This window comes from Triticum aestivum, chromosome 5A (genome assembly GCF_018294505.1).
Source record: "Triticum aestivum cultivar Chinese Spring chromosome 5A, IWGSC CS RefSeq v2.1, whole genome shotgun sequence".
Classification (NCBI taxonomy): Eukaryota; Viridiplantae; Streptophyta; class Magnoliopsida; order Poales; family Poaceae; genus Triticum; species Triticum aestivum.
This window is the reverse complement of record NC_057806.1, coordinates 666335920-666407435: the sequence shown is the minus strand read 5'-3', so window position 1 is coordinate 666407435 and position 71516 is coordinate 666335920. Positions and strand designations below refer to the sequence as shown.

Sequence of the window (71516 nt, the reverse complement as noted above, 5' to 3'; positions counted from 1 at the left end):
ACCATTACGCTGTGGTGTTCCGGGTGGCATGAGTTGTGAAACTATTCCGCATTGTTTCAAATGAAGACCAAACTCGTAACTCAAATATTCACCTCCACGATCACATCGTAGAAACTTTATTTTCTTATTACAATGATTTTCCACTTCACTCTGAAATTCTTTGAACTTTTCAAATATTTCAGACTTATGTTTCATCAAGTAGATATACCCATATCTGCTCAAATCATCTGTAAAGGTTAGAAAATAACGATACCCGCCGGGAGCATCAACACTCATCGGACCGCATACATCAGTATGTCTTATTTCCAACAAGTCGGTTTCTCGCTCCATTATTCCGGGGAACGGAGTCTTAGTCATATTGCCCATGAGGCATGGTTCGCAAGCATCAAGTGATTACAAAAGCCCATCAGCATGGAGTTTCTTCATGCGCTTTACACCAATATGACCTAAATGGCAGTGCCACAAATAAGTTGCACTATCATTATTAAACTTATATCTTTTGGTTTCAGTACTATGATTATGTGTATCACTATTATCGAGATTCAATAAAAATAGACCACTCATCAAGGGTGCATGACCATAAAAGATATTACTCATATAAATAGAACAACCATTATTCTCTGATTTAAATGAATAACCGTCTCACATCAAACAAGATCCAGATATAATGTTCATGCTTAACGCTGGCACCAAATAACAATTATTCAGGTCTAAAACTAATCCCGAAGGTAGATGTAGAGGTAGCGTGCCGACGGCGATCACATCGACTTTGGAACCATTTCCCGGGTGCATCGTCACCTCGTCCTTAGCCAATCTTTGCTTAATCCGTAGCCCCTGTTTCAAGTTGCAAATATGAGCAACATAACCAGTATCAAATACCCAGGCGCTACTACGAGCATTAGAAAGGTACACATCAATAACATGTATATCATATATACCTTTCACTTTGCCATCCTTCTTATCCGCCAAATACTTGGGGCAGTTCCGCTTCCAGTGACCAGTCCGTTTACAGTAGAAGCACTCAGTCTCAGGCTTAGGTCCAGACTTGGGCTTCTTCACTTGAGCAGTAACTTGCTTGTCGTTCTTCTTGAAGTTCCCCTTCTTCCCTTTGCCCTTTTTCTTGAAACTAGTGGTCTTGTTGACCATCAACACTTGATGCTCCTTCTTGATTTCTACCTCTGCAGCCTTTAGCATCGCGAAGAGCTCGGGAATTGGCTTATCCATCCCTTGCATATTATAGTTCATCATGAAGCTTTTGTAGCTTGACGGCAGTGATTGAAGAACTCTATCAATGACACTATCAAACGGAAGATTAACTCCCAGCTGAGTCAAGTGATTGTGGTACCCAGACATTCCGAGTATATGTTCACTGACAGAACTATTCTCCTCCATTTTGCAGCTGTAGAACTTATTGGAGACTTTATATCTCTCAATCCGAGCATTTGCTTGAAATATTAACTTCAACTCCTGTAACATCTCATATGCTCCATGATGTTCAAAACGTCGTTGAAGTCCTGGTTCTAAGCCGTAAAGCAAGGCACACTCAACTATCGAGTAGTCATCAGCTTTGCTCTATCAGGCGTTCATAACGTCCGGTGTTGCTCCTGCAGCGGGTTTGGCAATCAGCGGTGCTTCCAGGACATAATTCTTCTATGCAGCAATGAGGATAATCCTCAAGTTACGGACCCAGTCCGTGTAGTTGCTACCATCATCTTTCAACTTAGCTTTCTCTAGGAACGCATTAAAATTCATCGGAACAGTAGCATGGGCCATTTATCTACAACAACATAGACATGCAAAATACTATCAGGTACTAAGTTCATGATAAATTAAAGTTCAATTAATCATATTACTTAAGAACTCCCACTTAGATAGACATCCCTCTAATCATCTAAGTGATCATGTGATGCATATCAACTAAACCATGTCCGATCATCACGTGAGATGGAGTAGTTTTCAATGATGAACATCACTATGTTGATCATATCTACTATATGATTCACGCTTGACCTTTTGGTCTCAGTGTTCCGAGGCCATATCTGCATATGCTAGGCTCGTAAAGTTTAACCCGAGTATTCTGCGTGTGCAAAACTGGCTTGCACCCGTTGTATGTGAACGTAGAGCTTATCACACCCGATCATCACGTGGTGTCTCGGCAGGACGAACTGTCGCAATGGTGCATACTCAGGGAGAACACTTGTACCTTGGAATTTAGTGAGAGATCATCTTATAATGCTACCGCCGTACTAAGAAAAATAAGATGCATAAAAAGATAAGCATCACACGCAATCAAATAAGTAATATGATATGGCCATCATCATCTTGTGCCTTTGATCTCCATCTCCAAAGCACCATCATGATCACCATCGTCACCGGCTTGACACCTTGATCTCCGTCGAAGCATCGTTGTTGTCTCGCCAACTATTGCTTCTACGACTATCGCTACCGCTTAGTGATAAAGTAAAGCAATTACATGGTGATTGCATTTCATACAATAAAGCGACAACCATATGGCTCCTGCCAGTTGCCGATAACTGTTACAAAACATGATCATCTCATACAACAATTTATATATCATCACATCTTAACCATATCACATCACAACCAGCCCTGCAAAAACAAGTTAGGCGTCCTCTACTTTGTTCTTGTAAGTTTTACGTGGCTGCTATGGGCTTCTAGCAAGAAGCGTTTTTACCTATGCATCAAAACCACAAGGATTTTTCATCAAGTGTGTTGTTTTAACCTTCAACAAGGACCGGGCGTAGTCAAACTCGAATCAACTAAAGTTGGAGAAATAGACACCCACTAGCCACGTGTGTGCGAAGCATGGCGGTAGAACCAATCTCATGAACGCGCTCATGTAATGTCGGTCTGGGCCGCTTCATCCAACAATACCGCTGAATCAAAGTATGACATGCTAGTAAGCAGTATGACTATTATCGCCCACAACTCTTTGTGTTCTACTCGTGCATATAACATCTACGCATAGACCTGGCTCGGATGCCACTGTTGGGGAACGTAGTATTTCAAAAACAATTCTATGATCACGCAAGATCTATCTAGGAGAAGCATAGAAACGAGCGGGAAGAGTGTGTCCACGTACCCTCGTAGACCGAAAGCGGAAGCGTTAAGTAACATGGTTGATGTAGTCGAACGTCTTCGTGATCCAACTGATCAAGTACCGAATGCACGGCACCTCCGCGATCTGCACACATTCAGCTCGGTGACATCCCTCATACTCTTGATCCAGCTGAGGCCGAGGGTGAGTTCCATTAGCACGACGGCGTGTTGACGGTGATGATGAAGTTGTCAATGCAAGGCTTCACCTAAGCACTACGGCAATATGACCGAGGTGTAAAACTATGGAGGGCGGCACCGCACATGGCTAAAGATCAACTTGTGGGTCTATGAGGTGCCCCCCCTTCCTCGTATATAAAGGAGGGGAGGAGGAGGAGGGCCGGCAACAAGGGGCGTGCCCAAGGGGGGATTCCTACTCCTAGTAGGAGTAGGTTTCCCCCTTTCCTAGTCCAAGTAGGAGAAGAAGGAAGGAGAGGAAGAAGAGAAGGAAAGGGGGGCCAGCCCCCCTAGCCCTAGTCCAATTCAGTTTGGGCTAGGGGGGCGCCACACCTTGGCATGCCTCCTCTCTTCCACCACTAGGCCCATGAGGCCTAATAACTTCCCGGGGGGGCGGTAACCCCCGGTACTCCGAAACTTATCCGAAACGATCTGAAGCATTCCGGTGACTGAATGTAGCCTTCCAATATATGAATCTTTATGTCCCGACCATTTAGAGACTCCTCGTCATGTCCGTGATCTCATCCGGGACTCCGAACAACTTTCGGTACATCAAATCACATAAACTCATAATACGAATCGTCATCGAACGTTAAGCGTGCGGACCCTGCGGGTTCGAGAACTATGTAGACATGACCGAGACACATCTCTGGTCAATAACCAATAGCTAAACCTGTATGCTCATATTGGCTCCTACATATTCTATGAAGATCTTTATCGGTCAAACCGCACAACAACATACGTTGTTCCCTTTGTCATCGGTATGTTACTTGCCCGAGATTCGATCATCGGTATCATCATACCTAGTTCAATCTCGTTACTGGAAAGTTTCTTTACTCATTCCGTAATGCATCATCCTGTAACTAACTCATTAGTCACATTGCTTGCAAGCCTTATAGTGATGTGCATTACCGAGAGGGCCCAGAGATACCTCTCCGACAATCGGAGTGACAAATCTTAATCTCGATCTATGCCAACTCAACAAACACCACCGGAGACACCTATATAGCATCTTTATAATCACCCAGTTATGTTGTGACGTTTGATAGCGCACTAAGTGTTCCTCCGGTATTCGGGAGTTGCATAATCTCATAGTCATAGGAAAATGTATAAGTCATGAAGAAAGTAATAGCAATAAACTAAACGATCATAGTGCTAAGCTAATGGATGGGTCTTGTCCATCACATCATTCTCTAATGATGTGATCCCGTTTATCAAATGACAACACATGTCTATGGCTAGGAAACTTAACCATCTTTGATTAACGAGCTAGTCTAGTAGAGGCATACTAGGGACACTCTGTATGTCTATATATTCACACGTGTACTAAGTTTCCGGTTAATACAATTCTAGCATGAATAATAAACATTTATCATGATATAAGGAAATATAAATAACAACTTTATTATTGCCTCTAGGGCATATTTCCTTCATTTTGTACTTCCGGTCAATCTTTATGATACATCTGATATTTTTTGCAAAATAAGAAATAGTGTTGGCACCTGCTCGTTATATGTTTACCCGTTTACCCCTGCCTTTTCTTTTCTTTAGCTAGCCCTTGTACTTGTTGTATGTACCATTAATTAAAGTACCCAATATGAGGAATTTGTCCTGAATAGGGCACAAACCCTAACAAAACTTGAAAAACATCTAAAAACAGAGCCACCCCTCCCCCCCCCCCCGGGCACGCGCGTTAGCATGGGTCGGGATCCGCCGTGCCCAATGGCCCTAAGGCCACAGGAGACGAGGCACATTGGCGGCAACACCGGGGAGGCAGAAACCATAGCTGCCTTTTTCCATGGGAGGAGAGATACGTGTGTGGTCCTCACTCTTTGATACCGGATAACGTGGCTCCACATCTTTTCAAACCAAACAACTTAATTTGGTCTAATAAAAGTGGTTTCTGTGACATGGTTTTTGACATGAATTGGAACTTTGTTGTCCAAATTATGCAGTTTGCAGCTCACCTCTCCTACGGAAATTCATATCACTAGTCATAGTGAGGAGTAAATTAGGCTAGTAATATGCATATGTTACTACTTCTATAATGGGTAGTAACATAACTGTAGTGTCATGCAAGTCTTCATTTATTTAGATGTACATTCATTTTGCCTTAGGGTGCATTATGTAATGGTAACATATTATGTTTCCGTAGTAGTCTCTCTCCTTGTTAACTACGTCACGTAAGCAAATTTTACTTGGGGTGCTTTATGTTACTAGGTACATTACTCCCACTATGGCCAGCCTAATTGTACCCATGCATCAAGTGATGCACCAGCTCTTTATGAAGCTAGACCACCTGGAGAACCATATTAGAACATAACATGCAAACATAAATGAGTAAGAGGGAAACAAACCATCTAAAGAGAGCACTCAAGATGTTGTACTGCAAAGACTAGGCCTCTTCTTTGGTTCATAAGATAGGAAAGTCATAGGAACGGGAAAGTAATAGAAAATGAGATGACATGTATCTGAGTTCCTATAGGAAAGAGATGTCAGTTGGTTCATATGATAGGAATTTTTCCATTAGATCTGAGCAAATGTTTTCTTTTCTTTGAAATGTGAAGGATAGGAACCAATCATACACAGGAACAAGGATTAATTCCTACAAATCAAAGGGCTATATTGCAAATTTTCCTTTAAAAATCATATCTGCTACCTACCCTTTAGAAATGCGGGACGACCAAGCTCATTATTCTCGCTTCGATAAAACTAGATCGGACCCCGCGTCGCTCACTTGAGCGACACGAGCGGTGGCTTGCTCATCCGCCGTCAGCTCTGCCTACTCTCCCCACTTTGTCGTCATCGGAGGAGCCTGCTGACGAAATGTCATGCGGAGAACGATGTCAGTGGTGCGTTTATTGATGCATGGTGGTGGCTGGTGCAGTCTGTTAGACGACGGAGGGATCACTGATTCAAAGATGCTCAGAGGCCGGCGGGCTTCCGGTGCTTTGTCGCGTGACGCAAGGGCAGCAGTCCCACAACATTGGGAATTGGCAGTGCATCTCCCACTGACACCTGAGCTGCAGCACGCATGGTTGATCTCGTGCCGAGAGGCATGGCGGCTTCGGTGGAAGGTGGCATCCAGCTCGGGCAGCTAAATGTGGTTGGTTGTCCGCCAAGATCTTCTACTCTTTTCTAGGAGGCGGACCACGGTGGTGTGGTGCTAGCCTTCTGCGAGGGTGGTGGCCGGCCGACGGTGCTATGGTATGATACGTCTTCAATGTATCTATAATTTTTGATTGCTCCATGTTATTATAGTACCAATCTTGGTTGTTTTATATACATTTACAAGCACTTATATATCATTTTTTAGGACTTATCTATTAACTTAGTGCCCAGTGCTAATTGTTGTTTTTGCTTGTTTTTTGTTTTTCGGAATATCAGTACAAAACAAAGTCCAAGTGCCATGAAACTTTTTGGTGATTTTTTCTGGACATAAGCGACCCTAGAAGCTTCGGGAGGAGACGAGAAGATGGAGCAGTGTCCCATGAGGCATCAGAGTGCGCCCTGGGGGTAGGCACGCCCTGGTGGCTCGTGGGGCCCATGTGGCTCCGTTTGACCTAACTCCGCCTCTATAAATTCTCAAAAATTGAGAAACCAACATAAAGCCACCCGAAATACTTTTTCCGCCGCTGCAAGTTCCTATTCTCGCGAGATCCCATTTGGAGGCCTTTTTGGCACTCTACTAGAGGGGGAATCAATTACAGAGAGGCTCTACATCAACCTTGATGCCCTTCCGATAATGTGTGGGTAGTTTACCACAGACCTACGGGTCCATAGTTAGTAGCTAGATCTCTCTCTCTCTCTCTCTCTCTCTCTCTCTCTCTCTCTCTCTCTCTCTCTCTTTCCCTCTCTTTGATCTTCAATACAATGTTCTCCTTGATGTTCTTGGAGTTCTATTCGATGTAATCACTTTTTGCGGTGTGTTTGTTGAGATCCGATGAATTGTGACTTTATGATCAAATTATCCATGAATATTATTTGAGTCTTCTCTGAACTCTTTCATGCATGATTATTATAACTTCATAATTCTCTCTGATCTATTGATTTGATTTGGCCAACTAGATTGATTTTTCTTGCAATGGGAGAGGTGCTTTGTGATGTGTTCGATCTTACGGTGCTCAATCCCAGTGACAGAAGGGGACATGACACGTATTTGTATCGTTGCCATTAAGGATAAAAAGATGGGGTTTATTCATGCGTGAGTTTACTTTGTCTACATCATGTCATCTTGCTTAAGGTGTTGCTCCATTCTTTATGAACTTAATACTCTAGATGCATGTTGGACACCGGTCAATGTGTGGAGTAATAGTAGTAGATGCAGAATCATTTCGGTCTACTTGTCTCGGACATGATGCTTATATACATGATCAGTGCCTTGGATATCATCATGATTATTTGCTTTTATATCAATTGCCCAACAATAATTTGTTTACCCATCGTATGCTATTTTCAAGAGAGAAGCATCTAGTGAAAACTATGCCCCCCAGGTCCACTTTTATCATATACTAAATATCCTAAAAATACCTTGTTGCAATTTTACTTTATTTAATTTATTTTGTATTTTTGTTCAACCTATCTATCAATTACTACACAAATTTATCTTGCACGTAACCGCCAAGGGATTGACAACCCCTTGTTCGCGTTGGGTTGCAAGGATTTGTTATTTTGTGTGTAGGTGCTGCTAACGAGGTGTTGTGTGGTTCTACTGGATTGATAACCTTGGTTCTTAATTGAGCGAAATACTTATCTCTACTATGCATCATCCTCTCCTCTTCGGGGAAATACCAACACATTCTACAAGTAGCATGGTCCACTACTTGGGGGTGATGATCCACATCTGATCAGCCAGGTGTGGGTTGACTGCAAACTGTGTTGCAACGACCTCTGATACGTCTCCAACGTATCTATAATTTTTGATTGCTCCATGCTATTATATTATCTATTTTGGATGTCAATGGGCTTTATTTTACACTTTTATATTACTTTTGGGACTAACCTACTAACCGAAGGCCCAGCCCAAATTGCTGTTTTTGCCTATTTTAGGGTTTCAAAGAAAAGGAATATCAAACGGAGTCCAAACGGAAAGAAACCTTCGGGAACATGATTTTCTCAACAAACGTGATCCAGGAGACTTGGAGTGGGCGTCAAGAAACAAGGGAGGAAGGCATGAGGCAGGGGGCGCGCCTACCCCCCTGGGCGTGCCCTCCAGCCTCGTGGGCCCTCCGTTGCTCCACCGACGTACTTCTTCCTCCTATGTATATCCACGTACCCCCCAAACATCCAAGAGCACCACTAAAACCTAATTCCACCGCCGCAACCTTCTGTACCCGAGAGATCCCATCTTGGGGCCTTTTCCGGAGCTCCGTTGGAGGGGGCATTGATCACGGAGGGCCTCTACATCAACTCCATGGCCTCTCCGGTGATGTGTGAGTAGTTTACTTTAGACCTACGGGTCCATAGTTATTAGCTAGATGTCTTCTTCTCTCTCTTGGATCTCAATACAAAGTTCTCCTCGATCTTCTTGGAGATCTATTCGATGTAATCTTCTTTTGCGGTGTGTTTGTCGAGATCCGATGAATTGTGGGTTTATGATCAAGTTTATCTATGAACAATATTTGATTCTCCTATGAATTCTTTTATGTATGATTGGTTTATCTTTGCAAGTCTCTTCAAATTATCAGTTTGGTTTGGCCTACTACATTGATCTTTCTTGCAATGGGAGAAGTGCTTAGCTTTGGGTTCAATCTTGCGGTGCTCGATCCCAGTGAAAGAAAGGGAACCGACACGTATTGTATTGTTGCCATCGAGGATAAAAAGATGGGGTTTATATCATATTGCATGAGTTTATCCCTCTACATCATGTCATCTTCCTTAAAGCATTACTCTGTTCTTATGAACTTAATACTCTAGATGCATGCTGGATAGCGGTTGATGTGTGGAGTAATAGTAGTAGATGCAGAATCATTTCGGTCTACTTGTCTCTGACGTGATGCCTATATACATGGTCATACCTAGATATTCTCATAACTATGCTCAATTCTATCAATTGCTCGACAGTAATTCGTTTACCCATCGTAATACTTATGCTCTTGAGAGAAGCCACTAGTGAAACCTATGGCCCCGGGGTCTATCTTTCATCATATTAATCTCCCAACACTTAGTTATTTCCTTTGCCGTTTATTTTACCTTGCATCTTTATTTCTCTTTATCAAAATACCAAAAATATTATCTTATCAAATCTCACTTTCGTAAGTGACTGTGAAGGGCTTGACAACCCCTTTATCGCGTTGGTTGCGGGGTTCTTATTTGTTTGTGTAGGTGCTTGGGACTTGAGCGTGATCTCCTACTGGATTGATACCTTGGTTCTCAAAAACTGAGGGAAATACTTACACTACTTTGCTGCATCACTCTTTCCTCTTCAAGGGAAAACCAATGCAGTGCTCAAGAGGTAGCAACCTCCTATGGCTGCACGACTGCGATGGTCACAAAAAGATATTCAGGAGTGTTCATATCTCAAGATCCAGCGGTTGACTTCGGCGGTGAGATGCAAATTATGGATGATGTTGGACACAAAGAGATGGTTGTACATCGACGACGGTCACATCACATGTAGATGCTAGGATCGCAGAAAAAGTGATGGCAACAACACTTGAATGACTTCGACGGTGGTGCTACTGGAGCACACGGTCTCTAGCTGTGAGGTCAAAGACTAGGTTTGACCCAACTTGATTATACATAGCAATGGCGATGTTTATTTTACGTTGTTAACTTGTTGAAGGCATTGCTCATATATGCTCAAATTGGTTCTCCGAGGTGGAAACCTAGATTATGCCCTTCGTGCTTGGATTCGGTGACGACGACACTTTAGTATCACTCCCTTCTTGAGGCGTTGCTTTGAAAAAAATCTCATCATTTGTGTGGTGTCATGAGATGGTTCGTGCGGATATGGCCATTACTGCAATTTGCCTATCACACATTGGTTTAGGGATTTTTTTTTCCTTTTTCCTCGCCTACGCATAGTTTTGGTCGTATATGACTTTGCTAGTTGTTGGGTTGTTTTCGTGCATGTGTGTTGGGTTGGTTGTGTGCATCCGAACTATGCAGTGACTAGGTGTGTGCTCATTGTGTTATGTATTCTCTTTATGTGTGATTTTGAGCCAATAAAATCCACCCTTTGTACGAAAATCCTCTAGAATTCCTCTAATATTTATACAAACCAAAAGGAGGCCCAAGACACTAGTTGCTTGCGCACCGATGTCACTAGCTCGTTGTATTCTAGTAGATGAAGTGTAGACAAGGTGCGGAGTCAATGTATAACAGTATATAGTATGCTATATCATGACCCATATTCCTGTTAGAATTTATGTGTTTTGATCATTATAAAAAATAGACAAAATAGAAAAAAATTGTTAACTAGGTTCATCAAACATCATCACGTCCTCGGCCATTTGTTGGGAGAATATGGTGCACCGGTGTTTGTGGTGCATCTGGTGCACCGAACTTCCATAGCATATTTTTAAATGTTTGGAAAATTCTTTAAAAAAAGTTAGCACATCACACAACATCAATGCATGTTGTCACCAAATATGAAATGAAAATTTGAAACATAGCCCCAAACACACAAAAATAAGAAATTCAAAATTGAATAGTACATAAGATAAGTTGTCTTTAGATTTGGCCAATTAATTATGACAATGATGTCAAATTTTTCATTTTTGTATCTCTTGAAATATTTCGAATTTTGATTTGAAATTTGTGTGGCAACATACATTTATGGTGTGTCAATGTGCTAGATGTTTCTAGATTCTTCAAACATTTGAAAATATGCTACGACATGAGGTCCACTGGTAGCACCACAAGGTGGGTGCACTAGATACATTCCCATGATTGTAAGCGCTCATCCAATGCACTAGATCGACATACAACAGACCAAGACAAGCCCGTCAAGCTCATCAGACACATCTCGACCATCGCGCCATGGTCGGTCGGGTCACCCCTGCCATGAGCACGCGGGTCATTCCCTTTGCAATTTCATGTTTGGCCTATCAGCTTGTGTAGTCTATTTTACCTACCACACAGTGCTTTTACATAATAGGGTCGTGCTACACTTGTATGGCTTACACACCTAACCCTCCATATACACCAAGTATAATTGTAGCTTAATACACATATTCAATACTAATTTCAATGCATATCCTGACAATGGACGTAGATTTAGTGACATTGCGTCACCTGACTTTGGGCAACTAACATGTGGGACAGTGACCAAATGAGCCACATGTTTGTGACCCAAAGTCATGTGGCATTATGTGACTGAATCCTAATCACCACACAAATAATCCATGTCATCGTGATATTACCTTATGTGGTTGTCGCAAAGACACGCGTGTGCGGGCTACACGACAAAAGTGCGACTACAAACCAATCATCCCGTGAGATAAAATTCCTCACAATCACACAATATTAAAGCCAGCTGGATATATAAATCAACCATGTCATTAAAATCTAGTCTTATTTGCAACGAGGCATAAATATTCTAGTGGTTCAACATCAACATATCCGGCGTATAACTTACACTCACCGTATTCTAGATTTTGATAAGATTTAATTTGATTTGAGTATAGGTAGGGGAACGCAAGGAATTTTTTTATTTAGTTGAGGTTTTGTTAAGATTTGATTTGATTTGGGTATTAGTGGGGAAGGCAAGAAAAGTTTTGATTGAGTTGAGATTTTGGTAACAAATTATTTTATTTATTTTTATTGAGTTAACGCATGACATGGTTTTGGAAAGTACCAATTTTGTATTGATTATTTCAAGTTACTCTATTTACTTTGTTTTTTATTTTGTGTGGCATCTGTTGAGATTATTCAGAAAAACAAAATAAAACCAAAGTGAAGAGGGAGGCATGGAGAGGAAAAAATAAGGGAGGAGGTGGAGGCAACGCTACCAACCCCCCTTTAATAGTAGAAATTTAATAATGCAGATGAAAGAGTTAGCTACAATTTTGGATATTAAGTTAGTATGCAAACCACTTTATCTTTTCTCTTTTCTCTTAATCAACATTTTTATCTATGAGTACACGCGGAGATTGGCTCTTACATGAGAGCTCACTCTTCGATTTCATTGTCTCTTAATTATAAGGCTAGTCATAGTGGGAGTAATAGCTAGTAACATAACATATCCCAAGACAAGTTTGCTTATGTGGCAGCTAGTTAATAAGGAGAGAGGTGTTTAGAGTAACATATTATGTTAACATCACATAGTGTTTACCAAGAAAGTTTGAGTCTAGAAGCTAATAAATGCAACCATATATGATACTAGTACTTCTATGTCACTTTGCACTATGAAGGTAGTAACATAGATTAATGTCATAGACACTAGTCTAAGTTATTCCACACTATGACTAGCCTAACCCACTTACATGACATTTACAATGCAAAAAAGAGAGAGGAGTGAACTCTCATGCAAGAGTCAATTTCTATACGCATTCCTATGCAAAATGAGTAAATTAGTGAGAGGAAGGAGAAATTTAGAAAGTGGAAAAAAAAATACTAACCTAATAGCCAACCAAATTATATGCCATGGCACGGTATTTTGTAGGTGGCTATATTATTATGAGTAATCCTAGACTTACGAAGACTAGCGCAAGTTTTTACGTAATTTTCCATGAATACTTCTCTCCCTCCTGAATTTAAGTGGGTTGCGGCCCGTCTCTCCCTAACCCCAGTCATAACTTGCCAGTTGTCTAGTCACATAAAAATTGTGTGAACCCCTTTGTAGGTGTAGCATTACTCTAATATTATTTTCTACTCTAATCTACAACACGCTTCTGTTCTCTCCCATCTTTTCTTTTTTCCAACCCATCAGAAATACAATATGACAATTTTTATAGTTTGCCTATATCACAATGATGCACGTCCTACAACGATTGAAAATAAAGAAACCAGACTCCAATTTATCATTTCAAAGTCGCACATTTCGAAACAATGGTGGCAACAGCTACGTATAGGCACTGTTGTTGTAGAGATATTTCGCTGCCACCCACGTATACCACAGCTACGATAAGTCCAAAGAGCCAGCCCAGCGGCATCTGAATCTCCCGTCAAGCAAAACAATGGCGTCACTGTCGACAACAGCAAGCACCACGATTCCAAATCCATCCGTATCTCAACCATCTCCGCTGCCAGCTTAGCCTCTTGCTTCGATCATTACCTAGACTTCCCAGCCCCCATGGATCACATTCACATCTCTCATACTATTATATATACTACACAGAATATGAATCAAGTTGAGAGTTTCTTTTTTCCATTTTTCCATGGCCGAGAGAGTTGAAACGCGAACATGTCTCGAGATCCACGACAGCTAATCATAGAGCAAAAACAAACCCGCCCAACAGCCAGCACCGCGCACGTAGCTCGTACACGGCGGCGTATTATACGTACGTACGCACCTCGCCGGAGTTTTGTAGTACTGCTGCCCGCCCGATGACACCACCGGGCTGATGTGACAGTACCGGTGTTCATATTTGTCCTGTGCGTCGACGTATCCCGGCCGGCTGGATCCCGATGAACAGCGGCTAGATTCCAGCACGTACGTACATACCGCAAATAGTCAGAGCATAATATCGGCCGGGAAACTCTATGTAAACTGTTACCGTCTCGATCGAAGACTCTGCAGGCTAGCTAGATGACAAGAACGCATGAGGATTTTATAGGCCGGAACTTAGTTAAGTGAGTGAGTGATGTCTGTACACCACCTCCTACAATCATGGAGCTAGCGTGAGAGTTATAAACTCCTCCTACCGGTCCCTGTCAAAAAAAAAAAAACTCATGCTACCCAGTTAGAGGAGGACAGTGGCTTGCGTCCGTACGCGTTGGTACATTTTTCTGGTGAAAAGTATGTATCATGCATCCGTCTCACCGACTGTGATGACTAAGAAATGACAGACCAGTTACACAAGCACACCAGCGTGAGCTCCTCTCGTCATCGTCGCCCACCTCGTGGTAGTTCACAGGATGGAACCATGGAAGGGAACCAGCGGTATTCGCACGGCTTGATTGTTAGCTACTGCCTCTAAAACGCTCGTATATTAATTTACGAAAGGAGTACGTACCTCGCATTGAAAGTAGGTTCGATTGTTAACAAGGTCAGATTCAAACTCGGCTCAACTCCGGTAACTCGCGAGCTAGCTCATATTAGTCGAGAGCATAATAATATTAATCATTTTTTAGCGAACTTTGATAGGACTGAGGATCGCATTGTTGTTCAGATCCAGTCCGGGCTGGACAAAATCCCTAGCTAGTATGTGTAGGGATGAACTGATTTGCTCTTGATTAATACACCCTTTTTACCCCTGCAAAAAAAACTAGCTAAGCTCGTTATAAATGTGAATAACAAAATATGCGTTTCATGTATGCAATTAACCTAAAAAAATGTAGACACATATTTTTTCTTCACAAATCACAACAATCGATAATCTACGTTAAAGAAACAGTTGGTGCACTCCATGTATGACAACAATCAACAACAATATTGGTACTTATTGCATGTCACTTCTAATTAATGAGCTAAACGAGTAACTCGTTAGCTCTATTCGTTAAACTCATTATGTTAACATGTTCAAATCAAAACTCGACTTGACTCATTAGCCACCGAGTTCTAGCCGAGTTGTGCTGATTGAAGTAACATAGAAACTCGGGTTCTGCCAAGGCAGGAGCAGGAGGTGTTGCTCGATGTTCCACTACTTTGCTAGGCATTTGGTATAAACCACACCTTGGTGTTGCTTCATCATTTATTTCTTTGGACTCTGAACCATCCTTCATGATCATCCGCCTTTTGGTTAATTGTCCCAGGAGCACTTTTGTTTGAATAAAACTATCTGAATTCCCAGCAAAAAAGTAACATAGAAACATGGACTCTTGTCGCTTGAATGTTGAAACTACTAACATACAACAATAACACAGAGAGCGGCAGGGGCACAAAGCCGCACGGAGAGGCGACCGGCGACGCAACATTCACTAGGACTAGGAGTTAGCAGAGAATGATCAATTCAGTATTGGATCGATAGCTTGGTGGCTGCTTATGAACGTTTGGTGCAATTCAAAATTGGGCGTTCAAAGCAACTACTGCATCCTAGTTTAGCGTGCACTCCAGCCCAAGCCCAAACTCCTCCCCTCCTCAACCTCACGTCATGTATCACTTCACAGAAAGACGCACACGGCCGCACCGCCGGAGGAAAGATAGGTGCTCAGCAGCCAGCGACCCGGGGGGGGGGGGGGGGGGGGGGTCATGGGGGCGCGCCAAGGGGTGCCAGCGACCCAATGTGGCCACCCCTGCTCCCCCCAATGGTATATCTGACCCTGCTCGTCGATGAACCCTCGGGGCTTTGAAATTGACGAAGTCATGTGCATCACGGGAAAAGCCGCGGCCTACAGCAGGTACACCTTCCAAAACACCAAACATGTAGTTTTTTTCCTTTTTTGACGCTGTCTTGAAAGTCTCATTTTGCTATTTGAAGAAGTTCATTCAATCAAAGGCCGTTTCGTCAAAAAGAAAGAAAAAATGTTTAATCCAAGGGAGAAAAATAACAGCAGTGGAGCGAGGGAGAATCTTTCTTTCACCCACCACGGAATCACGCCTCACGGGTTCGCGGTCTCAGCCACGGCGGGGCCCGATAGATGCACGTTCCGCCCTCGTCAGCCCCCACGAGGAGGAATTCCCCGTCCTGCCCCTCGCGCCACGCCCAAACCCGGTTGACTTCGGGCCCCCAGCCAGGCCCATTCCCGTCAAGCTGGCCCGCTCGAAGATTCCGTCGTCGTCGTCGTCATCGTGCGGATGCACAAACAAAGATGCAGCCGAGGAGCGCATGTCATGTCATGCCACGGCAGCAGCTCGTCGCTGGAGGAGTAGGAGTAGAAACTGAGAGCGCACTCCGAGGAGGAGAGGCAGACGCAGAGGCTACTTGCGCGCCGTCCTCAAGTACAAATCCACCACCCCCACCCCGGCCAGCCCACCAACCCACATCCTCCCGTACTACGTACCCTCCCCACTCGCGCGCAACCGCGGCTAACTTTATTCCTGGCGGCGGCGGCTGCGGCGGGATCCGTCTGGTACCGCACCGCGCAGTCCTAGTGCGAGCCCGAGAGGAACGGGAGAGTGATCCGGAGCCGCTCACCGACTGACTGCTTGTCGGGCCCTATCGCCATGGGAGATCGCCTCCGCGTGCCACCGAGCTAGGTGAGCTCCTCTCCTCGGCGCCCGATCTGATCTGAGCTGCTCTGGTTTCCTTGTCGTTTTCTTCGTGAGCACTGCCCCTCCTCCTCCTCCGTCTCCGCGGGGAAGACGAGACGCCATGGCTATGGCGCCTATGGCTATATAGCTAGGAGTTGGAGGGGCACTAGCGCGCGCGCTAGTCGGCCGGCGGCCAGCTAGTTGCACGGCCACGACAACGTGGTGGGGGTTCACCGGGGGGGCTGCCTGCGGTTGTCTACCGTCTCGTCTCTCTCTTCTCTTCACTTTCCTCCCAGGGCGTGGCTGGGGCGGGGCGGGGCTAGCTGACGGCGATGTGCCCCGCTTTAGTTTCCATCATGGATGGGGATGGGGATGTCTCGTCCGCTACCGCTACTTGCTCGTGCCTGCCGATGGAGTGGTGCGGCCGGGAACGGCTTCCCGCGAGCTAGTGGCGTCCGTCGTGGCAGCCATGCGCATCAAATCTTATTGCCTGCCTGCTGCTAGATTCCTTGGATTGCATCGTGACGAGATTTTTCCTCTCCTCTCTTTTTCCCCTTGTGCCCAGCGAGGAGTTGATCCGAGGTTCGTGGCTCCCGTCGCTCCGCCCCGTCCCCGTCGCCGGCCGGTTCGTTCTTGGTTGGTGCGTATGCGGCGGAGGGTCTGAGGATTGCCGAGCGAGCTGGTTGTGGCCATGGAGCATCCGATGCAAAGGAGCGACGAGGGCGGCCTGCGCGGCAGCAGCATGCGTGCCGGCATGGACGAGCTGGATCTCATGGAGGAGTTCCTGCTCGCGTCGCCCGGGCCAGACTTCCCCGAGTTCCTGCACCCCGGCGGCGCGTCGCCGAGCCCCTTCTCCCCGCTCTTTGACCTCGGCAGCACCATCACCACCGCCCCGGCCGGCGGCGGCGACGACGACGGCGAGGACGGGGACGACGAGTCGCGCCGCGCGTGGCTGATCCAGCCGCAGGAGGCGCCGGCGTCGGTGAAGGAGCGGCTGGGGCGCGCGCTGCAGGGCATCGCGTCGCGGTCGCGCGGGGCGGCGGGCGAGCTGCTGGTGCAGGTGTGGGTGCCCACGCGCATCGGCGACCGCCAGGTGCTCACCACCTGCGGCCAGCCCTTCTGGCTCGACCGCCGCAGCGACCGCCTCGAGAGCTACCGCACCGTGTCCGTCAAGTACCAGTTCTCCGCCGACGAGACCTCCTGCGCCGAGCTGGGGCTCCCCGGCCGCGTCTTCGTCGGCCGCGTCCCCGAGTGGACGCCCGACGTGCGCCTCTTCACCGACAACGAGTACCCGCGCGTCCGCTACGCGCAGCACTTCGACATCCGCGGCAGCGTCGCCATGCCGGTCTTCGAGCGCCGCACCGGCGCGTGCCTCGGCGTCGTCGAGCTCGTCATGACCACCCAGAAGATCAACTACAACGCCGAGATCGACAACATTTGCAACGCTCTCAAGGTAGATTACATCTTAGCGCATTGCTTGTCGCCCTTTCCATTCTCCAGACCCCTGTGTGCACCGTGCGTATCATGTTATGCGCTTAACCTGTTCGATGAAATGCCCTTAGGGGGAAGATGTGATAACTACCGGGCACGCCGATCCCCGAAGTAATCAGCCTTTTCGCCCCTCTTTCCTTGATGATTCCCTTGTGTTCTAAAGCTACATCTGTGAAAATTTGCAGGAGGTTGATCTCAGAGGTTCTGATGTTTCAAGCGATCCTCGCGCACAGGTGGGCTGAAAGAAAGACACCGAGTTCCTGGTTGTTTTGCGGTAGAATGCCGAAATGTTGGCGTCGCTAACATATGCTCTGCTTCATTGTTGTCAGGTGGTCGATACTTCCTACCGAGCAATTGTACCAGAGATCGCGCATGTTCTCAAAGCTGTTTGTGAGACCCATAAGTTGCCACTGGCCCAGACATGGATACCCTGCGTCTGCCAGGCCAAAAGGGCGAGCCGCCACTCCGACGAAAAATACAAGTACTGTGTCTCCACCGTGGACGAAGCGTGTTATGTCGGCGATCCCGCCATGACTGGCTTTCACCAGGCTTGCTCCGAGCATCATCTGTTCAGGGGTGAGGGTGTTGTCGGCACGGCGCTCGGGACAAATGAGCCATGTTTCTGCCCAGACATTACTGCCTACAGCAAGGTCCAATACCCTCTCTCACATTATGCAAAGCTTTTCGGCCTAAGGGCCGCGGTGGCAATTCGGCTGCGAAGCGTCAAGACCGGGAGTATGGATCTTATCTTGGAATTTTTCTTGCCAAACAACTGCATAAATAGTGAAGAGCAAGGGAACATGCTCAATTCTCTGTCCAATACCATACAACAAGCCTCCTGTACACTGCGAGTTGTCGGCGTGAAAGAACTGGCGAATGATGGATCGCCTGAAACTAGCTCGCCAACCCCACCAGAAGTTTGTGACAAGCCTGCTGAAATCTTGGATGAGCTTGCTAGTGGCATTGATATTCCTGCAAGGACAACATCAGTGGATGCTTCCGAGGAGGTATCTTCATGGATTGCAAGCCTTGTGGATGTTCAGAATAATGCGGCGCAGGCAGAAACAGATTGTGGCCTGCCATTTGGGTTCAGGAAACAAGAGGATGAAGGGTTTAGTGTAACAGCTGGCTGGCCAACTTCACCGGTGCTAGTACCTGAAGATAAAAGTTTCTTTCCAGGGTTTAAGAAGCATGAAGAATATGAGGCCAAGGGTTCACCTTTTTCCAGTGATCGAAGCCTCTCAAACTCAGACAAAGCAATAGAGAAGCGGCGAACTAAAATTGAGAAAACGGTGAGCCTGCAAGAACTCCGGAAGCATTTCGCTGGTAGTTTGAAAGAAGCTGCAAAGAATTTAGGAGGTAACTTATGACTCTCTCAACTCTACTCTTCTTTACCGTTCTTTTTGTTGTTTCACTTGCATTTTCTCTCTTTGGATGCGTAGTCAGTAGATTTAGACAACTTGCTAAAAACCTGGCACCACTATTCCTTCCTAATACCCATATCTTTACTTGGGTGGCTCAAATAGGAGTGCGCATCTTGCTATGCAGAGCCCAGATTTTGTACTCATTGCAGTCGTATTGCCTCGATGCTACGTCTGAGTAAATATTATTCCCTTTACCAAAAAGGGGAGTGTATAATCACTTAATAATTAGACAGGGACTCTTAAAAACAGACCTATACTCTAATAAAGTTAGTTCTGAATAACTCAGCTGATGCTGTTCTTGCAACAATTTGCAACTGAAAGACACACTGGTCTAGATTCTTCACTGACTGTTTGCATACATACAAACTGGCAATGTCTATAATTGACTATAACTTATTGTCTTTATACCATTCGTTCCAGTGTGCCCTACTACATTGAAGAGAATATGCAGACATCATGGAATTGATCGTTGGCCATCAAGGAAGATCAAGAAAGTTGGGCACTCTCTAAAGAAATTGCAAATGGTCATTGATTCGGTACATGGAGCTGAAGGAACAGTTCGGCTGAGTTCACTCTATGAGAATTTCACCAAGACTACATGGTCAGAAAGAGAATTGCACGGAGATCTGAGTTATCCAGCATCAGAGCAAAAGGTTCAGCTGGAGCCTTCAGTTCCTGATCGACAGTGCGAGAGCAGATTCAGTCCCCATACCTCTGGCTCTAATTCCCTCTCACCCACCTACAGCCAGAGCTCAAATTCTAGCCTGGGCTGCTCCAGCGATCCAAAGCCTCAACAACAGCAAAGCAGCGCTCCTCAGCTTGCGGTGAAGCAGGAATTTTTCATGGAGGAGAATCAGAGTTCGACACAGATGAAAGCTGCGAGCCACGACGAACTGCAGTTATTTACTGAAGAGAAACCTGTCACCCTTTGTAGGTCTCAGAGTCACATGCTATTCAGTGAACACAAACCAATGGCAAACATGTCAGGCATGCAAGAAGCCAAGCCTGATTCTCTCAAGATAAAAGCCATGTATGGCGAGGAAAGATGCATATTCCGGCTTCAGCCTAGTTGGGGCTTTGAAAAGCTAAAAGAAGAAATCGCAAAGCGGTTCGGCATTTCTCGGGAAATTTATGACCTCAAGTACTTGGATGATGAGTCGGAGTGGGTTCTTTTGACATGTGATGCAGACCTTCTGGAGTGTATCGATGTGTACAAGTCATCAAGTGCTAAAACAGTTAGGATCTCTGTGAACCCTACAGTTCAACCGGCACTCCGTGGTTCCTTCGGTTAATCCTGACACTGCTTCTTCAACATTGAAAACAACCACCCCTTCTTCCAAGTTTTCAGTTATGGTACAGACCACCTTTGTAAATATTTGGAGTCTGTGGACTGTGGTCCATCCAGTAGTCATATGCTTGGTGAGTTATCTGTCAGCCTGGTCTGTGATAACTGAATATGACACTTTGTACTTGTAGACTAGGTCATATTCAGCCATAGGGAAACTCGTTTACCGCAGTTACCAAACTAGTGTACAGAATAGGAAAGAATAGGAATTTGTCGAAATGAAGCTTCGCATTAGGTCTAGAACTCATGTTCAGGTTACCTGGCAAATGTAAGTTCTTTCTGGGCTTGTTTGATCCGTCTTGCAATTCTGAAGCACCTTCAAGGTTTCAGACATTCGAAAGCTTGCTTGAAGGCATGCGCTGTGGAATTGAGAGAATTATGTCTCCTGCCTTCACGCGTCAGTTTGAGCGTCATGAAGAGTCGAAGATGCATCCTTACGGTGCTGAAACGCCTTCTCGCTTGTGTAAGTATTGCTGGACTGAATTTTCTTTTCAGAAATAGTATAAATCATTTCCCTTGTAAAATTCGATGGCACGGTTAACTGATCTTACTTGCATCCACATATTTGCAGATGAGTGCACTCGGATTGTTTTGCTCGCTGTAAGAATACATGCGTCCATCAATCTCATCTCTGGTCTCGAAAAATGCAATCCTGCTGATTCAAGATCAGTGCTGCTCATGTGTGAGGCAGGGAGCTGTCTAGACTCCTAGACAACCTCGGGCCGACGATGGTGCATGCATAATAGGATGATAGGAGATGTTTTATTTTCCTCCCTTTTTTTGTTTGAGAACAACGGAATGCTAGAGTTTTTTTGGTGGTATTACTTTTGTATAATAATTACTCGGGATTACACCTGTACACCTTGCTTCAGAAATCCATAACATGTATGCAACAGTCTGTGATTGCTTATAGACTGATGTTTCTTCTCCTTTCTTTTTTCTCTGAATGTGCATCGAAATGCCTGCCATTTTTTGTTACTCCTACTAGACAAAGTACACAAGAATACAAAGCCACAAGTTCGGCAGTGACCTAGTAATTCAAAGGCAAGTATATGAAGCGAAACAAAACTGACTAGCGAACAAAGAAATCAAGAAATTAATCATCAAAGGCCATTCGTTAACAGATGGAATTATCAGTTCGTCGTCAGGCCGGCTTGGATGAACCGCGGTACGGCGACCTTTGTGATGTCGCCGGGACGGGCCTCGGCCTCGGCGGCAGCGCGTCGCGGCTCCCTCTGGCGTCGATCTCCTCGAGCTTGGCGACGACGTCGTCCATGGAGGGCCGGGCCTTGGGGTCGCCGCAGAGGCAGCGGTGCGCGAGCCTGGCGGCCCGGAGCGCCGCCTTGGGCGGGTACTGGCCGGCGAGGCGCTGGTCCATGAGCCCGGTGAGCTTCCTACCGCCGGCGATGTAGGGGCGCGCCCACTCGACGAGGTTGGCCTGGTGGCTGGGCCGGTTGGGGTCGTGCGCGCGGAGCCCCGTGAGCAGCTCCAGCAACACCACGCCGAAGCCGTAGACGTCGCTCTTGACGTAGAGGTGGCCCGTGGCGACGTACTCGGGCGCCGCGTAGCCGTAGCTGCCCATGACCCGCGTGGTGACGTGCGACCGCCCCGCCGCCGGCCCGCTCTTGGCCAGCCCGAAGTCGGACAGCTTCGGGGCGAAGTCGTGGTCGAGGAGGATGTTGGACGCCTTGAAGTCCCGGTAGATGATCTGCGTCTCTGGCGAGTGCAGGAACGCCAGCCCCCGCGCGGCGCCGGCGGCGATCTTCAGCCTCGTCGCCCACGACAGCGGCTCGAACGAGCCGCCCCCTGCGCCATGCATGGATCGAGGAGAGGTCAGCGAAGAGCAAAGTGCAGCGTGTGGATGGATCGAGATCGACCAATGGCGATGGATGCATTGCATGGTGGATGGATTACGTACTTCGGAAGAGGTGGTTCTCGAGGCTGCCCTTGGGCATAAACTCGTAGACGAGGAGGAGGTCGCGGTCCTCGCCGTCGCCGCAGTAGCCCAGCAGCCTCACCAGGTTCGGGTGCTGCAGCCGCCCCAGGAAGTTCACCTCCGACTGCACTTGCCATACACAAAAAAACACAAGTTGCCGCGTTAGCACGGCACGCCGGTGAGGTTTTCAATTTCAGTGAAATTACCATGAAATTAAGTGAATTTCATAATTTCAGTAGACACTTAAATATTTACCTTTCGACCCAAATATTTCAGCAATTTCAGTAGTACACATGGATTCAAGTATTTTTCAAAATAGTTTACAATTTTCACACATTTAACTGAATTCAAGCGTTCGTGGAAATCACTGAATTTCGGTGATTTCGATTGGTGCTGAAATTTTTCTGAAACTAAAGGTGAAACCCAGCTCATGTGCTGGCCAGTAGTGCCAGAGAGCACACAACCCAAAATGAACATGGACAGCTGGGAATAACTAATACTCCCTTCGTTTCTTTTTAGTTTGCATATAAAATTTGGTCAAAGTCGAACTTTGTAAATTTTGACTAGCTTTATAGGAAAAGATATCCACTATGAAATCAATGTTATTAGATGCATGATAAAATTAATTTTCATGACATATAATTTTAGTATTGTGGATGTTGATACATTTTTTTTTCATAAAGTTGACTTTAATCAAATCTTATATGCAGACTAAACAAAATAGAGGAAGTACATACACGAGGTGCAATCGATGAACTACGAGGTGACGGCATGGATTGGAAGCAAATTAACCAGCAAATTGATGGAGTTGAAAAATGCAGCTTGTTGCTTACTGGCATTAATTATCACGCATACTACTAGTACTTGTCAACTATAGGTAAGGGGAGGTTGACCAGAATTGTACACACACCTATACTATAGGCCATAGCACAAGACAACGACCAGCTGGAAAGGGGTGAACCCGCAGGGAAATGTTTTCCATTGACATTATCATGTAAGTAACAGTAACAGAAAGGGATGGACTTTTTGTTGGCTTTTTCATCCTGGTCTCCATGAAGGCCGGATTTTTGAAAAATACAACAAAACATTTTGAAATACAACAAAATGTATTTTGAAATACGAACACTCGGCCAGACCGGGTGGTGCTCTCGGCCCGATGCGGGGCAGCTGCGTGAGGCCACCGGATTAGATAGTGCCCGTTCATGCAATTCAGACAGATTATCATTATCATGAGTGTATGTATTGCAACTTTGTTCCCTACATAAGTGGCTTTTGGGTTGATCCATGTATGCATGTTGTCAGACTCTGTTAAATAATAATAAAGATGACCGCATCAATCAATCTCAATCATAGCCAAGGTACATACATACATACTAGCACCTATATTTCAAAATACAAGCCATAGTTTGGCTGTCTAAATTCGAGTTATGCGTGAAATATAATCATGGATTCAGACAGTTGGTATGAATAATGCTAGAGATACATAGTTCAGGGGATTACAACAGGGAATTACAAACCAGTAAGTTTTGATTGGAGATTAAGGGGAGGAAGGGCCCACCCCGTGAAAAGGGGGGGCTAGCTAGAAAGAAAAAAAATCCTAATCAATATGTGATTGCTTGTAACTCTTTGTGCATTTAGCATTATTAATTTAGAAGCAGCATGCAGGAAGCACACCAACAAGCACATGGAGTTGAAAAATGCAGGTTGTTGCTTGCTGGCATTGGCAGCGAGTTACTTATCAGCTAGGTACATACAGGGTTGACCAGACTTGTACACCGATGACAGGACACGATAACGACTAGCTCAAGAGTGGCGAGCCGCAGGGAAATGTTCTCCGGTGAGAGCATCTCTAACAAGCGCCTAAAAAATATCTCACGCGCTATAATCTAGCGTTTTTGTGCGTCAGGAACAAAAAACAGCGCTCTAGTAGACGATATGAAATAGAGTGCACACAAAAAACTTTAGCGCACAGGTGTGCACGCAGGTTGTTGGGCTGCAAATTTCGGGTGCCGAATTATGCGCGCGGGCTGCTGCTTGTTGGGCCACCGAACTGGACGCAGTGTTTTTGTGCATCTAGAAAACCTCTTCATATCGCGCCAAGGCGAAGCGCGCCTGTTGGAGATGTTCTGACATTATCGTCTAGTGTCGGATTTTTTTTTTCCGTGATCAATTGTTTGCCATGCCTGCCTCTCGGCTCCCTTCCTGGAGCTGAGGAGCAAGAAATCCACACATGAAAATTGACTTATTCCATATGTAATTTTTATATATTCATGCCACTTTTATAAAAGTAGCTATATATTAGGGCAAACAAAGTTCATGTCACTTTTATAAAAGTAGCTATATATTAGGGCAAACAAAGTTAGTGAAGTGCAAATTGACCAAGAAAATGAATCAACCAACCCAAGCATAAGCATACGAGCAATGGAATTGATAGCAAAGTGGCATGGACCCGATCATAGCCAAGGTACACACATACTAGCACCTACATTTCAAAATACCAGCTACAGTTTGACTGTGTAAACATAATCATGGATTCAGACAGTTGGTATGAATTTAGAAGCATGTTGCAAGCACACAAACAAGCACATGGAGTTGAAAAAAGCAGCTCGTTGCTTGTTGGCAATGGCACGCGAATTACTTATCAGCTAGGTACAGACACGGTTGACTAGACTTGTACACCGACAGGCCAAGACAACGACTAGCTGAAGCATGGTGAGACGCATGGAAATGTTCTCCATTGACATTATTATCACCTAGAAAGGGGACGGGTTTTTTCTAGCGCAACCCAACCCGGAGACGAAAATAATGAAGTGCATATTGACCAGGAAAAATGCATGGATGGGAGGCGAGACCGACTGAATCATGGAATGTTCACAGATGTAGGGTGTACATGTGTGTGTTCATGGGTATGAATGCATGTGGATATACGTAAGCACTTAGTACCATGTTAAAAAGAATCACGGATTTAAACAATACCACTCCCTCTGTAAACAAATATAAGAGTGTTTAGATCACTATTTTAATGATCTACACACTCTTACATTTCTTTATGAAGGGAGTATGAGTTTAGAAGCATGTTGGAATTGGCAGGCGAATTACTTATCAGCTAGGTACATGCAGGGTTGACGAGACTAGTACACCGATGACACTTGACAGGCCACGACAAGGACTAGCTCAAGAGTGGTGAGCCGCAGGGAAATGTTCGCCATTGACATTGTCATCTAATGGAAAGGCATGGGTTTCTCCTTCCCAGCTGCTAGTGCAACCCGGAGACAAAATTAATGAAGTGCAAATTGACCAGTAGAAATGCCATGGATGGGATGGGAGAGGCTGACTGAATCAACTCGGAATGGGAATGGAGCCGCGAGGGAGGCAGGCAAGGCAAGCAACAGAAACCGGCGGCCGGGGGATGAGATGAGCTCACCTGCCACTCCTGGAGGCCCTGGACGCTCTCGGCGTTGAGCCTCTTGACGGCGACGACGACGCCGGCGGAGCTCTTGGCCGGGTTGAGGGTGCGGTCGTCGACCCAGCCCTTGTAGACCCGCCCGAAGCTAGCCGCCCTCCCCGAGCACCATCTCCGGCTTGAACCCGCGCGTGACCGCCCGCAGCTCCGCCAGCGTGAACACCCGCAGCCTCGGCGCGTCCAGGACACGCCCGCCCGCGCTCGGCCACCGGCGGTATGACTCCAAGGACTCCTCCTCCCTCCCGCCGCCGCCGCCGCTCTCCCTGGTGGACGACGACGGCGACGGCTTCCCTTTGGCCGGAGGGCTTGTGGGTTTGCCGCCGGACCGGAAGCAGTTCCCCATGACAGCTGAGCTGAGCTGATCTAGCTTCCCTCCTCTTCTTCTTCTGGCTGTTTTCGTGCGCGTGTGTGTTAGCCTGTTAGGTGATCGTGTGCGCGCGTTTGGTTATGTATATGCAGTTGGGTCACCGGCCGGGAATTTCCGGCTGCTTGCCTCGTCGTCTCGGGTAGCTGGACAGAGCGACGGCCTCCGGTGAGTGACTACTCGTGTGCATGCATGGAAATCGAAGTCAAAAACAAAAAAAGGAAATTGACCAGAGTGGGATTTGAACCCACGCCCTTTCGGACCAGAGCCTTAATCTGGCGCCTTAGACCAACTCGGCCATCTGATCAGCTGTTGCTCTTCTGTTTTTATATGTTACTTGAGTGCGCGACGAAAAAATTATGGCAATAGCAAGAAGCTACTCGGTGGCCACACGCTGGCTGGCTGATGCGCAAACCATTTGATTTGACATGAGCGAAAATACTACTCGCTCCGTTCATTTTTATAAGTCGTTTCAGACAAGTAAAATTGTGATGTTTCGCGCACCGTCTGAAACATCTACCAAGCCTTGTAAAAATGAAAGAGTACAAGAAGAAGAAAGATATACCTGATCGCCTGGCTAGATCCTGCCCCTGCTGCCCCTGGGGATGATATGTGCTTCATAGCTGATCTCTTGGTTATTGCCTTTTGGCGTTTAATCCCTGGCTTGTGATGTCTTAAAATCGTCAAGTATCGTGGATAGCCCTTTGGTTGCCGAAAATGCATAGGAGCTCTCGGGTGCTACGCCCCCTTATATTCAAAAATAATTTAGTAATTTAAAAAAAGTCAAAAAATCCCGGAATTTTTTACGGAATCAAACATGACCAGGTATTGCACTCGTATAAAAATATTTAAATAGGAAATGTCTTTTATTGTATCCGGGGTCAAAGATTTCCTAAAAAATGCTAGATACAAATACTATTCATGCTATATTGTCGTCATAAATTTGTTCTTTTTTGCCCTGAAGTCAACGAGAATTATTCTTTGGCCAAACATTTTATATGAGTACAATACCTAGTCATATTTGATTCAAAAATATATCCAAGATTTGTTTTGGCTTTTTATTTGAATTATTAAATTATTTTTGAATATAGGGGGGTGGAGCACCCGAGTGCTCCTAATCCGCTTCCTTTGGTTGCCTGCTTGTTATGCCGGTCTTACTTGCCTCTTTGGCCAAGTTTGAATGATGTGAACTGTTGTGGTTTCATTTTAATAATAAAAATGGGACCGGGGGAAACTCCCTTTTGATTAAAAAAAGATATACCAGCAGTTGACATCCATTAAGTTGGGAGCAATATTTCAATTGCAACCTTCACGTGTATACACGCCGTGCTTATTGTATCTCCGGCGTTTACTACGTTGCCTACTACTACACTGGTAAAGAAAGCAGTAAATGTTTAAAAAGAACAAAACTGCTCTGCACACGGCAGTCCACGGACGAAATCTGAATCAACGGAGCTGATTTTCGAAATGATCCAATCTAATGGATGATTTGATTCATCGTTCACAATCGTGTGCAGAGGTGTCGTCCGTATAGCACTGGTCGAAAAATTCGCAAGGCACAAACTGTTTGAGATCTTATCTTAGTAATAAATACAAAAGGAAATAATCGCAACCTCTGTTGCTTGCCCATTGTGCGGGGCTTGTGAGAGCATCACACACCTTCTTCCTCCGGCCTCTCTGGACGAGCTGAAAAGCTTATATAATGGATTTTCGGACAACCTGGAAGATGTTTGGAGGGGAACTCTGAGCGGCAAAGTGCGCTCAATCGTGATAATTGCCACTCTTTGGAACTCTTGGAAACATCATAATGCCAAAGTTTTTAGCAATGAAACTCCGGGCATCCACCACATTGTCATGGTCGCAACGGACGACCTTGTGCTTTCGTCTCATCGATGCGACCACACTCAATATCAATCGCTTCTCCGTAATTGGGGCGCTATGTTGTCTCACCTAGCCACGAGATTATAGTCCCTGTGTAATCTTCATTTTTCCCCTTTTCTGCTCTCTTTCTTTTTCCTACACCACCCCCTGTAACTCTACTCTCTGTAATGACGTTGGTTTCGGTAATATAAATTCAGGCCGGCGTAAGCCCGCCGTTGACGTGTCAAAAAAAAGATAACTAAGATAACACTCCGCAATGATTTTGGGTACATTCCTGTTTCACCACCTCTTGACCCGGCACATGTCCCAAGGTCCATTTATTTTTGTTTTTGCAGATGTCCAAGGAAAAGACGATATACTCCAAGAGTAACCAAGTTGTGCTAGCTATTTTACTAACCATTTTGTCCCTTCCCTTGTGTAGATTTGGTCCTCCCTATATATGTTCTGCGTCACACACGGAGTATTTATCAATCTGAAGAAACTCTCACACCGCCCACATGTGCAAGCACAATCTCCCACTGGATCATCGACATTGATAATTTTTCTCTTTTTTGAAACCAGAAATCTTATTCCTACGCAAGAGTTTTACTTGAATCTTACGTGTTATGAGAGGAGGAGTAACTACCTAGAGCAAATTGAATTAATAACCGTCGCCCAAGTCGGTCCCATAACATAATACGTTAGCTTGCAAAAATGTCTCATATTATCGGACAGACGGAGTTTTATGTAAAACACATACATAAGAATAGCATTGCTCTTTTGGAAGATACCCCCCACCCCCACCCCACAAAAAAAAATACTCAATGATGACAATAACAACTTGACCAAAAACCAAAACAGCAAATACATTGCTGTTCCCCTATCATCCCAGGAATGACCAATACGCATGACTGATCATATGTACAAAATCGCCACACAATTTATGAAGCTACTAGAACCAACAAACAACACGAAAAAACCAACAGTCGCACACACACACAGTCAGCTGCAACTCTATGACATTTCACCGGTCTCCTTCATACCAGCCCTCTGCCGCGACTCTATGACATTTCGACAGTTTCAGGTTGTTCAACGACCTACCGCACTCATCTCTCTCGCCAGGCCCAGTGAGGCCTATAGGAGGCTAGGACGCGTACTGCGAGACCCTCCTGCTGCCGCCGCTGCCTCCTCGCCGTCTGGACGGCGTGCGGCTATACTGCGGTGAGCCACTGTATGCCGGGGAGCCCATGGAGGCCAGGGAAGCATAAGGCTGGCTGGCGACATGGTTCAGGCCTATCGCAACGTCTGCGATGATGGGGCGGACGTGGGGCTGGTCCTGCAGGCACATGATGCTGATCACCACCAGCTGGTTGAGCGCCGAGGGAGGGTAGCTGCCGCGGAGGGCTGGGTCAGCCAGCCGGTGGAATTTCCTCTTGTCATGCATAAATGGCCTTGACTGCAAAAAGATAAATAAAAGAAAGGTGTGAGTAACCCTCCAGAGCTTTACAGAAACAAATTTGATGATACTCAAATTAACCATTCCAAATTTGATGTTCAATGGCAGCAATGATGCAATGTGGGTAAAAATGAGAAAATTATATGTTTTTTCTTTTGCCAAGGAACAGAGAAACTTATGTGAACATCATCTAAATAGAAGGAAAATTAACATGTCTATGAAAACAGAGTACTCTCAAGATATAATTGGATTCTAAGAAAAGACAGCTATTCTGCAGACAGATTCTGAGAGGATGCATATAAAGTATGGAACGAGGTAGAACTGCTTACCCATGTTAGCAAACTCTGCTCTGGCTTAGGCCTCGAAGCATCATAGATCCTCCTCCCGGTGATCAGCTCCAACAGAAGAACACCAAAGCTGTAGATGTCGGATTTCATGGTAAGCTTGCCACTCACCACGTAATCAGGAGCGCAGTATCCATAGGTACCCATGACCCTGGTAGACACATGAGTCCTGTCACCAACGGGCCCAACTTTTGCCAGTCCAAAATCGGAGAGCTTTGGGCTGAAGTCCTCATCCAGCAGAATGTTGGCAGCTTTCATGTCGCGGTAAATGATCGGTGGGTCTGCCACGTTGTGCAGGTATGAGAGCCCTTCTGCTACCCCAACAGCTATCTTCACTCGTGTATTCCAGTCTAGTGGTGGCTTGCCATGAGGAACATCTGTTCAAAGGTGAAAATTTCTATCAGTGAATGAAGTGTACACGATGTTTCATTCAGTATACAAATAACCAAATTGATGTATAAGTAAAAGATGTATCAAGCCTAGTGAGACAAGAAACAGAAAGTACGCAAACGGTTAGATAAAAAAATCAAGTCGAGTAACGATAACACATTTTTGGAAGACTGGAAGTATTGGCCTAAGTTTAGCAGGAGCACATCACTGAAACAGATTACATGTTAGGAAAATAAAGGAACTTTGCAGAAAAGTTCAGATGGTTCACATCATGCCCATCACCTAGTACTGCTATCATTGTGCAGACCATGTGATGTTCAGGCATGAGACAAAGCACGAGGACCTGAGAGCTTCAATAATTTACGTGGGGACAATTCTGGCTAACCTTAGGCATTATGTGCTCAATAATTTTGGCATGTAGGAAAATGTTCAATCATCAAAAAGGTTGCTTTTCAGGTAAGAAACATATAAGCGAGTATGACAAAGTTTTTGTGCGGATTGCATGCTGAAACCAGTTTATTTTGTAGTTTTCCAGAATACACAAAATGGATGGTTCACACTTCACACTACCCAACTAAGCGATTAGCCAATAATACTTACCAACTTAATAACTATACACAAAAAAAAAAAACTCGACCCTCACGTGGGTTGGTGTCTCTGTGCGTGCCAGCGAGAGGGAATTTTTTTATGCGAGACCCAGGCTTTGAACTGGGGTCAGTCGCTCCAGAGGCGTTACCATCACACTCAATACTTAATAGTGTTTGTAAATGGACATGAACATAAATGACAATAACAAACTACATTGTCCCCTGACTTTAATCCCTTGAAAGAGGAGACAGCATACCCATAGTTTCAGAAATCTTGCAAAGTATTCAGCCTTACAAGAGAACAAATCAGGAAGACAAAGGCGATGGCAGAGGACATATGGGGAATGCAAAGTAGTACTGTGGTGTATATTTTAAACGGTGGGGAGCTATTGCCCCTATTATTCTTGAACATTATAGTGCATAGATATACTATACCATGTCTGACCTTTTTTAACTTATATCTTTGTCCCAACTTTGACTTTCTTAAATACAAAATCCGGATTGCAATCAAGTACTAAAAAACACAAAATTCCAATCTGAATCCATGCACTAAGAAACAGAGGTGGAAGGTTGGTTGATTCACCAACAATTAATACAGAAAAAATACCTGCCATATTGTTTCTTCATGATTTTTGTAGAAATAGAAACTTCAACATATAAAAGATAGACCTGAATTCTATTAAAGCAGAAAATGAAAGCGACATGGAAAAAGAACCGAGCAACGCTCGATTGTCTAGGTGCACCGACAATTAATACAGAAAAAATATCAGCCTTATTGTTTCTTCATGATTTTTTAAGAAATGAAAACTTCAACATATGAAAGATAGATAGCATCCTGGATTCTATTAAAGCAGATAATGAAAGCGACATAGAAAGAGAACCGAGCATATAGCCCGATTGGCTAGGACAGGTCTGCATGCTCGTTGCTCACCGACCCGCGTTCGAGGCCCAGTGTCAGCAGGGTGCTAAAGGTTGGTTGATGCACGAACAATTAGTGCAGAAAAAAAATCTGTCTTATCGTTTCTTCACAATTTTTGTAGGAATGAATACTTCGAGATATAGAAGAACAGATAGCATCCTAATTCTAGTAAAGCAGATAATAAAAAAGACAAATAAAGAGAACCGACCAATGCTCGATTGGCTAGGAACGCAGGTCGGCTTAATTATCTGTCTAATTGTTTCTTCACGATTTTTGAAGAAATGAATACTTCAACATACAGAAGAATGGGTAGCACCCTGAGTTCTATTAAAGTAGAGAATAAGAGAGACAAACAAAGAGAGAACCAAACACTGCTCGCTTGGCTAGGAGCGTGGGTCTGCGCACTCGTTGCTCGCCAACCCGCGTTCGAGGCCCGGCATCAGCAGGGTGCTCAAGGGTGGTTTATGAACCAACAGTTGATACAGATAAAATATCTACCTATTGTTTCTTCATGATTTTTGTAGAAATTAATACTTCAACATGTAGAAGAACAGGCATCCTGAATTCTATTAAAGCAGATAATAAAAGCTAAAAAGAAAGAGAACCGAGCATCGCTCGCCTGGCTAGGAGCGCGGGTCTGCGCGCTTGTTGCTCGCCCACCCGCGTTCGAGGCCTGGCGTCAGCAGGGTGCTCGGTTCTTCTTAATATAAGTTATTCTCTGGGTGCTATTGCCCATGGGTCGAGTTTTTCTTTATTGGAAAAGAGAAAATGGAGGCGATTTTGATTTCTTTCTTTTTGCTCATGTGTGAGGACCCACATGTATTGCCTGAATGCACATAAAAGTAAAAATTTCAACATTGAAGGTTTAACTTTTGGTACTCAGATGTTTTTCCTCCAGTGTTCGTACTAGCAAAAAATACCCATGTGTTGCTACAGAAGTTTTTTTTTTCTTTTTATATCGCATCAGTCATTTAAACATTTGTGCCATCACATCCATAATTTTGTGCAAAACAAAGAAAGATATATCTCAAAGTATACATCAGTTGAATGAACCTTATGTCCTCCACATAATGGATGACAACAGGTAATGTCCTAATAACACAACAGGAAATCTTGATGATGGGTGAATGGACCACCACCAACCCAGATCTTTATAAGAAGTAGGTATGAAGACAACTAAATATTTGTTTTCTTATGAAGTGAGTAACCCGATCAAAATACCATCTGTTTCATAGTTAAAGGAAAAAAAACACCATGATCCTGAGAAAGTGAAACTCCAATAAATCCTCATATCGGTGTACCGGACAAGAAGAATCTTCGAACAGTTGGAGCATGACCTTTTGTTTTTTCGACAGAAGTACGACCTTCTATTTTGTTTGGTAATGGTAACTAGACTTTTCATTCCACCATTATCAGAAGTTATCATAGACTAACAGACAGCAGCACAACCATGGATGGTTCCCAAAAGTGAACCCCCAAAAAGCAAATCCTCAAAGTCACCTCTTTCCCAGAACTGAGAGAGGGGAACCATAGGTGGTTTCTTCTATGATCTCCATTTCTTTTCCCCTTTGATTTTCCCAAATCCACACGAATTACTTTCGAGAGCGAGTGCGAGTAGCGTGAAGGTTTACCACACAAACTGAACTGTACCATAACACGCACATTATGAAGAATAGCCAATACATATCAACATGGATATTAACTGCATTGCACAGATGAACTGAACCAAAAACAGAGAGCGAGTCTGAAGAATTCTGGGAAGAAGTATTACCAAAGAGGTGGCTCTCGAGGCTGCCGAAGGGCATGTACTCGTAGACCAGCAGGCGCTCGTCCCCCTGCGCGCAGAAGCCGACGAGGCTGACGAGGTTGGGGTGGCTGAGCACCGTGAGCATGAGCACCTCCACCAGGAACTCCTTCCTCCCCTGCACGCTCTCCCGGGCCAGCTGCTTCACCGCCACCATCTGCGCATCGGAAGCGCCCTGTGAGGAGGAGGAAAACAGTCAATCGAATCTTTTTTTCACCGGAAACCAGGGCCGCCGGAGGAACAGAGGTGAAACAGGGGAGGAAGAGTGGGGACTCGCCTGCGAGTTGGTCTTGGAGATCTTGCCCTTGTACACCTTGCCGAAGCCGCCCTCGCCGATGAAATTGGCCTCGTTGAAGTAGCCGGTGGCGACGAGCAGATCCTTGAAGGTGAAGCTGTGCGCGCAGCCGCTCCCCACGTCCGGCGCCACCTTCCTCTGCGCGTCCGCGACTGCTCCAAGACCCAACAACACAACACGGATAAGAAAGATGAGGAAGAAAGAAGAGCGCTTTGCACCACGCGGCGGCGGGGCGGGGAGGGTACGGGCAGAAATCAGTCGAGAAAGGAACCTGAGTCGTCGTCGGTGCAGTGGTGGGCGAGCTTGGAGGGCTTGAGGTCGCCGGCCCCTCGGCGCGCCGCCGGGGCGAAGCAGCCGAAGCAGCCCATCCCCCCCAAATCAGAACACCTGTCAGATACTTGCGGCGCGAGGGCAGGGAGGAGGATCAATCTCGCTCGCCCAGGGGAGGGAGGGGGGCTATAAATGTGCGACCGAACCCGTCGGCATGGGCCCCGTCCCGGGGGAACTCCAATCCAGGGGCCGGGATTGGTTGGACCGATCGATCGAGCGGCGGCCGACGAGCGGGCGAGCGAGGGATTGCGGGGCTAGCAGGCAACAGCGCGCCGGGGCCGGGGGGCTGCGCAAATTAGGCAAGAAGTAATCGCCGGCATCAGCAGCAGTGGGGAGTAGGAGGAGGAGGACAGCGGCGGCCCCAGCGGTGGCGGGGCGGAGGAGCAATTCGGGAAAGCATTAACCAGCGGGACGAAACGAAGTCCACACAGACTCTCTGGCTGGCTCCTGCGGGAAAGCGGAACCAAGACCGAAATCGAATCCCGGTTTGGAAGCCGGCCGGCGCCGGCCGTCAGTCTCGCGGCCTTGTTCGCTCTTGCTCCGTCCGGACGGAGGGAGGGAGCGAGCGAGGGTGAGGGAGAGGGACTCGTGGCCGGTTTCTTGGTCGGGCTGGCTGGCTGGGTTTCCCGCGAGATGAGGATGGGGGAGTGGAGTCGAGCGTGAGCGTGACTGCTGCGTGCGTACGGTTTTCCTGGCGTGGACTGTGCTGGCTTAATTGCGCGGTGGCGGAGGAGTAGATCTGATGAGCCACCGCCGCGCTCTCTCTCTCTCTATCTCGTGCTCCTCGTAGGACACGACGATGATATTTGTCCACCCTTCTTCCCCTTCCCCCTCTCGCTGTTTTTGCCTTGCCATGTGTGAGAAACTCCGCCCGGGCCCACGTGTCACCCTCAGTTTACGCAGAACCATTTTTTTATGCATTCGGCGCGTATTTGTGTCGCCCGCTTTATGCTGTCGGATTTGTCTTTGCTACGAAGTATGCATAGCGTATCATGACCGGCGCGCCCGCCGCTAAGGTATCGCGGCGGATGTTTATTGCAAGATATATTGTCGTAATTGCAAGTGCTATTGGATTTTATTTTCTTTGCTACGAAGGAACGACGCCATTTGGCATAGCCGTATCTGTAGAAGCTTTGATGGTTTCTTCGATGGAAATCGGCGGAAGGGCGCGTTGTTTCGCAAAACATTTATTCATGTATTCGGCGCACATTTTTCTTAGCCACTTTAACACGTTGGCTCTTTTGGATAGAAATGGTATGTGCCTACAGACAATGTGTGACGATTGCGCGCCTACGTCGCTAAGATATCAGAGGAATGTTTTTTTTAGCATCAATACAGACACAAGCGCTCATATACACACGCATATACTCATCCCTATGAACACCTCCGAAAGACTGAGCCGGCACATCATCTTGACGGAAACGTCTCCTCCCACTGAAAGCGCATCGCCGGAAATCCTAAAATAAATCCAGAAATAATGCGAGCACCAGGATTTGAACCCTGGTGGGTTGGGGATACCACTGTCCACCTAACCATCTCAACCACATGTTGATTCGCCAGAGGGATGTTTGTTACAAGATGTATTATTGTAACTAAAAATGTCGCTAGGTTTTTGCTACAAACCATGACGATATTTGACGTGGTTGTATTTTCAATAACCTTCATGTTGTTTTGAAAGAATATCCGAATGAACTGCATTGATGTAATGAGTGGTAGATTTTGCCTCTCTTCTCTCCGCGGTTATCGTTGAAATTTCTAACTTAACCTATTTTTCTCCAGGTACGCGACATATCATGAATCAAATGGCCAATAAAGCCAAAGGCTTATCAATGTGTGTACGTTTCTGCACTGGCTAAAGTGTTATACACAGTGCAGTGTATATTATCCGGCTATGCTAGCTCCCTCCTCTGATTAAACCAAGGTACAACGGGATTGACTAGTCAATGGAGTCATAGCCACTTTAACCCGTCAACTCATTCGGATTAAGCAATATGTACATATAGACAAATGTGTGATGACCGATGTGCCTGAACCGTAGAGATATGGCAATAGATGCTCGCTACAAAATATATTATCATAATTGAAAAAATGACGTTGGATTTTTGCTACAAAGCATTGCAGATATTTGCCATAACTTTATTTTCTTATAGATTATTTAATAAAAATCATCGATGACCCATTGTTTAGAAAAGTTATTATAAACTCTGTAATTGAGATATAGGGTGGTAGATTCCGTCTCTCTTTTCGATGTGGTTATTGTTGAAATCTTATTAGATATGCTCTCGACAATAATATTTGTTCACCCCTCTCTCCATGAATGTTGAGGTGTTTTGTTGCTTTGCTTTGGCATATGTGAGAAAATCCAATCGGACCCGCATGTCACTCTCGGTTTACGTGTGTTGTTTTGGCGCATTCCACAAGACCCTTTTTATGTATTCAAAGTGTATATACTGTTGTAATTGGAAATGCAATTGAACTTTTGCTATCCCACCGTGGCGATATTTGACAAAGCCATATCTTGATGATCTTCAAAGGTTTCTTTAATAGAAATCAGCAGGAGGGCCTATGTCTTAAAAGGATGTCTGAAATAGTATGTGTTGAGATAATGGGTGGTATCCCGCAAATATGTGTTGAGTTAATATCCATACCTCTCTTTTCGCCACGACTATTGTTGATCTCGGATGAGCTGCACTCCCTACGATATTTGTCCACCCTTCCTCTTGACGGTGAGATGCTTCATTTCTTTGATTTGCCATTGGTGAGAAAATCTAGCAGCGGGCTCACATGTCACTCTCGTTTTTACACGTGCCTTTTTGGTGCATCTCCCAAAAACTTTCTCTGGTGTATTTGGAGTACATTTTTCCTTAGCCACTGTAATCCGCCAAAATATTTTGGCTAAAGCATTATGTACATACAATGTTGACGGTGCGCCTACGCTGCTTAGCCAATGTCACGATGGATGTTTATTGCAAGAAATATTATTGTAATCGGAAATCTAGTTGGATTTTTCCGACAAAGCCACGGCGATTTTTGGCATAACCTGTATCTGGGTAATCTTCGGCAGTTTCTTTAATAGAAATCGGCGGGAGAGCCCATCATTATTCAAATAGATATCTGAATAATTTGCACTAATATACAATGTTAATGGGTGGTAGATTTCGCCCCGCTTTTTCACCGTGGTTGGTTATTGTTGAAATTTCCCGTGTCTTTTTCTTTTCAGTTACACTACAAATGAAGAATCAAATGGCCAGCAAAAATTGAAGGCTTATCAATGGGCGTATGTGTCCTGCACTGACTGCACTGTTATACACAGTGCAGTGTGTATCATCTGGCCATGCCCCCTCTGATTAAACGAGGGTACAACGGGACTGACTGACTGGTCGACAGGGAGTCATAGCTGAGTTTTTGCAGATGCATTGTATTCATTCAGACGAACGTGCATGCATGCTTGGCTGCCCTCTGCGACTGTTGCTGGACTCTGGAGTGCAAATGCAGGAGGTGCTCTGGACGCAACAACAGTACAGTACTGCCCTGAAACTGTTTCAGAAGTAATCATGGAAGATGCTGGTGCTGATGCATGCATGGCCGGGTGCATGACCATGCATATATAGTTATATCTCACATGATCGCTCTGAGCCAAAAAAAATTGGCACTTGTTATGCTCTCTCAGAAAAGAAAAAGAATCGGGATGATGCTTTGCCTGGTTATATATATAGTTTTCTTGTTGGAGACTTCATAGGCCGGGGAGGGTTGGTGCATGCATTGCATAGTGAGTAGTGAACATGTTGTGTACTCTTCAAGGAAGACAAAGTGCGTCTTCCAAGAATTCCTGAATGAATGGATGGAGTAGGCAACAAGAGAGCCGGGCGCAACTCCAATGCTCGACTCACCAAGGACAAACCTGAAGCGGACACAATGGAACAATTGGTACTAGTTTAACCCAGCTGCCGCCATTGACAGTTGGGAATAACCCAGCCGCCGCCTGGCTTGGCCCGCGCACCCACGCACTTTGCAATTCGTGCACATGTGCGTGCCCATATGGGCGTCGTACTACAATGGTACTAGTACATGCGGTCGATTAGCATCGAAGCATTGATCGGATGCCATTTCTGGTTGCATTTCCGTCGACCTGAACCGTCGGTAACTACGCAAACGACACGATGATGATGCATTACTGCGACTTTATTCGTTCACCCCTGCCGGGTTAACACTGACCGACATGGACACTCCTATGAATGAATGAATGAATGAATGAATGATGCGTGGAAAGGACGTGTGTGTGTGTGGATGCATGATTGCAACGTGGGCGCATGCATGCATGCATGGGTCATGCGGATTTCTACCACGAGAGCTGCTATGCACACGACGCTGTCGGCCGATTTGTGCACGACATCACATATCAGCCCGTCCATGCTTACCATCCAGCGCATGTGAGCGGCTGGATTGCGCATCGTGTCGCTGTCGTCCGGGCATGCGTCGTCCACACAGTAGTTTCGTTCTACCACCCACCCTGGTTAAAACCAAGCAAGCACGAGTGAATGTTGCAGCGGCGCGCGAGGACCGGAGTGGATTGCGGCATGGCCCGGGCATGACATGACTTGACATGATCATGCAAGATTTCATAGCCGGCCGGCCAGGGGTTGCCCGCTCTACAACCAGTGCAATAGTAGCTCTGGGACCAGACCAGTTCGGCACTGGTACGTACGTGAGTGCTGGTACAGTGGTTAGTGGTGTACTGCGTAGATCAAGATTAGTCCTAGCTAGTGTAGTACAGTGGTTGGTGGTGTACTACGTAGATCAAGATTAGTCCTAGCTAGCGTACTGCAGCGGCTAGTGGTGTAGACCAAGATTAGTCCTGGTGTTAGTAGTGAATATCAAAGTAGTGGCCTAGACGTTCTTATATTTCTTTATAAAGGGAATACCAAGAGCATTAGCTAGCTAGCTAGGAGCGGCGATCTGGCTGGCGCTACCTTGTACATAGACCGCGTGCGTAGAATGTAGGGGCCATCGATCGATCCAGCTGCACCGGTTTTTCATGCATGCATGTGAGGTTGCTTCGCGTCGTGTCGATCACATGCGTGTGATGTGAGTGGGCAATCTGGTCTAGGTTGTTAGAGCACCTTCAGGTCACGTATCTCTAATTCGATCTCTCAAACGTTCACTGATGGGTCCAGTCGGTGACCGGACGTGTCCGTTTTAAGCCATTATTTATTCATTCATGCAGCCATAATTCTCTTTCTTTTTTCATATGTCCAGTCACTTGCACGTGATTGGTGGAGGTAAAGAGAGAGAAAGAAAAGAATGATTGAAGAAAGAGAAAAGGTGATCCGAGGTGGGGCTGCGTCCTATGTGACGAATTGACGGACGCACCCGGGCGTGTCCGTGAGCCCTCATATTCTTCCTATATTTGAGATGGATATGAGGGTTCGCGGACAGGCCGGACATATAGGAAAGATATAAAAGATCCAGTTGGATCACTTTTTTCCTTCTTTTCTGTTCGGACACTGACCATGCACGCCCACGGGCATATAAGAGATGGTTTGAAGGATCCGGATATAGATACTCTTACTCTGGATCACTGCCACTTGTGTGTGGAATGGTGTGACGCGCTGGTTGGTTGGTTGATTGATTGATTCCTAGGACATGGCGTGATTAATCAGGTGTGCCGTGCATGGATCCGACAAAAGACCAACTAGTTACTGCCTAGCTTTTTTTAAGCTTGCTAGGCTTCCTTGTGAAGCACTCCACTGCGTTGACGCTGACAATTACTTCCTTCGTCCGGGTTTATTAGGCTAGTCATAGTGGGGAGTAACTTATACTAGTGTCATACATATGACACTACTACCTCTCTCTCAGTTTACAGGACGTGCGCGTACTCCTAGGTCATCAATTTGACCAACCTAATACAAGTCATATATTACAAAAAATATAACAATATAAACTTTAGATGTTCTATTTTCCAACGATATAATTTTTGTGTCATATAGTTTATATTAGGGTGATAAAATTGGCAATCTAGGTATACGCGTAGGACTTATAAACCGAAACGGAGGTAGTAGTCTAAGTTACCACCTTCATAATGCAAAGTAACATACTAGTAGTGTCATATGTGACTTCATTTAATGGTTTGTAGACTCATCTTATCTTGGGAAGCGCTATGTTACAGTAACATATTATGTTACCACTTCTCATTAACTACATGTCACATAAGCAAAAGTTTCTCGAAGTGCGCTAGGTTACTATCTAAGTTACTCCCACTATGACTAGCCTTATGCCTAAAGACAACTTCTTTTAAACCAAGACACATAGTAATTTGCTCACATTAATTTTTCCATTGCACTCCCAATGCACTCTCTCACATGCATGCAGCCAATGAAAAAGCACACATGAAGTGTATTAACTTTTCAGTCATGGCACCAACAACAATAGCTTTCAATACAACTAATGAAATGGTTGCATGCATGCACTTTTCCAACGTGGGGCCTTATAAAAGGGGGCATGCTTGTGATGTTGAGAGGCCTAATAAACCCGGACAGAGGGAGTAGGTTCCAACCAATCTTTGCACCGATCTGCTCTCTTGAATTGCAGAAACCATCGACATTGAAGTCTAGTGTTGTATAAATCACACTTCTATAAAATTGTGCCAAAAACCACTGATTCCGAGGCTAGTTTTTTTGCAAATAACACTAGTCGCCCTATTCGGTCGATTTAAGCTTGTTAATGACAAGTGGGACCCGCTTAATAGGGTCGCATGGCATGATATAAGGAAATCGCAAATAGAACGTATAGCAAAGACTAAAGTATAAAAAAGCCTAAGAGGATTCATCTTTACAAAAAAGGAAGATAAGGTGAACCACTCCACTGCGATGCGATGACAATTACTTCCAAGCCATCTTTGCTCCGATCTACTCCCTCGATCTCACTCCATCTCCATGTATACAAGGGCATCTGTAATCGAATCAAACCCCAGAACTTAACTCCCAAAAGGTCGGCCCAAAACCTAACTCCCAAAAGGTCGGCCCAAATCATACACACAGGGATATGATTGCAACGTGGATGAATGCATCATGCGGATTTCTACCACCGCCACCCTGGTTGACAAAGTAGTACAGGTCCATGCGTGGGCGCGTGAGAACCGGGATGGATTGCAGCTTGGGCCGGCCATGACATGATCACCTGCCTGCAGGATGGGCCTGGTTGCCTGCTCTATGCCGAGTGCAAAGGTGAAGGATCAGCATTGTTCATCAGGAAGGAGCTAGCGGCGATCTAGTATTCGCAGAGTAGACTGTGGAGTGTGGAGTGTGGAGTGTGGAGGCACCAATTGTCCACGCATGTCAAGTTGCTTCGCATCACATGCGTGAGATGTTTTAGTAAATTATATTTATAAACTACACTAGTATAAACCATTGCGTCCGTCCTGTCATCAGGGGGAGCCAGTTGTGTGGCTGGCGCGATGATCAATCGATTGATTGATTGATTGATTGATTGATTGATTGCCTATTCCTAGGTTTCTCTGACGGGCCCGGCAAAATTAACGTCAACTACAGTAGTTTGCTCGGCTAGCCATGCTTGTGAACCACTCCACTTCGCTGACATTTCAATTACACATAATGCCAGAGTTAAGGACAAAAAATGTTGCAGATTTTTCTTGCTGAGTAGTATATAAGATAATAAGGGCATCTTCAAGGGAGATCCGCAAAGCTCCGGTATATGTCGGGGCGGATACATTTGTTCACTTTTCCAATCCTATGAAGACCCGTATTGGTCAAACCGTATGGACGTCCGTTTTTCGGCAAATTGAAGACAGAAGTAGGAGAGATGTACCGGAGTCTGGACATTCACTTGACCAACCAAAAGCCTCCAGATGGTCCTCCTCTTTTCTCTCTCTCGGCACATGCATGGTCCCCATATTCTTTATCTCCTCTAAAACGGACAGCACACCACATGCATGGTCCTCATCTATTTCTCTCCTCCCAGCCGGATACTTTGTAATTAGCGCTGGATGGCTCCGTCCCGTATCATGTCCGTGGACCACGTCTGGACACAAATACGAACATATACCCGAGGAATTTACGGGTCGGCATTGAAGATGCCCTAAGCAAGAAATAATAAGGGAGAGTCTCGGCCCGCAGCCCGCATCCAGGGTTGCTGCGTCCCCGGCTCGAGCTCGGAGTTGCCTAATCTTAAGGCTGGTTATAATGGGAAGTATCATATACTAGTATCATGCATATGATACTAGTCTATAATACTACATCCCTAATGCATAGTATCATAAGTTGGTATCATAGAGGACTATATTTATTGCCATGCATGACATAAAGTAGCACATCATTTAATATAATACGGTATCATGATATGATACTCAAGCCTTTCTTTCTTCATTTAATTCTATGTCACCTCATCAAAATTGTTTAGTTGGCATGCATGATACTATTTATGATACTTCCATTATGAGCAGCCTAAATGCACCAAAATGAAAAAGGCCTACTCCAGAATCAGTGAGCCTTCTTCCTCTCTCAGGTTGTGCCTTCATTACAAGCAGCGTCATCCCTGCCTCCAACGAGGTGCAGGCGATACCTCGTTGTCCATCCTCCTCGGCTCGAGCTTGGAGTTATGTTGCTGCTGCTTTCTATCTCTCTCTTTGTCTACTGCCTACGAAATCTGACTGAACCGAAAATAAAATCCATTTGAGTGATTTTTAGGCCTACTCCAACGAATGAGCCCATTTTCGTCTGGTCATGTCTGTTGGGGTCCAAACGGACAAAAACGATGGCCCAACCATAGATTCATCCCATTTTTTTGTTTGTTTGGACCCATTTTTGGATCAAATTTGCTCTAGGTTTGGGTCGAAAGCAAGCACAACATGTATAGTCTGGGCCGTCCTTGTTCGCTCGTGTCTGGTCGGCCCGCCTACCCCGCTTTTCTCTCTATACTCTCTCTTGTGCGTCCCCGACCAGTCGTCGCCGCCTCCCCCAGTGACGCAGCCGCAGCAGGCCGGGCGCAGGCGCAGCTTGTGCTGGAGCACAGTATCCCGGCAACACAGCAGCAACAACAACATGTCGCAGCAGCAGGAGCGCCGCCACCTCCCATAACAGCAGCATCAGGAGCACCGTCTGGCTCCAGGGCTGCCACGCTCGACTAGGCGGGGCCGCCGCGAGGCGGGTGTGGGGCGCTTGGTCCCCGGCGGCGACGACGTGTGGTTGCTCCCGTGCGGGTGACTGGTCGCCGGCGGCGGCGCGGGGCTCCTCCCGTGCAGGGCGGCGACGTTCTTTGAAAAAAAAGTGTAGGTCGTCTGCCTTGAGTACATATGCTCTAAGAGTAACTCCAATGGGGCGATCCATTTCGTCCGCCGCCGTCCGTTTGGGTCGGCGCGGACACAAAAGGCGGCCCAACGCGCTGACCCAAACGGACGCGCATCCGCTTTTCGTCCGATGGCGACCCATTCCCGACCCATTTTTGAGCCGGATTTGCGTCGGCGCGGACACGAGACGGATGCGCGCACGCTCGCCTTCTCCTCCCTCGAGCCCGCTGGTCGGTGGCACATTGGCGTCCCCCTTCCACCCCCATCCAACAGCAACCCTCGCCCGCCTCCTTCATCGCCGACGCCGCCGCCCATTTTGGCCGGCGACTCTGCCAGCTGCCGCCGCCTCCACATCCGTCCAGCAACACCGCCCACTCTCACGTTGCCCGCCACCGCCGTCTTGCAGCCGGGAAGCCGACTGCTTCCCATCCCCGCTCCACCACCACACAGCCGCCCGCGGCCAAGAAGATAATACCCAACCCTCAGTAGACCATTGTTGTCAAGACAATACCCAACCCTGTCGGAGAGAAGAGGAAAAGATTTGCCCAAGAGTAAGAGAGTGCTAGGAAGGATGTCGAGCGTGTCTTTGGTGTTTTGCAATCTCGATGGGGCATCGTTCGGTATCCTGCTAATACCTGGAGCACGCAGAAACTGTGGGAGGTGATGACTGCTTGTGTAATCATACACAATATGATCATAGAAGACAAGCGCCCGGAACGTCTATACGATCAAGGGTTTCAGTTTTAGGGTGAGAATGTTGTGCCTGAGCATGGAGGAACGGCAACCTTTGAACAGTTCATCCAATTTCATCATGACATGCGTGATTAGGAAACTCACGTGCAACTTTATTCGTTTGCAGAACTATGCGAAACATTTTTATTTGTATTCGGCTTGTAAACTATACTATTTTATTCGGTTTAAACTATGTTATTTGACAATATGTTTGAATGAATTCATCAATGTAAAATAGGGTGGCCAGCCGGCACATATGGGTCGGCGCGTTGCCGACCCATATCTAAAACCGGGCGGGCGGCCGACCCAAACGAACAAAAAGCGGACGAAACCGCCGTTCGTTTGGTTCATCCTATTGGAGTTGCTCTAAACCGACGCGCATGTCTATATGATGTTCGTTTTGTGACCTAAACTGATAAAATCTAGACAAAACGAAACTGTCTGTTTGGGCTCGTGCGTGAAAATCAAAATAATGAACATGAAAAACTCCACGTTGGCTACGCTCAACAGAGAATGCAAAACTAATCCGCCTTGGACCCGATACGACATGGCTGGCGACAAATCCAAGCCGTGTACTGACAACAACACGGAGGCCGCCTGTACAGAGAAGGCGCGTGAGTGTCGAACACGGACGCGGTCTGATCGGAGAGTGAGAGCGAGAAAGCGAGCAGGAACACCCAGTTTCGGTGTGATGATGGAGCGGGCGGTACACGGCCGCGATGAAGCCGGGCGTGGTGATGTCCACGACCACGCAGCACGCAGCACGCAGCACGCAGGCACACCGAGATGTACGGGGACGCACGCTGAATCACCGGCCGGGATGGAGGGATCCAGTTCTCCCCTTCACTATGGGGATTGTCTTTTTCTTTTCTTTTCTTTTTTGCTATGAACTGGGGATTGTCCTCCGACGGAGCGTCGCGTCACCAGCTGCCACCCCTGATCTACTACTACGCGTGTGTATCCGGTCTGTACGGACGGACATACTGTCGTACAGGTTTGGCAACGGCCACGGGCCTGGCGTGGGTCTTGGTAGCCCGCTGTGTCGTATCCTTGCAACAAAAATTTCGTACCGATCCACAACACACATACGTATTTCCTTCCGCCCCCTGGGTCCGACACATGGGCAACAATGGAGTCGGGTGCCGCGCTGTGCTCCCTGTCGAGCAGACAGACACGGCGACACGGTGACGCTCCACGGATTCCTTCTCTAATTTTTTTTTTGTTTGCAAGAAAAGGAAATTCATCCCCGCGTCGCTCTCCTCCGCAACAATGCCGGTGTTCGGCTTCATTGGGCAGGTCACAAATGGTCACCTTTGGCCCGACGAGCTTCATCAGCATGGCGACGGCGGAGGGCTGCCGGATGCGCCGGAGCGACGGTCTTCGGCTTCAGCAGCGGGGCACAATGTGCGGGCGGCGGCGAGGTGGGAGGAGTAGATCCAGAAGTGGCACGTGCAGTGGTCACGAATCTAGAGGCGACAACGGCAATTGGGATGGTGGAGGTCAGGCAGGGGTGCGGCTAAGGGCATCTCCAGCCGAGCCCCGGGAACGCCCCCCAGGCCACTTTTTTATCACCGGCGGCAAAAAATCCTCCCAGTCACGCCCCCAAAGCATCACTTTTCGCCGGATTTATAGAAAAATAGCGCCGGTAGTCTCACCCCGAACCCAGCCCCCCGGGGGGCAGCTGGGCGTGCCGGCGCCACTTTTTTGCCTCCTGCGGCCCACCTGCAGCCACCCCCCCCCCGTCGCTTTCTCCACTTTTTCCTCGCAGAGCCCCCACCTTCCCCCTCTCTCCGTCCGCTTTCTCTCTCGCCATGCCCGGTGCCTTCCCACAGCTCCCGCCGCGTCGCCGCCGCGCCCGGCCGCGCGCGCCGTCCTGCCCTGGTGCCTTCCCGCAGCTCAGGCCTGCTGCGTCGCCGCCGCGCCCGGCTGCGCGCGCCCCGCCCCGCCAGCCATCTGCGGCCGCGCCCGGCCTCCCGCCAGCCAGCCCGCGCCGCCCCGCCACCCCTCTGCGCCGCGCGCCCAGCCGGCTCCGAGATGCAGAAGCGCATGGCCTCCTCGAGCCAGGCGGGGGTGCAGAAGCGCAGTGCGGAGGCTCCACGGGCGTAGCCGAGGAGGACGGAGCTCCACCGCAGGCGGGGGCGGTGTCACGTACGCGTAGGCGAAGCGCATTGTGGAGAGCGCCTGCTGGGAGACGAGAAGGGGCGTGCCCTGCACCGGGGCAGAGTGGGGGCGGCAGGCGAGCGCGAGCCTCTCGGAGGACGATGCGGACGGACAACGCGGTCGCGGCAGCTGGGGCGTCCGCGTGCTTGAGGGCGCGGCCTGGGCGAGTGGGCGGGCGCGGACGGGCGAGCGAGCAGGCACGGACGGGCGAGCGCGGCCGCGGGAGTGCGCGGCCGGCAGACTCGACGAGGCGGCGCGGGCAGACGAGGATGGCGGCGAACTCCAGGAGGCTGCACTCGCCGGGCAGCGACGGGGACTGCGCAGCCTCCACGTCGAAGAACACCATCTCCCTCTTCTTGGTGGTCGCCATTGGTTCCGGCAAGCAACTCAGTGGTGGTTTCTTGGCGATGGAGCTCTGTTTGTTTCTTGCTTGAAGGAATGAAGGAATGGAGCCTGTCGATGGAGCTATGGGGGCGCAACGAGTGGAAAAAATTCCACCCCCAGGCCGAAGTTTTCGCCGGCAGCTCCTCAGGAGGCGAAAAAAATGCCTTCTGGGGAGGCCAACGGCTGGAGATGCCCTAAAGACTCAGGGTGGGGAGGGGGTTGTTTTTTCCGCAACTGCGCAACCGTTGTATATCTGCCGCACTTGGATCCCTTTTTCTTGTGCTGCCTAAAAATCTTTTGCAAAAAAATTACGCTAGGACAGCTGCTGGAGACCATTTTTTGCCTCAAATACCTTAAAAACTGCTAGTGCCCTATATTTTAGAACTGCTATTGGCGATGCTCCTACAGTTTTGATGCCACAGAGACTGCACATACACTTTTTTTTTGACGGGTGAGAACACATACACACAACTTCCCCCACATCCTGTCAGTGTCAGCAACGGTTACAAGTGCTGATAATAAGCACAAAAAGAACAAACTTCAAAATTTATGTCAACATCCTCCAGAAACATTTTGTGTCAACATTCATCGATTTGCTATCCGGGTGGACAGAAAAACCAGAACGTGAATTACTTCCTCCATCACATAATATAAGAACGTTTTAGGCACTAAACTAGTGTAAAAAACGTTCTTATATTATGGAACGAAGGGAGTACTTTGTCTTGTTCTGGAAAATTGCTTGGTTTAATTTTTTTTCTTTTCTGCACATCTCGCAAATGATTTGCGACTCCACGTGCTTGGAAAATCTGCAAGCAAACATATGGAGTTTTCTTTAAGAAAATTATTTAACTTTTTGAAAAAGGAGCAAATACACCCAAGCACATCCCCAAAAGGACGAAAACAACATCCATCCATCCCATTTCTTCATCACATACCAACAAGATTCCACAGCAAGAAATATATTCAACTTCAACAAATCATTACCACTACCACCACATAAGACATAACCATGTCAGGAGATTGGATCCTTACTACTAGTACTAGAACAGGATCATGCATGCCACAGGCTGCTGCTCAGGTCAAGATGGAACGGACGAAACGGCACAACTATTCACCTTTGCCCTCTTACCGCTTTGCTTGCTTGTATGCTAGCTTCTTCTACTATAAATAATGTTACACATTCGATTCGATTACCACCACCAGGCGACCGCTGGAACATCGTCGTCGTCCTCAATAGGATTAGAATCTGTACACTACCTACCCTTTTACAACAATTTCATTCGCTCGCTCGCTCGCTAGGGGTCAAGCCCATGATTATTTCCTTTGTTTCCCGCAACCCTCACTTTTACCTCTCGTTTTATTCTCCATCGGGTGGTTAAGTCTTTGGTTATCCTTCCTTCCAAGCTCTTGGGCACCACTCAGGTGTACTATCAGCGGATCCGGAGCTGGATGATCGGCCCTGGAGAAGCAGGATTCTGAATTTCCGATCCATCTCGTTTCCATCAGGGGTGGCAGATACTAACTATGTATGTCAATGGCTGCTACTGCGCTCACAGCTGTAACACCAAGTCTGGTTGCTTCGGATTCGCTGCCGCTTTCCCCCTAGGCGGGGAACCGGCAGCATTGAAGCTTGGAGAAGCGGACCTGTTATCGTCTTGTGGATATGAACCCTTTGGATCATGATCTGCTTCTTGCAAGGGGCTGGTGGTGGTAGCTGCCTTTCCAATCACTCCATTCTGCACTATTTTAACACTCTCCTCCGTCAGTTGGTGCCCATGACGAAACCCGTTGGCTCTGCCATTGACTCCAGAAAACATCCCGAGCACTTGGGCATGCGTCATTTGCTCAAATAAACCTTGTCCAGCATACTGACCCATGGTGTTCGGCGCAGCAGTCATTCCATTGATATTAGAGGGGACTTCTTGACTGTTACTCTGCTGCTGTAACGGAGGCGTTGGTCGAGTATTACCCACACCATCACCTGTCATGGTAGCTCCATTTTCATACGTGGGTATTTTACTGGCAGGTGTAGAGCTCCTTTCAATGCCTGCTGATGTAGACGCCACTGGCTGGTTTTTAGTCATATACTCTTCACCTGCGGCAGCATCCCCATCTGAAGATAGCTCAGAACTCCGACGTAGATCATCGCTTTTGGGTGGTATACCGCATGATGGAATACTGGACTTTGCGGTCGGGTTGGCAACTTCAGGAACTCGCGGACACTGCGAGTTTTGAGGTGGCTCGCCATCTACAACCCATCCTGGGCCAAACTTTGTCCCGGGTGGTAATACACGTCTGATTCCTTTCGCTGCTATATCCCATCCAATTGGTCCAAGTTTTGCCGCAAACCGTGCCAAGCTCCTGGCATATGCATGTTGCTGCTGAAGCCCAATCTGTTTCCATTATGAAAAAAAATCAGTATAAAATTATTGATGTAGCATGCAAACTTTTTTCTTCCAACTCCAAGTCAATTTAATCCAAAACAAATGTAAAGTAGTAGCTGCGGATATTCACCTTAACAGCTAAGTTGAAAAAGGTTTCAATCAAGAGTTAAAGGTTCAATTTAAGCTGGTCAGAATGTGCTTACTGGAAGTAGTTGTTTCCGCTCACAATCAAGGGCAGAAAAAAGAGGACTATAATTTGAGTATTGCTGATCATATGTACTCCGCCGATCATCGTCTAAAATAGTAGTCTTCTTTCCATACTTCAAAGACCCTACACGATGAAAGTAGCATTAGCCATGTTTATTTATGCTCCACGAGTACAGCACTGCAAAGAAAACATGAGAAATGAACACTAGGAAAAACAAACCTGAGTAAACACCAGTTTTCTCTGTTTTTTTACCACTAAAAGAACCGAACGTGCTGTGGTGAAGAATGGATGAATCTCTCATGGTAATATTATTTCGAGTTCTCTCACTAGTCCATCTTTTTCTTGTCTCAGTGTTGTCTACAGATCTGTTTCCTTTTACATTGGATAAATCTGGTGAACCATCGTCCTCAACCTTCTCAACTGTTTTCTTTGCATTTTTTGGTGGCCTGCCTCTTCTAGGTGCTGTCTTCGGTTGTTCTTCTTCACTATCACTAGCTTGCCTCAAGTTCTCAAAATCCTTTCTGGCAAGAGCTTCAATAGACCGTGCCTATGGAGATGCGAACATTTTAGGTACAGCTAAGAAGACTGCAACTTTACATACACGACAAAATAGTGTAAGAAGCAAAAGAAAAGAACAGAAACAACTATTCTGAAAATGTACCGGTTCCATTTTGCGTTTGTGAATGCACAATATTTTCAGGAAATATGCTGTGAAAAGTACTAAACTTGATGTCCTGTTGGTATACAAACTAACAGCAGAAGGTCAAGTTACACACTTAACACATAAGTTCCCAAAGAACTGCGCTGATCATACACAAATTATGATACATACCAATTGGAAAATAAATTAGCTAGCCAAAAATCCACAAACATTTTGGTTCCAATTGGCGCAAAAATGGTCAAAGGGCCATTGGCATGCCAAACTTGGCTGTCCCCCAAATTCTTAGGGGTTGCCAGAAAAATGGAAGGACCAATCAAGCACATCCTACATATTCCTAAGCAAAGAGCTACCAAGTAACCGTCCAGATAATACAGCAGTACATGTGCCAGGATGGATTGAAACATCTTTAATACGAGCAGCATGTGCACTACATCATAGTAAAATATATATACCTGGCGATAGTATACTGTGTCTTCTGAATTGTAGGACATGGCATTGGATGTAAGTAGAAATACATCATTCTGCACAGAAAAACATCGATATCAAAACAGATCCATGCCACGGAAGCAGAGTATTATTCCATTATGATTTGCATCATCCCTTAAGACAGTAATGAATCTCACATACAATTGCAACATATATATATATATGCCGGAAAATTGTCATCATTGTTGCTGGTTTAATGGAACATATCAATTTCCAAAATACAAGCTCAACATAAAATGCACTTAAACTTGTAAAAAAGCACTCTCCAGTGCATCGACTATATCTCCGAGAAGGAGATATCTACATCAATTACAGGATTATCTCTGCATAAATTGGACGTACTTCCCCACGGAAGTTCACCCTCAAGTGATCTATCCTATGTTAGCTGGCAAGAATAAAGCGGGAGTTGTACTGTGTTAGGTGATCATGTACAGCACACTGTCATAGCACTTCAGAGCATAAGATGTGGACTTAATTAATAAGTACAACAGCAGAGCTGCAGTAGGAGTAAACCTTGAAAAGGCTGAATGTATTTTTCTCCCTCAACAGTTCCAGTAAAGGACATCATATACAGCAACAATGAAAATCTCTAAATGCCAATCAAAAAGAGTACCCCCCCAATGAGGACAATAATTCATACAAAAAGATCCCTATTTCGGCCCACGATGGGAATTGAGATACATGCAAAAGTCACATGCAGACGACCGCCTCAATTAATGTGGGCAGATCGGAACGTATCTTCAAAACCCAAAGTGCCGAAAGCACAAGCAAACAACACCAGTTAAGAGGGAAGAGTCAGTACATTACAAACAATAGACAGAATAGAAGGAAAAACAGAACCAGGATGAAGGCCTTCGATTGTGCAAATAAATAAAAAAGCAGGACAACAGTCTAATCTATGAAGTGTGACCCAGAATAAAAGACAGTATGTATATAACAGAGGGCAGAAGCCAACATCTGTTTTGCCACTGGATCAGAACAGAGCCCAGTAACAGAAAATAAACATCAGGCATAGAAACAGTAACAGCAAAAAGAGGCAGAATACCTCAAACTGCTCTAGGATGGTATACTTGTCGCTCAAAAGTTTCTCGCGGATCGTTGAGAAGTCCATCGGATGCTCGATGAGTTCATGGTAATCCGGAAGCTGCAGCCACACAAAACAGTCATACTAGCACTCCAACATGACAAGAACAGAGCTAGTCATGAGAGGTAAACCGCTTGCTCACCTCCTCCGGGTCGACGGGATCCGAGTACACTCCATAGGTGTCCTTCCTGGGAGAAGCAGTGCAAGGCAAGGCAGCGTAAGAAAACAGACGCGAATAGCTGAAGACCATTGGAGGAGGAGAGGAGAAGCAGAGGAGGATGAAGGATGATGGGGCCAGGGCACTCACTTCTGGAGCCTGTCGAGGATGAAGAGCAGCAACTTTTTGTCCGGGAGGGGCGTCCCCGTGGGCCCGCCACCCGACGACGCAGCGGCCCCTGCTCCCACAAGCAGCAGCAGCAGCAGCGAGAGGCGAGCAAACGTTAGCCGCAGGGAGAGAAAAATTCAAATTCTTTAACCACCTCAAGGCTGATGCTTGGTTCCCTCCAAGACCTCACCTTTCCCCGTCGCTTTCGCCGCATCCTTCTTCTCCTCCACCGCAGCTCCCTCCTCCTCCTGCAGCAGCAGCAAAAGAACTTCAGTCAGTCAGTCAGTCAGTCAGTCAGCTATTTGCTTGGCGAGCCCGCCATGGATGAAATCGCAAGCTTGCGTCAACATGGTTGTCGTAAAATTTTGCATTCGCCAGCAATAAATCCTTGGCTCTGAGAGGCGACGACTTTTGCCGCCGCTCCGACAGCGCCTGCTTGGCCGCGACCCGTTAACAACAACAACAACAACAACAAAAATGCGAGGAAAAGGCAGTCAAATCCGTCAAAAACTTGTCAGATCCGCGTACTGTTTGCCGCCAAAGGAAAGGATTAAAGCGCTGACGAGGTGGAGATCCCCTAAGCTAGACGCAGACCCCCAGGGGGAACAAAAACAAATCCAGGCCCGCCCAAAAAAAGCCAACGTCTTCTCTCCGGGAAGCTCGAAAAATCCGCGGCCGCAGTGCCGCGCACTGATCTCTCTCTCGTCCCGCCAGATTCTCTCCCCCGCCGTACCGTGCCGCGGGGGAGGCCGGCCCCGCGCCCCGGGGAAAAAAATCGCAGACCCGCGCGCAGATCCAACCACCACGGCCCGGCATCGCCGCGTGTCCCGCGGGGCCAAAACCCCGCCCGGGCGCCCGCAAAACCTCGGGGGGACTCGGAATTTCGGGGCGAGGGAGGGAGGGGGGAGGGGGCCCGACCTCGCCGGCGCCGGAGAGGACGTTCTTGAGCCGCTTCTGGCGGCGCCGCCCGGTGCTGGCGCCCCCCGCGTCGTCGTCGTCGTCGGAGGGGTCGGGGCCGCGGCGGGCGGGGGGCGGCGGGGACGGGGCCTCGGGGCTCTGCGCCTGCAGGCGGAGGCTACGGCGCTGGAGGTCGAGGAGCGACGGGCGGCCCTTCTTCTTGCGCTTCCGCTGCGGGGACGGGGTCTCCGCGGGGGCGGGGGGCGGGGGCGGGGCGGGCGGCCTCCGTGTCTTGGCCATCGGCGGCGGCGGCCCGCGGCGCCGGCGGGGCGGCGGCGAGGAGGGAGGGGGAGGCGGGGGCGGGGGTGGGATGGACGAACGGGTCGGGGTGCGTGTGGCCTCGCGTGCGTTTGGTATTTTTCGTCCGGGGCTCTTTCGGCCGCGACGGGCTCCCCCCAGCCCTGCCTTGTGGGGCAGGGCCGCCCCGGTCCCACGCGGCAGTGGCCGTGGGTGGAACTGGCGTGTTGCGATCGGCCGGCCTGGGGCGCGTCGGGTGGGGGTGGGGACGGCGGGCCCGGGCCGTGGGCGGGGCTGATTGGTGGGTCTCGCAGGGCCTGCGTGGGGTGGCTGTAAGGAGCGCGTGGGCCCACATGTCAGTCGGACGGCATGCTGGCTCTCCTTTTCTTTTCCTTGGGAGTATTTTCCCGCAGTTTTCGAAGTGCCGCGTGTTCAGTGTTCACCAGGTGGGTTGAGCTAAGCGTTGCCGTTTTGAGAAGGTTACGGTGACTGATCTGCGTCGACTGATCTGCTGTGTCGAGGTGTGTTACGGTGTTCCTGCAGCATGTGTAAGAGTTAAGCAGTCCATCGGCTACCCCAGAAAGACGACTCCAATACGGATCACCAAGTCGCCCCTCAATATTTGAATCGGGCAGTTCAAACTTTTTCTCTTGTCATTCAACGACGGTCGTCTAATTTGTTCGGACCGGTCCGGATGTCCTGAATTACAGGAAGCAGAACCAAACGTAGAGGCAGTTTGCAGTCATCCAGGCGCACGTCCGGTCCACCCAAAAGACACACTCATCGGCGCACTCGGGCGTTCTTGTTAAAAGTAACGAAAATGTTAACGTCCACACATGTGGGCGTTAACCAACTCATCCACACGTCTTCATCACCGTCCAGTAACTTCTGCACGAATTTTGACACGAATTAGCTGATTTTGTATGCCACGTAGGACAACTCGCGTGTGTGGTGTGTGAGAGAGGTCGCCCACACATTCGTTTTACCACACGGAGGGGCCGGTGTGTGGGCATTTAGTAGTTCGCCCACACATCTGTTTTCAGTCACGCACAAGGACTGGTGTGTGGGCGTTTGCCATCTCGCCCACACACCCACCTCCTCTTCCACACCCAAGCTACCAGTTGCCATGCGTTTTGCAGTGTACATGGCAACTGCCCTAGTATGATTGCAAGCAGATGTCAACTCTCTCTTTTTTTACCCGAACATGTCAGTTGCCATATGTTTTGCATGGTACATGGCAAACTGCTCTAGCGTGCACGTAAGCAGATGGCAACTCTTTCTTTTTAAATGGCAACTGCCCTAGCGTGCTTGTGAGCACATGACAACTCTTTCTTTTACCCGAACATATTTTTTGCCATGCCTTTTTTGTAGCTACATGGCAACTGCCTAGTGTTAGTAGGTGGCAACTCCTAAAGTTTTGAAATCATGGTAACTGCAGTAGACCAGACCACACATGGCAACAACTGTAGTTGTCCAAAAAATGGCAATCTGGAACTTTGACCTGAGATGGCAACTGCAGTTGAGCAAACATGGCAACTGTAGTTGTCCGACATGACAACCGTAGTTCAACGACATGGCAACTGCACTTAAACGAACATGGGTGAGGGTCCGCCCCATGGCAACTGCGGGGCGCGCGGGACCACGAGGTACGAGGCCTGACGTACCGCGCGTGTGGGCGTTATCTATTTCGCCCACACACACGCGTGTAAGAGGGACTGGGAGGGGAAAAAAGAGGCATGTGGACGCTAATTGTTTTGCCCACACACAGACGCGTGGGCTGGTCCTCTTAGGCACCACACAGAACATGTGGGCAGATTCCTTAACGCCCATACGTGTGGCAGTTATTGGCATCCAAAAGTAATGGGCTTGGTCATGTACAAGTTCTTAAATTCCTAAAGTAAATCTCAAAGGCCCAATGGCAAGAGGTGGTTCTAAACTTCAGTCTCATATATAATTGTTATTGAGTAGATGTGGTACCTCTTTATATAGTAGGTTCTACCGACTACAGAATATGGTGAGTATGAGGAGAGAAAGAGAACAACAAGCGCGTGTACTCGCCTTGCCTCGTCCCGCCTCGCCGGGCTTGGCCGGGGCGTGGGCGTGCGACATGCGCGTGAATGATCTGCCCAGATACGACATTGCTTTCTTTTGTCGTTTTATTTTTGCATGTCTTGGCAAACAAGTTGATTGTTTTCTTGTCCGATTACTTACGACTTGGAAACCAAGTCGGTTTGAGATCATAATCGCGAAACAAAACCGCACGGGTTCTCCTTTATATATGACTTACCGGCCACAACCAAAGACATACCGAAACAAGCTGGGGTTTTGCCTCATGTCACAACTTGCGACGCCACCGTAGTCTAACACGGTATCTCTTTTGCTGTGAGCAAACTAAACAGGTTCTTGTCAAATAGGAGGGTGATCATTGGCATGCACTTGATAGAGTCTTGCGCCATCTGAGAAGTACAATGAGTTATGAAATTCACTATTCAGGGCACTCCGTCGTGCTTGAAGGATATAATGATTCGAGTTGGATTTCTGATGTAGGTGTGATTTATGCCACAAGTGGGTATGTATTTACTTATGAAGGTGGCGTGATATCATGAAGGTCTTGTAAGCAAACCATTTTGACAAAGGTCAACCATGGAAGCAGAACTTTCTACTTTACACATAGCCACTGTTGAGGCTGGGTGGCTGTTTGAGCCCTCGATGGGCTTGCCTGTGGTTGAACAACTAGTGTCGGCTATTCTTATCAATTATGACAATCAAAATAGTCATTATCAAAGTGAACAACTATAAGGATAATGTGAAGTAATCAAGACATGTGAAGAGATGTTTGAAGTTTGTCAGGAAATTGAGAAACTCCAGAGCAATAACTCTCATGTATGTTCAAATAGACAAAAACCTGGTAGATCCTTTTTAAAAGGGACTATCACGAAATGTGATAGATAATGCATCGAGACAGATGAGTATGAAACCCATATGTGTTACACCATCGTAGTAACCCAACCTTTGCAATTGGAGATCGAGTGAATTAGGACATGGGAAGAACAACCTATTGGTTAACGAAGGGGAGTAACTGATAACTCACTCTATGTGAAGATGCAAAACTCTCAAAACTGTAAGAGAACTACCAGGCAGGTTAACAAGATGCCTTAATGCATTTCTATTGGCTACATGTAGCAAATATGTTGTCCTACAAACCATTCCTGAAAGAACACACATATATGATCCCCGACTGTTAAACGTCACAGTCTATGAGACTTGGGTGTTCTCTAGTAAGCTCACGAAGAGACCAGGGAGGCAGGGAGTATGATGCATATGCTCCAACCACGGGGTAGGCTACTAGCAGTCAAGTAATGGTTATGACTTTAAGTGAAACCTCTCGCACAAAACTTGCAATTGAAGGCATAGTCTGAAGGAAATATGCCCTAGAGGCAATAATAAAGTTGTTATTTATATTTCCTTATATCATGATAAATGTTTATTATTCATGCTAGAATTGTATTAACTGGAAACTTGATACATGTGTGAATACATAGACAAAACACAATGTCCCTAGTATGCCTCTACTAGACTAGCTCATTAATCAAAGATGGTTAAGTTTTCTAACCATAGATATGTGTTGTCATTTGATGAACGGGATCGCATCATTAGGAGAATGATGTGATGAACAAGACCAATCCGTTAGTTTAGCATATTAATCATTAAGTTTTATTGCTATTGCTTTCTTCATGACTTATACATATTCCTTTGACTATGAGATATGCAACTCCTGAATACCGAAGGAATACCTTGTGTGCTACCAAACGTCACAACGTAACTGGGTGATTATAAAGATGCTCTATGGGTATCTTCGAAGGTGTTTGTTGGGTTGGCATAGATAGAGATTAGGATTTGTCACTCCGAGTATCGGAGAGGTATCTCTGGGCCCTCTCGGTAACGCACATCATGATAAGCCTTGCAAGTAATGTGACTAATGAGTTAGTTGCGGGATGATGCATTACAGAATGAGTAAAGAGACTTGACGGTAATGAGATTGAACTAGGTATGATGATACCGACGATCGAATCTTGGGCAAGTAACATACCGATGACAAAGGGAATTATGTATGTTGTCGTTATGGTTTGACCGATAAAAATCTTCATAGAATATGTAGGAACCAATATGAGCATCCAGGTTCCGCTATTGGTTATTGACCAGAGAGGTGTCTCGGTCATGTTTACATAGTTCTCGAACCCGTAGGGTCCGCACACTTAACGTTCGATGACGATTTGTATTATGAGTTATGTGTTTTGGTGACCGAAGATTGTTCGGAAACCCTGATGAGATCACAGACATGACGAGGAGTCTCAAAATGGTTGAGAGGTAAATATTGATATATTGGATGATAGTATTCGGACACCGGAAGTATTTCGGAATGTATCAAGTACATATCGAAATACCGGGGGGTTACCGGAACCCCCCGGGGGAAGATATGGGCCATATGGGCCATAGGAGGGAGGCAAACCATCCCACAAGGGGTAGCCCCCCCCCCCAAGGGAGGAGTCCGAAATGGACAAGGGGAGGGTGCGGCGCCCCCTTTCCTTCTCCTCCTCTCTCTCCTTCCCCCTTTCCCCTTCCGGTAAAAGGAAATGGGGGGCGAATTGGACTAGGAGCCCAAGTGGGACTCCTCCCACTTAGGGCGCGCCTAGGCCGGCCTCCTCCCCTCTCCCTCCTTTATATATGGGGGTGGGGGCGCCTCTAACATGACAACTATTTGTTAGCCGTGTGCGGCGCCCCCCTCCACAGTTTTACGCCTCCGGTCATATTTGTTGTAGTGCTTAGGCGAAGCCGTGCGCAGATCACTTCACCATCACCGTCACCATGTTGTTGTGCTGACGAAACTCTCCCTCGACACTTTGCTGGATCAAGAGTTTGAGGGACGTCATCGAGCTGAACGTGTGCAGAACTCGGAGGTGTCGTATGTTCGGTGCTTGATCGGTCTGAACGAGAAGAATTTCGACTACATCAACCGCGTCGTCAAACGCTTCCACTTTCGGTCTACGAGGGTACATGGACACACTCTCCCCCTCTTGTTTCTATGCATCTCCTAGATAGATCTTGCATGAGCGTAGGAAATATTTTGATATTGCATGCTACGTTCCCCAACAGTGGCATCCGAGCCAGGTCTATGCGTAGATGATATGCCTGAGTAGAACACAAAGAGTTGTGGGCGATGATAGTCATACTGCTTAGCATCAACGTCTTATTTTGATTCAGCGATATTGTTGGATGAAGCGGCCCAGACCAACCTTACATGACCACGTTCGTGCGACCGGTTCCACCGACAAACATGCAACTTGTTTTGCATAAAGGTGGCTAGCGGGTGTCTTTTTCTCCAACTTTAGTTGAATTGAATTTGACTATGGCCGGTCCTTGTTGAAGGTTGAAACAGCAAACTTGACGAAACATCGTTGTGGTTTTGATGCGTAGGTAAGAACGGTTCTTACTAGAAGCCCGTAGCAGCCATGTAAAACTTGCAACAACAATGTAGAGGACGTCTAACTTGTTTTTGCAGGGCATGTTGTGATGTGATATGGTCAAGACATGATGTGATATACGTTGTTGTATGAGATGATCATGTTTTGTAAAAGTTATCGGCAACTAGCATGAGCCTTATGGTTGTCTCTTTATTGTATGAAATGCAAACGCCATGTAATTGCTTTACTTTATCACTATGCGTTAGCGATAGTTGTAGAAGCAATAGTTGGTGAGACGACCACGACACTACGATGGAGATCAAGGTGTCAAGCCGGTGACGATGGAGATCTTGACGGTGCTTTGGAGATGGAGATCAAAGGCACAAGATGATGATGGCCATATCATGTCACATATTTTGATTGCATGTGACATTTATCTTTTATGCATCTTATTTTGCTTAGTACGATGGTAGCATTATAAGATGATCCCTCACTAAATTTCAAGGTATAAGTGTTCTCCCTGAGTATGCACCGTTGCGACAGTTCGTCGTGTCGAGACACCACATGATGATCGGGTGTGATAAGCTCTACGTTCACATACAATGGGTGCAAGACATTTTTGCATGTGCGGAATACTCGGATTAAACTTGACAAGCCTAGCATGTACAGACATGGCCTCAGAACACTGGAGACCAAAAGGTCGAACGTGAATCATATAGTAGATATGATCAACATAGAGATGTTCACCATTGAAAAATACTCCATCTCACGTGATGATCGGACATGGTTTAGTTGATATGGATAACGTGATCATTTAGATGACTCGAGGGATGTCTATCTAAGTGGGAGTTCTTAAGTAATATGTTTAATTGAACTTAATTTATCATGAACTTAGTCCTGATAGTTTTTGCATATCTATGTTATAGATCAATGGCCCGTGCTACCGTTCCCTTGAATTTTAATGCGTTCCTAGAGAAAGCTAAGTTGAAAGATGATGGTAGTAACTACATGGACTGGGTCCGTAACTTGAGGATTATCCTCATTGCTGCACAAAAGAATTATGGCCTTGATGCACCGCTAGGTGACAAGCCCCCTCCCGCTAATGTAGACGCTTTGAACGTCTAGCAGACGCGGTCTGATGACTACTCTATAGTTCAGTGTGCCATGCTCTATGGCTTAGAATCGGGACTTCAAAGACGTTTTGAACGTCATGGACCATATGAGATGTTCTAGGAGTTGAAGTTGATATTTCAAGCAAATGCCCGAGTTGAGAGATATGAAGTCTCCAACAAGTTCTATAGCTGCAAGATGGAGGAAAATAGTTTTGTCAGTGAACACATACTCAGAATGTCTGGGTACCATAACCACTTGACTCAGCCGGGAATTAATCTTCCGGATGATAGTGTTATTGACAGAGTTCTTCAATCACTACCACCAAGCTACAAAGGCTTCGTGATGAACTATAATATGCAAGGGATGGATAAGACAATTCTCGAGCTCTTCGCTATGCTCAAAGCTACGGAGGTAGAAATCAAGAAAGAGCATCAAGTGTTGATGATTAACAAGACCACTGGTTTCGAGAAAAAAGGCAAGGGAAAGAAGGGGAACTTCAAGAATAATGGCAAGCAAGTTATCACTCCTGGGAAGAAGCCCAATTCTGAACCCAAGCCTGAAACTGAATGCTTCTACTTCAAAGGGACTGGTCACTGGAAGAGGAACTGCCCCAAGTATTTGGCGGATAACAAGTATGGCAAAGTGAACAAAGGTATATTTGATATACATGTTATTGATGTGTACCTTACTAATGCTCGTAGTAGCGCCCGAGTATTTGATAATGGTTCTATTGCTCATATTTGCAACTTGAAACAGGGGCTACGGATTAAATGAAGATTGGCTAAGGATGAGGTTACGATGCGTGTCTGATACGTCTCCAATGTATCTATAATTTTTGATTGTTCCATGTTATTATATTATCAATCTTGGATGTTTTATAATCATTTTATAGTCATTTTTGGGTACTAACCTATTGACATAGTGCCAAGTGCCAGTTGTTGTTTTCTGCATGTTTTTTACATCGCAGGAAATCAATACCAAACGGAGTCCAAACGCAGCAAAACTTATTGGATATTTTTTTTGGACTAGAAGACAACCAATGGGCCAAAGAAGCACCTGGGGGTTGAGGGAGTCCTGGATTAGGGGGTCTCCGGACAGCCGGACTATATCCTTTGGATGGACTGTTGGACTATGAGATACGAGATTGAAGACTTCGTCCCGTGTCCGGATGGGACTCTACTTGACGTGGAAGGCAAGCTAGGCAATATAGATATGTATATCTCCTCCTTTGTAACCGACCTTGTGTAACCCTAGCCCCCTCCGGTGTCTATATAAACCGGAGGGTTTTAGTCCGTAGGACAACATACAATCATACCATAGGCTAGCTTCTAGGGTTTAGCCTCTCTGATCTCGTGGTAGATCAACTCTTGTACTACTCATATCATCAAGAATAAATCAAGCAGCACGTAGGGTTTTACCTCCATCAAGAGGGCCCGAACCTGGGTAAAACATCGTGTCCCCTGCCTCCTGTTACCATCCGCCTTAGACACACAATTCGGGACCCCCTACCCGAGATCCGCCGGTTTTGACACCGACATTGGTGCTCTCATTGAGAGTTCCTCTGTGTCGTCGCCATTAGGCTTGATGGCTCCTTCAATCATCGATAGCGACGCAGTCCAGGGTGAGACTTTTCTCCCCGGACAGATCTTTGTATTCGGTGGCTTCATGCTGCGGGCCAACTCACTTGGCCATCTGGAGCAGATCAAAAGTTACACCCCTGGCCACCAGGTCAGGTTTGGAAGCTTAAACTACACGGTCGATATCCGCAGAGACTTGATCTTCGATAGATTCGAGCCCCTGCTGAGTGCGCCACACGGACTCGATGAGCATGATTTAGCTCTACCAGCGGACAGTGTTCAGGAGATCGCACCGGCAACTGCTCTGACCCTCAATTCGGAGCCAATCGTGCCATCCATGGACGGGTGGATAGACCCCGCCACAAAGGCCGTACTCTCAGCGGCGATCGAGCCGAGGATCGACCTTACCCTTCACGAGAGCCGTGACGCCGAACTACCGGATTCTTCCCCGGCCACGGACTCCGAACTACCTGCGCCCGTGCCTATCGAATCCGACTGGGTGCCGATCATGGAGTTTACCTCCGCAGATATCTTTCAGCACTCGCCCTTCGGCGACATACTGAACTCATTAAGGTCTCTCTCCTTGTCAGGAGAGTCCTTGCCGAACCATGTCCGGTAGGATTGGGATGCGGATGACGAAGAAATTCACCGCCCACCCACCACCCACTTAGTAGCCAATGTCGACGATTTAACCGACATGCTCGACTTCGACTCCAAAGACATTGATGGCATGGACGACGATGCAGGAGGCAAACAAGAACCACTGCCCACAGGGCACTGGACAGCCACCTCATCATATGACATATATATGGTGGACACACCCAAAGAAGGCAATGGCGACGGGACAACGGAGGATGACCCCTCCAAGAAGCAACCCAAGCGCCGACGTCAACGGCGCCGCTCTAAGTCCCGCCAAGGGAAAAGCGGTGATACCGGCACCGGAGATAATAGCACTCCAGACAGTGCCGAAGACAACAACAATCCCCTCCAGCAAGATTTAGAGCAGGAGGATGGAGAAGCCAGCCCTCCCGAGAGAGCGACAGATGGAGAGGCGGAGGATGATAACTACATGCCTCCCTCCAAAGACGAGGCAAGCCTCGACGATGATGAATTCGTCGTGCCTGAGGATCCCGTCGAACAAGAGCGCTTCAAGCGCCGGCTTATAGCCACGGCAAATAGCCTTAAGAAAAAGTAGCAGCAGCTTCAAGCTAATCAAGATTTGCTAGCTGACAGATGGACTGAAGTCCTTGCGGCCGAGGAATAAAAACTCGAACACCCCTCCAAGAGTTACCCAAAGTGCAGGTTGCTACCCCGACTAGAGGAGGAAGCACCAAAACCTACATCTCCAGCGTATGACGCAGCTGATCGGCCACCTCGTGGCTGCGACAGAGAGGCACTTCAGCCAAAAGCTCAGCCCGCACCCCAACGCCACTCAAATAAAAATGTCAGGGCATGGGGAAATACGCCAGACCTGCGAGACGTATTGGAGGACAAAGCAAAACATGCAAGATCGATCTACGGATCAAGAGGGCACGCCGATAACCATCACGCCAGATACAGTAAAAGTAAATCCGGCCGGGCTGAACACAGCGGACAAGACTCATTTGAGCTGCGTCGCGATATAGCCTAGTACAGAGGCGCCGCACACCCCCTATGCTTCACAGACGAAGTAATGGATCACCAGATCCCAGAGGGTTTCAAACCCATAAATATTGAATCATACGATGGCACAACGGATCCTGCGGTATGGATCGAGGACTTCCTCATGCACATCCACATGGCCCGTGGTGACGATCTACACGCCATCAAATACCTCGCACTCAAACTCAAAGGACCAGCTCAGCATTGGCTCAACGGCCTGCCAGCAGAATCCATTGGCTGTTGGGAAGATCTGAAAGCCGCATTTCTCGACACCTTCCAGGGCACTTATGTGCGACCACCAGATGCCGATGACTTGAGTCACATAATTCAGCAGCTAGAGGAATCGGCCAGGCAATTCTGGACACGGTTCCTAACAAAGAAAAATCAAATCGTCGACTGTCCGGATAAAGAGGCCCTAGCAGCTTTTAAGCACAACATCCGCGACGAGTGGCTCGCCTGGCACCTTGGCCAGGAAAAACCGAAATCTATGGCAGCCCTCACGACACTCATGACCCGCTTTTGTGCGGGAGAGGACAGCTGGCTGGCTCGCAGCAATAACATATCAAAGAACCATGGTACTTCGGATACCAAGGACGACAATGGCAGGTCACGTTGCAACAAACATAAGCGCCGCATCAACAACGACAATACCGAGGATACGACAGTCAATGCCGGATTCAAAGGCTCTAAACCCGGACAGCGGAAAAAGCCATTCAAAAGAAGCACTCCGGGCCCGTCCAGTTTGGACCGTATACTCGATCGCTCGTGTCAAATACACGGCACCCCCGACAAGCCAGCCAACCACACCAACAAGGATTGTTGGGTGTTCAAGCAGGCCGGCAAGTTAAATGCCGAAAACAAAGATAAGGGGTCACATAGCGATGACGAGGAGGAGCCCCGGCAGCCGAACACCGAAGGACAGAAGAGGTCCCTCCCCCCCCCCCCCACAAGCGCGGACGGTGAACATGATATACGCAACCCACATCCCCAAGAGGGAGCGGAAGCGTGCACTCAGGGACGTATATGCGTTGGAGCCAGTCGCTCCAAAGTTCAACCCATGGTCCTCCTGTCTGATCACCTTCAATCGCAGGGACCACCCCACTAGTATCCGTCATGGCGGATTCGCCGCACTGGTCCTAGACCCAATCATTGACGGATTTCACCTCACTCGAGTCCTTATGGATGGCGGCAGCAGCCCGAACCTACTTTATCAGGACACCGTGCGCGAAATGGGCATAGACCCCTCAAGGATCAAACCCACAAAAACGACCTTCAAAGGCGTCATACCAGGTGTAGAGGCCCATTGCACAGGCTCAGTCACACCGAAAGTGGTCATCGGATCCCCGGATAACTTCCGAAGCGAGGAGTTAATCTTCGATATAGTCCCGTTCCATAGTGGCTATCATGCACTGCTCGGGCGAACCGCATTTGCGAGATTCAATGTGGTACCACACTATGCATATCTCAAGCTCAAGATGCCAGGACCTCGGGGGGTCATCACAGTCAATGGAAACACAGAGCGCTCTCTCCGCACGGAGGAGCACACTGCGGCCCTCGCAGCTGAAGCGCAAAGCAGCCTCTTAAGGCAATCCACCAGTTCGGTGATTCAAGACCCGGACACCTTCAAGCGCGCCCGAAGTAATCGGCAACAAGACCGCCTGGCACGTTTCGAGCTCGCATAGCAATGCAGCCCCACCCCAGTCCCAGCCAAACGGCTAAATCCGTGCCCCGCGTACATATAATTACGCATTGAAAATACCATGGGCACAGGTGGGGAGGAGGGCACGACTATGGCATGCCCCAAGACATGGCTCAACCGCACTAGGGGCTTCCCGCCTTATTATTTTTTCTCTCTTTTCAGGACTTCACTCTCTGGAAACACCGTCCAGCAGTATGTTTGCCAGACACACGATACAACAACCAAGGAGGCAGAAAGCTAGAATATTCAAATATTATTCATAGATAGACTTGATCATAAACCCACAATTGATCGGTCTCAACAAACACACCACAAAAAGAAGATTACATCGAATAGATCTCCACAAGAGAGGGGGAGAACATTGTATTGAGATCCAAAAAGAGAGAAGAAGCCATCTAGCTACTAACTATGGACCCGTAGGTCTGAACTAAACTACTCACACTTCATCGGAGAGGCTATGGTGTTGATGTAGAAGCCCTCCGCGATCGATGCCCCCTCCGGCGGAGCTCCGGAACAGGCCCCAAGATGGGATCTCATGGATACAGAAAGTTACGGCAGTGTAATTAGGGTTTTGGCTCCGTATCTGGTCGTTTGGGGGTACGTGGGTATATATAGGAGGAAGAAGTACGTCGCTGGAGCAACAGGGGGGCCCACGAGGGTGGAGGGCGCGCTTGGGGGGGGGTAGGCGCTCCCCCCTACCTCGTGGCCTCCTGTTACGTGTCTTGACGTAGGGTCCAAGTCTCCTGAGTTGTATTCGATGAGAAAATCACGTTCCCGAAGGTTTCATTCTGTTTGGACACCGTTTGATATTCCTTTTCTTCAAAACCCTAAAACAGACAAAAAACAGCAATTCTGGGTTGGGCCTCCGGTTAATAGGTTAGTCCCAAAAATAATATAAAAGTGGATAATAAAGCCCAATAATGTCCAAAACAGTAGATAATATAGCATGGAGCAATCAAAAATTATAGATACGTTGGAGACGTATCAAGCATCCCCAAGCTTAATTCTTGCTCGTCCTCGAGTAGGTAAATGATAAATACAGAATTTTTGATGCGGAGTGCTACTTGGCATAATTTTAATGTAATTCTTTTTAATTGTGGTATGAATATTCAGATCCGAAAGATTCAAGACAAAAGTTCATATTGACATAAAAATAATAATACTTCAAGCATACTAACAAAGCAATTATGTCTTCTCAAAATAACATGGCTAAAGAAAGTTATCCCTACAAATTCATATAGTCTGGCTATGCTCTATCTTCACCACACAAAATATTTAAATCATGCACAACCCCGATGACAAGTCAAGCAATTGTTTCATACTTTTGACATTCTCAAAACTTTTTCAATTTTCACGCAATACATGAGCGTGAGCCATGGATATATCACTATAGGTGGAATAGAGTGGTGGTTGTGGAGAAGACAAAAGGGCCGTTTGCATTTCTGTCCCTAACTCGAACCACCTACTCAGATTTTCCCCTAGTTTCGAAGCCTGCTCAAATTTACCCCTCCGTCGTTAGGTGACCTTATAGAAATGCCCTTCCGTGCCGTTTCCGTTAGGTCAAAGGCCTTTGACCGTCTACCAAACGTTTTTTGGACATTTTGCCCCTGCCTCTGTGTGTCACTGACATGTGGGAACCACTTAGAGAAAAAAGAAAAAGGAAAAACGCTTTCTCTCGGCCCTCTATCTCTCACTTACACGTGGGTCCCAACTAATAAAAATAAAAATAAAACTAGATATGGACCGGTCAAACTCCATATAGGGCCCACATGTCATTGTTCAATTATTTTTCTGAAACGGCGGGTTAACTGCTATGCTTTATATTCTCATTTATATTAAATTAAACTAATGTTCACCTAAACTAATTCCTTCGAGGGTTGTCGGCGGTGACCAAATCTCGCGGCGGAGGCACGCTGGGAGGCTGCGGGGAGGCCGGCTAAGGGAACCACGCGATAGCCTTGGCTCGACCGCGTCCAGTGTCTTAAGACCATATGGTCGTCGGAGCTGATGGCGAAGACCGTACCCGTGGCGACTCTGGGCGGCGCAAGGGGCGAGCTACTGTGCAAGAGGGAGAGACTAACAGGATCTGCGAGACTAAGGAGATGACTAGGAGCACGATGGCGATGCTGCTGGGGCTCGAGGAAGACTGAAGTGTGTGCTTCAATGACGGCGGCCATGGCAGTGCTCGGAGCTCGCAAGGAGGACGATCGGAGGTCACGAGGCCTTCTGTAGAGAATGCTCACATCTTTCGAGGCACCTCAAGATGCTCGGGGAACGTAAGGGGTCGGCCGAGGAGCTTCAACGACATCGAATCGGCGGTGGCTATTCGAGATCGGAGTCGGGGAAGATGCATTGTGGCACTCGATCCTGAGTTTCTTTGGTCAAATTCGTAAGCTGGGAGAGCGAGGGCATCTCGTAAGAGCTTCCTAGCAAGGTGGTGGCGCTTGGGGTTGCCGTTGGTCGCGCGGAGACGAAGGCAGCGGCGGTGGTGGCGCTCTGCACAAGGAGGAAGGGAGAGGGAGGGAGGGAGAGGGAGGGAGGGAGAGAGAGGGAGGGAGAGGGAGGGAGGGAGGGAGAGGGGGAGGGGCAGAGCAAGGGGTGCGACGCGTGGGGAGCTAGCGGCGGCGGTGCGCGGTCCCTGGGCAGCCGGCGCTTGCCGGAAGTGAGAGAGAGAGGTCGTGAGGTAGGGGAAAGAGGTGGGAGGTGAGAGAGGTGAGGGGGCCACATGTAAGTGTGTTAGAGAGAGGGGTGAGAGAAAGAGTTTTTTTGTTGAGCGGGTCCCACATGTAAGTGATACATGGAGGCAGGGGCAAAATGTCCGATAAACGCCCCGTAGACGGTCAAAGCCCTTTGACCGGACGGTAACGGAACAGAAGGACATTTTTATAAGGTGAACTAACGGCAGAGGGGTAAATTTGAGCATGCTTCGAAATTAGGGGCAAATATGAGTAGTGGGTTCGAGTTAGGGACACAGATGTAAAAGACCCAAGACAAAAAGGGAGAACATAGTCTCACATCAACTAGGCATATCAACGGGCTATGGAGATGCCCATCAGTATATATCAATGTGAGTGAGTAGGCAGATTCAGAGAAGGGTTTAGACTCCTCCAATATAGGGTTAAAGACAACAAGAAGGAATTCATCTTCTTACTTTTAAACTCCCTGCCCTCTGATTAATTGTACTCCTTAGAACTTTTCTATCCCCTCCCCAAAGTGAGATGGGGGGGGACATGTACATGATGTAACTACTCCTTGTAATTTGTTATAATTATTAATATATATGACAGTGGGAGCCTCTCCCACTGTCCTGGTTCCTCAAAAAAAATGTGAGTGAGTAGGGATTGCCATGCAACGGATGCACTAGAGCTATAAGTATATGAAAGCTCAAAAAGAAACTAAGTGGGTGTGCATCCAACTTGCTTTCTCATGAAGACCTAGGGCAATTTGAGGAAGCCCATCATTGGAATATACAAGCCAAGTTCTATAATGAAAAATTCCCACTAGTATATGGAAGTGATAACATGAGAGACTCTCTACTATGAAGATCATGGTGCTACTTTGAAGCACAAGTGTGGAAAAAGGATAGTAACATTGTCCCGTCTCTCTTTTTCTCTCATTTTTTTATTTGGGCCTTTTCTCTTTTTATGGCCTCTTTTCTTTCTCTTTTTTTATTTGGGCTTCTTTGGCGTCTTTTATTTATTTTTCGTCCGGAGTCTCATCCCGACTTGTGGGGGAATCATAGTCTCCATCATCCTTTCCTCACTTGGGACAATGCTTTAATAATGATGATCATCACACTTTTATTTTTCTTACAACTCAACAATTACAACTCGATACTTAGAACAAAATATGACTCTATATGAATTCCTCCGGCGGTGTACCGGGATATGCAATGATGCATGAGTGACATGTATTAAAGACTTATGAATGGTGGCTTTGCCACAAATATGATGTCAACTACATGATCATGCTAAGCAATATGACAATGATGGAGTGTGTCATAAATGGAACGGTGGAAAGTTGCATGGCAATATATCTCGGAATAGCTATGGAAATGCCATAATAGGTAGGTATGGTTGCTATTTTGAGGAAGGTATATGGTGGGTGTATGATACCGGCGAAAGGTGCGCGGTATTAGAGAGGCTAGCAAAGGTGGAAGGGTGAGAGTGCGTATAATCCATGGACTCAACATTAGTCATAAAGAACTCATATACTTATTGCAAAAATCTACAAGTTATCAAAACAAAGTATTACGCGCATGCTCCTAGGGGGATAGATTGGTAGGAAAAGACCATCGCTCGTCCCCGACCGCCACTCATAAGGAAGACAATCAATAAATAAATCATGCTCCGACTTCATCACATAACGGTTCACCACACGTGCATGCTACGGTAAATCACAAGCTTCAACACAAGTATTTCTCAAATTCACAACTACTCAACTAGAACGACTTTAATATCACCATCTTCATATCTCAAAACAATTATCAAGTATCAAACTTATCATAGTATTCAACACAGTCATAAGAGAGTTTTATTATTAATCTTGCATACCAAGCATATTAGGATTTAAGCAAATTACCATGATGTTAAGACTCTCAAGATAATCTAAGTGAAGCATGAGAGATCAATAGTTTCTATAAAACAAATCCACCACCGTGCTCTAAAATATATAAGTGAAGCACTAGAGCAAAATTATATAACTCAAAAGATATAAGGGAAGCACATAGAGTATTCTAACAAATTCCAAATCATGTATGGTCTCTAAAAAGGTGTGTACAGCAAGGATGATTGTGGTAAACTAACAAGTAAAGAATCAAATCATACAAGACGCTCCAAGCAAAACACATATGATGTGGTAAATAAAAATATAGCTCCAAGTAAAGTTACCGATAGAAGTAGACGAAAGAGGGGATGCCTTCCGGGGCATCCCCAAGCTTTGGCTTTTAGGTGTCCTTAGATTATCTTGGGGTGCCATGGGCATCCCCAAGCTTAGGCTCTTGCCACTCCTTGTTCCATACTCCATCAAATCTTTACCCAAAACTTGAAAACTTCACAACACAAAACTTAAAGCAGAAAATCTCGTGAGCTCCGTTAGCGAAAGAGAAAAAAAGACCACTTCAAGGTACTGTAATGAACTCATTCTTTATTTATATAGGTGTTATACCTACTGTATTCCAACTTCTCTATGGTTTACAAACTATTTTACTAGCCATAGATTCATCAAAATAAGCAAACAACACACGAAAAACAGAATCTGTCAAAAACAGAACAGTCTGTAGTAATCTGTAGCTAGCGCAAGATATGGAACCCCAAAAATTCTAAAATAAATTGATGGACGTGAGGAATTTATCTATTAATCATCTTAAAAAAGAATTAACTAAATATCACTCTCCAAATAAAAATGACAGCAGTTCTCGTGAGCGCTAAAGTTTCTGTTTTTTACAGCAAGTTCAACAAGACTTTCCCCAAGTCTTCCCAACGGTTCTACTTGGAACAAACACTAATTAAACACAAAAAGCACAACCAAAATAGAGGCTAGATAATTTATTTATTACTAAACAGGAGCAAAGATCAAGGAATAAAAATAAAATTGGGTTTCCTCCCAACAAGCGCTATCGTTTAACGCCCTTAGCTAGGCATAACAAGCAAGAATATTTCTAGGTATTGCCATCTTTGGTAGGCAATCCATAAGTGGCTCTGATAATAGATTCATAAGGTAATTTAATTTTCTTTCTAGGAAAGTGTTCCATGCCTTTCCTTAATGGAAATTGGAATCTAATATTTCCTTCCTTCATATCAATAATTGCACCAATCGTTCTAAGGAAAGGTCTACCAAGAATAATAGGACATGAAGGATTGCAATCTATGTCAAGAACGATAAAATCTACGAGAACATAATTCCTATTTGCAACAATAAGAACATCATTAATTCTTCCCATAGGTTTCTTAATAGTGGAATCCGCAAGGTGCAAGTTTAGAGAGCAATCATCAAAATCACGGAAACCTAACAAATCACACAAAGTCTTTGGAATCGTGGAAACACTAGCACCCAAATCACATAAAGCATAGTATTCATGATCTTTAATTTTAATTTTAATAGTTGGTTCCACCTCATCATAAAGTTTTCTAGGGATAGAAACTTCCAATTCAAGTTTTTCTTCATAAGATTGCATCAAGGCATCAACGATATGTTTAGTAAACGCTTTATTTTGACTATAAGCGTGAGGAGAATTTAGCACGGATTGCAACAAGGAAATACAATCAATCAAAGAGCAATTTTCATAGTTAAATTCCTTGAAATCCATAATAGCGGGTTTAGCAACATCTAGGGTTTTAATTTCTTCAATCCCACTTTAATCAAATTTAGCATTAAGATCAAAAGATTCAGAATTCTTGGAGCGCCTTCTAGGTAAAGGTGGATCATATTCAGTCCCATCATTGTCAAGATTCATATTGCAAAACAAAGATTTAATAGGGGACACATCAATAACTTTTAGATCTTCATCATTATTTTCATAGGAACTAGAAGAACACACTTTTATAAAGGCATCTTTCTTAGCACGC

The 71516-nt window shown here is 46.6% G+C and overlaps 3 protein-coding genes, 1 non-coding gene and 1 pseudogene across 5 annotated transcripts; 1 reads left to right on the top strand and 4 right to left on the bottom strand.

Moving 5' to 3' along the window:
• Positions 1 to 16168: 16168 nt before the first annotated feature.
• On the top strand, positions 16169 to 21684 carry LOC123105806 (protein NLP1). The gene is made up of 6 exons (XM_044527957.1): positions 16169 to 16537; positions 17097 to 17984; positions 18208 to 18255; positions 18352 to 19381; positions 19867 to 21254; positions 21363 to 21684. Exons 2-5 carry the CDS (start codon positions 17223 to 17225, stop codon positions 20736 to 20738), a joined length of 2712 nt encoding a protein of 903 aa, XP_044383892.1. The 5' UTR covers positions 16169 to 16537; positions 17097 to 17222; the 3' UTR covers positions 20739 to 21254; positions 21363 to 21684.
• A 251-nt stretch (positions 21685 to 21935) lies between these two features.
• On the bottom strand, positions 21936 to 26583 carry LOC123101758 (probable serine/threonine-protein kinase PIX13; annotated as a pseudogene).
• Positions 26584 to 26780: 197 nt separating this feature from the next.
• On the bottom strand, positions 26781 to 26861 carry TRNAL-AAG (transfer RNA leucine (anticodon AAG)). Its single transcript has one exon. It is a non-coding gene; the product is annotated as a tRNA-Leu (tRNA).
• Positions 26862 to 29255: 2394 nt separating this feature from the next.
• Positions 29256 to 35349, bottom strand: LOC123105805 (probable serine/threonine-protein kinase PBL21). 2 transcript variants are annotated; one of them, XM_044527955.1, is made up of 5 exons: positions 34481 to 35349; positions 34192 to 34361; positions 33882 to 34089; positions 30200 to 30591; positions 29256 to 29870 (listed from the first exon to the last, which is right to left on the bottom strand). In XM_044527955.1, the coding sequence occupies exons 1-5, from the start codon at positions 34575 to 34577 to the stop codon at positions 29559 to 29561; spliced, it is 1179 nt and encodes a 392-aa protein (XP_044383890.1). In that variant the 5' UTR covers positions 34578 to 35349; the 3' UTR covers positions 29256 to 29558. The 2 variants fall into 2 exon arrangements, with proteins under 2 accessions (XP_044383890.1, XP_044383891.1); XM_044527956.1 differs by having other exon boundaries at positions 33882 to 34071.
• A 12650-nt stretch (positions 35350 to 47999) lies between these two features.
• On the bottom strand, positions 48000 to 53564 carry LOC123105804 (bromodomain-containing protein DDB_G0270170). Its single transcript, XM_044527954.1, has 9 exons — positions 53183 to 53564; positions 52455 to 52512; positions 52247 to 52334; positions 52082 to 52127; positions 51901 to 51999; positions 50822 to 50890; positions 49928 to 50255; positions 49704 to 49831; positions 48000 to 49509 (listed from the first exon to the last, which is right to left on the bottom strand). Exons 1-9 carry the CDS (start codon positions 53459 to 53461, stop codon positions 48667 to 48669), a joined length of 1938 nt encoding a protein of 645 aa, XP_044383889.1. The 5' UTR covers positions 53462 to 53564; the 3' UTR covers positions 48000 to 48666.
• Positions 53565 to 71516: the final 17952 nt, after the last annotated feature.

What these genes read in the sequence shown, in the direction of transcription:
- LOC123105806 (XM_044527957.1), top strand. Translation starts at nt 17,223, where the DNA reads ATGGAGCATCCGATGCAAAGGAGCGACGAGGGCGGCCTGCGCGGCAGC. An exon ending in ACATTTGCAACGCTCTCAAG is followed by an intron (nt 17,985 to 18,207) that starts GTAGATTACATC and finishes GAAAATTTGCAG; the next exon opens with GAGGTTGATCTCAGAGGTTC. An exon ending in CAAGCGATCCTCGCGCACAG is followed by an intron (nt 18,256 to 18,351) that starts GTGGGCTGAAAG and finishes CATTGTTGTCAG; the next exon opens with GTGGTCGATACTTCCTACCG.
- LOC123105805 (XM_044527955.1), bottom strand. Translation starts at nt 34,577, where the DNA reads ATGGGCTGCTTCGGCTGCTTCGCCCCGGCGGCGCGCCGAGGGGCCGGC. An exon ending in CCTCGAGAGCCACCTCTTTG is followed by an intron (nt 30,592 to 33,881) that starts GTAATACTTCTT and finishes ACCTTTGAACAG; the next exon opens with ATGTTCCTCATGGCAAGCCA. An exon ending in AGCAGAGTTTGCTAACATGG is followed by an intron (nt 29,871 to 30,199) that starts GTAAGCAGTTCT and finishes ATCTTTTTGCAG; the next exon opens with TCAAGGCCATTTATGCATGA.
- LOC123105804 (XM_044527954.1), bottom strand. Translation starts at nt 53,461, where the DNA reads ATGGCCAAGACACGGAGGCCGCCCGCCCCGCCCCCGCCCCCCGCCCCC. An exon ending in TCCTCTCCGGCGCCGGCGAG is followed by an intron (nt 52,513 to 53,182) that starts GTCGGGCCCCCT and finishes CTGCTGCTGCAG; the next exon opens with GAGGAGGAGGGAGCTGCGGT. An exon ending in ATCCTCGACAGGCTCCAGAA is followed by an intron (nt 52,128 to 52,246) that starts GTGAGTGCCCTG and finishes TGCTTCTCCCAG; the next exon opens with GAAGGACACCTATGGAGTGT.